Genomic DNA, 72,089 nt, shown 5'->3' with positions numbered 1-72,089 from the left:
GAGATTCGTACTTCAACCCTCATTCTTTGCAAGCATGCACCTGCCCATTAACAATGTCCACTACACATCACTGTTTAAGTTGGGCGGTTCTTTGCTGCTCTGCACCATTTATTATTGTTTAAAGGCTGCCCGCGGGACTCGTCGACTTTACAACCGTAGGGCCAATAAAGCTTGTGCGGTTATTTAAGCTTTTTAAAAGGGGTCTGGCTAGCAGCTCGACCTCGGTCCCAACGTGATCATTAAAAGAAAGAAAAAGAAAAGGTATTCAACTCCCTCCCTCCCTCAAAAGCACGGAATCTCCATAGCTGTGGAGGTAACCGCCGATGGCCCACTTTTTATATCTTATACAATTTTTAATGCTTAAAAAGTTGGATTAAATTTAATATTGTTGATGGAAAAAATATTAACATACTTAAAAAAAACATAGATATCTTTAAACATAATTGAGATACATTTTTAATTTTCATCCATTTAAAAAAATTCCTCATATAATATCTAAATTTAACACTCAAAATTAATTTTCTAGCTTTGCATAGATGGTCATTATTTTTAGTTTGGGTGAGAGTCACACTCAATAATTAAAATTAAGTAAAGAGATGACCGAGGGAGATTATGAACTATGATAAACTCATAGGGAAAGAGAGTTTAATCATTCCTCCAATCATGCATGTTGGTTGACATAATGACACTCGGTGTTCGTGTAAGTCTAGGATCATAATTGATATTCATATGCTACCAGAGTAAATAGATATAATTATAAGATAATAAATTTGATTCTGACAAATCACTAAGTCTGTTAATGGTCACATCAAGAAACTATGACTGATCGGAGGACATGTAGTTTCGAAGACTTTAGAAATTTTAAAACAGTGACAGAGTCGGGATCAAATATTTGAAGTGTCCAAGTACCTAAATTCAAAATAAAAAGACTTATTATGTATTTAATCTAAAAAGTAGAGGGGACAAAGTCTAATTTACCTAAATTTAATTTGATAAAGATCGAAAATGCTATTAAACTAAAAGTTTTAAGAAAGGCATTCTTTGTATAGATCCATCCCTGCTCCAGGGGCTTTGATAAGCAAAAAAAAAATCTCAAAAATTTCAATAGACAGAAATGACAATAAAAACACAATTTATGGAAGAGATATGAAAACTATAATAAATATATCAATTAAAATTGAACGTTGATCACTAAAATGAGAATGCCGTCTCCGAGAGATTAAAAACAAAAGTACATACTGTAAAATAATAGGTTGACAGCCATGTGAGGGCGAGGTTGCTTAAACATTCCAAGCGTACAATGGAGTCCCCAAAAACCAAGGAAGAATCAGTTAGCAATTTAAGCTACATGTGAACCGAACTGTGATCAACGAAGCAATAATAATATTAAAAACCAGACAATGGGAAGTCTTTTACAGCTAGCTTGCAAAGATAAAAGCTGTCAGCTGGAGAATAAAACGTGCATGGTTCATGCATTTTCAGTTCATCAACAAAATTTTCGCTTCTCAACTATTCAACGAGTTCAAGGGTCATTTATTTTTAATTAGTTTTTTTAAAAAGGAAAAATGAATACTTTCCTCTATATATATTCGATCAAACTCATATCTTCATCTATTAACAAAATAACAATAATAATCAAACTAATATTCAGTCAAAACGTATCATCAATTTATCGGTACAAATATAATTGACCCCAACGGCTTGAAGATCCAATAATCCACGAGAAAATTAATACCAACACCAATGTAGCAAGTTCCACGCCTATCTAAGAACTAAACAATCAGCAAAGAATGGAATATCCAACAACGATGAATATATAAAGAAGTTGCATGGGCCATGCAAATGGATGAGTCCCACACTTTGAGAGAGAATAACAATGCTTTACATACTTATTTCACTTTAATGTTTCTGCTCTAGAAATAACCCTAAATACATCAGACATTATTAACCAACTTCCTCTTTTAGAAATTAATTGCTTTTATATACGTTTTTCAATAAAATTACTACGTCACCGCAATATTTGAGTTATATATAAGCTATATTTATTATTAAACTTCTACATTAGGGGCCTTGAGGGATGGTTAAGAACAACATTACAGAGAGGCCTAAATTAGCATTAATTTTTTATTAAGATTAATGTAAAGATACAAGTACAAGCAATACTACAGGAACAAGAAAAAGGAGATGAAATTCAAGGCTACAACAATTACAAATATCTTAGTGCTGGATGGAATGGCCGACGCCCGGGCTATGTCCGGGGGTCGTGGGTCGAAATGCGTCTGCATACTGTTCCAAGGACCTGAAAGCATGGTGGAAATTTGCGATATTGCCTACATTCTTCATACTGTGTCTTGCATTTACGGTCTGTCCATCAGGACTCAACAGTAATCGACTTTCTCCAGTCTATTCTTCAGTGGGAGAAAAAAAGTAGTATTAGTAGAAAAAACATACATTTACATCTGAAATTGGCCATAGCTAGGGCTGCGCTCTTATGAACTAGGGAAGTGCTGTAGGAAAGAAGCAATGTCTGGATTGCAATCTTGATGTGATTATGCTATTATAGTGCGTGAAAAGGGTAGGGTAATGAAAAAAAGAAATAAATGATCAAGTGGTACTAGTAAAATCACAAATGCACGTGATAACAAGTTGTTCATACATTTTTGTCCCAACAACTTGCTGAAATTTTAATGTTGGAGCTTAGAATATATAGTTTAAAACTCAATTACGTACATAGACCATCAGGGGCGGACTCAGGATAAAATTCAGGGGTTGCACAAAAAATTTTATAAATTTTTTAGGGGTTGCACATATTAAAGGTGACACTTGTATTAATTAAAAAAAATTAGAAAAAAAATTAACACTAATTAGACATTTGTTGTATAAATTTTTTTTCTATAAGAATTTATCTGAAATATAGGAATCTACCTAAAAATCACAAATATATATATATAAATACTAAAATAATATCATTTGATTAATGTTCCTCACAATTTGTCAGGGTCCGCCCTGTAGACCATTAGCAGCTAGGAGCTAGATTCTTTTCCAGCCAAAAATCTCACTCTTCACGTCAAGACCACCAGCTGTGAAAGAGTAGTGCTAAAGGGTCGCACATGGAGATGTTTTGGTCGTTTTTATTAAAGTTCTCTGTGCAATGTCTCTGAGCTTGACAGGCCATGCCATGGCCCGAGGAGTGGGGGATTCCATTTGTCGTTTTAAAACTTGTTTTTGTGCGCCCACCCCAAATGCCTAAAGGGTTTTAGGATCATATTCATTACTGACTCTTTTGCTCAAAGTTGGAGTTTCCTTTGCAAATAAGCGGTTACCGTACAAGATTCCATGGGAATCTTTCGTTAAAAGATTTGCGGCTGTTTATTTCCAACTACTCTAATAATCAATAACTGTAGTTTGACCCACCCAGTTGCTGTTAAGCATGCGCTCCAAAGTAACCACCGGCCATGTGAATTTAATACTGGTTACTATTGAAATAGCAAACAGTTTTTTTTTTTTGAAATAAAGTATTGCTTATATCCCAATAGCATCCTCAATTACAAGTTGTTTAATACAATCAGGTTCATCCAGGAAAAACACAACTGGATTGTGGTTCGATAAGGCCCATTTAGCTAAAGAATGAGCAACTCTATTAGCATCCCTACTAACATAAAACACCTTTAGTAAAGGAAGATCAGATAACAATCGCCTAGCCTCATTGAGCAACAATCCAACTGTCGAAAAAATCCTGATTCTTTTTCTTGTTCTGATTCGACAACCTGTAAACAATCGATATGGCATCTCCTTCATAATAGCATTGTTCCACCCATTCTCAGCAGCAACCGAATACCTTCAGTGAAAGCAAGCGCTTCTGTAGATTCCGCCGTAAACGGGGGGACAATCTTCCTGCCATACCCCTAATACCATCCATGCATCTCTAGCAACAACACCATAGGCCGCAATGCGAGAAGATTTGCAAAACGCCCCATCCACGTTAATTTTAACCTCATCTCTATTCGGCTTACTCAATTGCGCGAACTACACATCTGCCTCACCTCACATGAACCCCCGCCAGGATTAATAGCAATCTTATAATCCCCAACAAGATTAGAAGAATTAACAACAATATCTCTGTCCGATTAACTCCCCATCATGGACCCATTTGTTACGCCTATTCCAGATATTCCACAACAGAGCAAGAAACAAATCAAAACCTTCCGATAGCAACATCGATCGAGCGAATGACATCCATCTAATACATGAATCCCCTCTCCACTCAACCACCTCCTGCGGTAGCCCCGATAGCCCGAGAACCGTCTTGACTTGGGGCAATCTTTAAGAGCATGTAGCGTCGATTCAACTTCCGTATTACAAAGCGGACACAGGCCATCCCCCAATTTTGCTTGCTTAATTTTTAAACCTGAAGGAATCGCTTCATGACACACTCTCCACCCGAAAATTTTTATTTTTGGGAGAACTTTCGCCCTGGCCACCTCATTCCAAATCCCATCCGCAATCGACAAATTGGAATTCATCAATTTTAACCAATTGTATCCCGACTTAGCAGAGTACATTCCCGAAGAGTGATGAGCCCACAGCATAAGATCAAAGTGAACCGGGGCAATTAACGTGTTGAGAACCTTGGACCCGTCCTCCGCAGAGAGCACTCTGTATCTTATTCTCATCCCACCTCGTACAGCCTGGGATCATGAACTCCCCCACTTCCACCGGAACCTCCACACTATCCAAATGCCTTTCCGACCATGAAAAGGCTTAGATCTCCCCACTTATCCGCAAACATAGAAACTTTGCTATCAATGCCCACTCTCCAGAAAAAGCCTTCCCTAAGAGCCTCTTTAGCCTTCATTATACTCGCCCAAGCATAGGAATGTCTATCGGAAAGTTTCGCCTCAAAGAACGAAGTTGAAGGAAATACTTAGCCTTAAAAACCTTAAACACCAAAGACTTTTCATCCTGGATAAGTCTCCAAATTTGATTGCCAAGGAGTGCAATATAAACAATTAAGATCCCGAAATCCCATACCACCAAATTTTTTAGACCGGCACCTTATCCCATGCAACCATCGCCCATCCTCTTTCATTCTGTTTCCCCGACCAGTAAGATCTCGCTTGTTTTCTAATATCCTCAATAACTCCGTCCGGGATGAGATAACATGACATAGCGTACGCCGGAAGCGCTTGAACCACCGATTTAATAAAAACTTCTCGTCCCCCAAAAGAAAGAAGTCGCTTGGTCCACCCCTGAATCCTCTTCTCGGTCTTGTCTCTGATAAAATTGAAGGGGCAGCGCGTTTGCCTTTCCCAACAGCAAGCGGTAAACCAAGATAGTTCCCCGAGTCCGAGGCCTCAACCACTCCTAGTGCACTCAAAAATCTCGTCCTATCCGCACAGGGGTATTAGGACTAAAGTAAATACTAGATTCTCGAAATTCTTTTTGTCCTGAGGCCTTCTCATATTGGTTCAATATGCTTTTTACTTGCACACTTCGTCCAGTGAGTTCTTCACAAAAATAGGCTATCATCGGCATACAGTAGATGTGAAATCCTTGGTCCTCTAATGCTCGCTCTAATTCCTTTAATCTCGTTCCTCCTTTGAGCCTTAAGAAGCAATGCAGAGAGTCCCTGAGCACAAACAAAACAAAATATGGAGAAAGCGGATCTCCTTGTTGAGACCCCTCTCAGGATGAAAGAGTCAGATAGCACTCCATTGATACGCACTTGAAAAGAAACGGTTTGAAATACATTTCCGAACAAGGTTAACAAAGGAACAATCAAAACCCATACGCAACATAACATCCAACAAAAAATTCCATTCCACTCTATCATACGCTTTCTCCATATCAAGTTTTATCGCCGCTCCCTTATTAGGACCATTTTTAGACCCTTTAAGATAGTGAATAAGCTCATGTGCAACTAAAAATTATCAGATATACGTCTACCAGGACAAACGCACATTGATTTTCAGCAATACAACCATGCATCAACGGTTTAAGGCGATTAACAATAGCTTTAGACACGACCTTATAGATGACCGAGCATAAGCTAATCGGTCTAAATTGCTTCATTAAGTAGGACTATCAACCTTTGGAATAAGAACAACAATGGTACGATTAACAAAATTAAAATCCATCGTACCATTCAAAAGACATAGACATAAACTAACAAAATCACAACCCACAATATTCCAAAAAGAGCGATAGAAATGACCTGAAAGGCCATCAAACCCCGGAGCTTTCGAAGGATTAATTTGGGCAAATGCACTGGTGACCTCGTCCGCGGAAAACTCTCGGCAAAGCATATCATTATCACTCTGGGAGACGCAACGATCGATGGCTTGAAGGATCTCCTCATCGGGTGCCGCTTCGGACGAGCAAAAAAGAGAGGAAAAGTATCTAGTAGCAATCCCGAACATATCCTCCAAATTATCTTTCCAATCCCCCTTCACTCAGCAACCCTCAATCCTGTTCTTTTACGGCGACCATTAGCCCTAGCATGGAAGAATGAGGAATTACGATCCCCGTCTTTAGCCAAGCCACACGGGATCTCTGGAACCAATAACTTTCATCTTTATCCATAACCTCCTTAAGATCAACCATGGCCTTGCGTCTAAGCTCACAGTTCACATCCGTGATCGGGCCAGTTTGAAGCCGAGATAAGAGTTCCCTTAGCCGCCTCTCCTCCCTCTTAGCTTGAGTCCTCCTCGATCTTTGCCATTCTCCTAATGAAATGCCAATATTCCCCACCTTTGCCGTAAATGTGTCACCTGCTCCCAAATCTGTTTCACAATATCTCTACATTGGTCTTCCTTAGCCCGCATACATCAAATTTGAAGTAGTCCTTCCTAGTTTCGCGCATTCTTTCCTCCCAGCCAATTTCAACAAAATAGCTGAGTGATCAGACATAGCCATCGGAATCGTTTCAACCGAACAATCTTGAAACATGAGCCTCCAATCATTTTTTGCCACAAATCTATCAATTCTCTCGCAAACATAAGTTTTAGCCCGGTACCACTTGCCCAAGAGAACCAACCGACTCTAGGCCGAATATCCCACAGTTCGGCTCCGCGAAGGCATTGAAAAATTCCTCCATATGACTTCTAACCGGTTTCCGCCCCCCTCTTTTCTCATCAGAATGTATATCTCATTAAAATCTCCTCCCACACCACGGGAGCAAAGAAGTCGAAGCCACCGAGAAATCATCTCCCAATTGTGTTTCTTTTTCGCCCATGACTACGCCCGTAGAACCCTGTGAAACGAAATTTATCTCCCATCCCTGACACTTCCACATCAATATGTAAATTGGAATAACTCAGCAATGCAACATTAATACGTTCATTCCAAACATCATTAAACCCACACATCCCTCGGCTCTTTCAACCTCAAACACCCATACATCTTAGTTGCCAATCGGATAGCTTCCGACTTATTTTCCTAAGTTTAGTTTCAGAAACAAATACCAACATTGGGTCCTTAATGGAGATCATTCTCCCAAGCCCCCGACAGTTCCAACATAGGATCGTCATGGCGACCGGGGGCTGAGCCTTAGCCTCCGCCAAAACAAGAAGGTCCTCCGAATTCTCTTCCGGAATCTCGCTGGGGTCCTCTTCCTCACTCGTACCCACCTTGGAATTCAACGTGGAGTCTGAAATGTGAACCGGCTGCCTGCTTATACGTTTAGCCTTCCTCTTTGCTTTGCTCGACTCCCAATCTTCCTCTTCCCCGTACTTGACGAACCAATTTCAGCTCTGACACTCGGGTCACGATCTGCTGTTTTCCTTCCATCACCGTACGCTCACAAACCGCAAAAACCTCCGAAAATGTATGGGGAAGAATTATCAGAACCAGATTGGTGAATGTCTTCAATCAAATCGTTTCTGATCTGGCTCGGCTTGATGTCAAAATTGAGGATGAAGACAGAGCGATGATTCTGTTATGTTCGTTGCCTTCCTCTTACGAACACATGGGACTACTCTTACATATGGGAAAGAGACTATCAACGTTGAGGAGATTACTGCAGCCTTGTTGGCTCACAACCAGCGGAAGCAGAATGCAGGGGAAAGCTCTCAAGCCGATAGCTTATATGTCAAGGGTAATCGAGATCATGGACGGAAGCCAGAGAAGGCAGGGTCCGGGAAGCGGAATTCCAGATCCAAATCCAGGATAAGAAGACGATTCACTGTTACAAGTGCAAGGAGGTGGGACATATGAAGCGAGACTGTCCGAAGTTGAAAAGCAGACTGATGAGAAGCGTGATGGCTCATCCAGTCTGTGAACGTGGTCGAGGATGATACTTCTGATTGTAGTGAGGGTGATATGCTTTCTATTTCAACGACACAATTGACAGATGCTTGGATTCTTGATTCTGGATGTTCTTATCACATCACGCCAAATAGGGAATGGTTTTCGACATACATGCCGATTATTCTGGTTCGTTTATTTGGGTGATGATCGATGTTGCAATATTGTTGGTATTGGTGATGTCAGAATTAAGATGCACGATGGCTCCGTTCGGACGTTGAGTGGTGTTCGACATATCCCAGACTTGAAGAAGAATTTGATTTCCTTGGGCACTTTGCACAAGAATGGTTTTATCCCTAAGGCTGACGAGGATAGGGAAACCATTCGAATTGTTAAAGGAGCATTGACTGTGATGAAAGGCAAGATGACTGCAGGGAATATCTACAGATTGTTAGGGAGTACCGTTGCAGGTGGAGTTCACTCTGTTGAGTCCTGTGATGATACGACAAAATTGTGGCATATGCGCCTTGCTCATCTTAGTGACGTGGTATGGCAGAATTACACAAGAGAAACTTGTTGCATGGTGTCAAAAGCTGTAAGCTCGATTTTTGCAAGTATTGTGTTCTTGGTAAACAGACTAAAGTCCGTTCAAGACTGCGAAGCACAACTCAAGGGATTCTTGATTATGTGCATTCTGATGTATGGGGCCTTCCACGACATCTTCTTTGGGTGGATCTAGGTACTATGTTACTTTTATGATGATTTTCACGGAAAGTTTGGGTGTATTTTTTGAAACAGAAATCTGAAGTTTTTGAGAAGTTCAAGCTGTGGAAAGCTGAGGTAGAAAACCAAACAGGACGAAAAATCAAGTGTTTGCGGTCTGACAATGGTACGGAGTACACATTCACAGTTCCTACAATTCTGTAAGGTGCATGGGATTCAGAGGCATTTTACAGTGCGCAAGACACCACAACAGAATGGTGTTGCGGAACGAATGAACAGGTCGTTGAATGAAAGAGCCAGATGTTTGCGGTTGAATGCGGGGCTTCCCAAACACTTCTAGGCTGAGGCTGTTAACATGGCGTGTTACCTTATCAACAGATCGCCAAGGGCATCGCTGGCTGGGAAAGTTGCAGAAGAGGTATGGACTGGTCATGATGTTAGTTTTGATAACTTACGGATTTTTGGTTGTCCTGCTTATGTGCATGTACCTGCTGATGAGAGATCCAAACTTGATGCAAAATCGAAGAAGTGCATTTTTGGGTTACAAGAAAGGTGTCAAAGGATTCAAGTTCTGGGATCCAGTTGCGAAGAAAGTTGTGATTAGTAGAGATGTCGTTTTTGATGAACAGTCTATATTGCAGCAGAGCAAGACACGATAATGGTAGATTTCGAGCAGTTTCCAGTTGAGAAACCAGAAACTTCTCAACCGACTTCTGGTGGTTCCATACGGATGATTTGCAGGATTATAGTCTCGCCAGAGACAGGGTGAGACGGACGAATATAAAGCCTCCGAACAGATTGGGTTTTGAAGACTTGGTATCTTTTGCACTTACTGTTAGCAGTGATGATCCAATTACTTTTCATGATGCCGTTACTATCAGGAAAACGACAAGTGGATGGCAGCCATGGTTGAGGAGATGGAGTCTTTGAATCACAATCGCACATGGGAGTTAGTTCCCCTTCCTGAGGGTAAGAAGCCGATTGGTTGCAAATGGGGTATAAGAAGAAACCAGCAGTAACAGAAAAAGAGGGGGAGAAGTTCAAGGCTCGTTTGGTAGCGAAGGGTTTTCACAGCAGAAAGGAGTTGATTATGATGAAATCTTTTCTCCTGTGGTCAGGCACACTTCAATCCGAGCAGTACTTGCATTGGTGGCTAGTTGGGATTGCATTTAGAGCAGATGGATGTTAAAACTGCTTTTTTGCATGGTGATTTAGAGGAGCAGATCTACATGCGGCAACCTGAAGGTTTCACTCAACCTGGAAACGAGCATTTAGTTTGCAGATTGAAGAAATCTTTGTACGGGTTAAAACAGTCTCCGAGACAGTGGTATAAACGGTTTGACTCCTATATGATCAAGATTGGCTACAACCGATGTGAGTATGATTGTTGTGTCTATGTTAAGAGCCTTGATGATGGTTTTTATTTTTCTATTACTGTATGTGATATGTTGATTGCTGCGAAGAACATGGATGATGTTATCGGTTTGAAAACTTTATTGAGTCAGGAATTTGATATGAAAGATTTAGGTGCTGCAAAGAAAATTCTTGGAATGGAAATTTGTAGGGACAGAGACTCAAAGAAACTGCGGCTATCTCAACGGGGTTATGTTGAGAAAATGCTAGAAAGGTTTGCGATGAGCAGCGCGAAACCAGTTAGCACTCCATTGGCGAATCACTTTAAGCTCTCATCAGAACAGTGCCCTAAGACAGATAAGGAAGCTGAAAATATGACAAAGGTTCCGTATTTAATGCTGTTGGCTGCTTGATGTATGCGATGGTATGTACTCGTCCTGATTTAGCTCATGCTGTTAGTCAAGTTTGTAAGTACATGTCTAAACCTGGTAAGCAACATTGGGATGCAGTCAAGTGGATCTTCGGTACTTAAAGGGTACTGTGGGACATGGAATTGTTTTTGGGAGTCAACGGGATAATCTTTTGGTTGTAGGATATGTGGATTCAGATTATGCAGGTGACTTGGATAATAGAAGATCTACGACAGGGTATGTGTTTACTCTTGGTGGAGGGCCTATTTGATGGAAGTCTACTGTTCAATCTGTCGTGGCACTATCTACAACTGAAGCTGAATACATGACAGCGGCTGAAGCTGCAAAAGAAGCTTTATGGCTTACTGGTTTAGTGAAGGAGTTGGGTGTTCAACAAGGTGGAGTTCAGTTGCTTTGTGATAATCAAAGTGCTATTCACTTGGCTAAGAATCAGGTGTATCGTGCTAGAACTAAACATATTGATGTAAGGTTCCACAAGATCAGAGAGTTGGTTGCATCTGGAGAGGTTTTGTTTCAGAAGGTACATACTGATGAGAATGCCGCTGATATGTTCACCAAGCCAGTTACGACAGACAAGTTCAAGCATTGCTTGGACTTGTTGAATGTTTCGAGTTGTTAAAGAAACAAGGTAACCCAACCCACATTGAAGTTTCCAAGGGGCAGGATATTCGCCAAGGGAGATTTTAGGTATGGCTCATAAATACCAGTAAAGAGGACAGGAGATGGAGCGGAGCGAACATCAACTGTCCTTACAAAGAAAGTCTCGTTGTGGGGTTACAAATTATGTGGGTTGGGGGTGCGGGGGCGTAGCCCCGCGGTACGGTACAGGGTTGTTTTTGTAATTATGTACCAGGGTTTTCTATTATAAATAGAGATGTAACCTAGACCTAAAATATCATTGAATAAAATTCTAGCGCCGCCTAGGCACCGAGGACGTAAGCACATTGCCGAACCTCGTAAAATTCTCGGTCTTTCGTTTCTTTACCGTTTCGTCAACAAAACCTCTTACCAACAACACCTTTATGTAGATATATTTTACTCATCCATTTATATACATATATATATTAACTATCAATTATCTTTTTATATTATAATAATTGATTTTATTTTATTTATAAAAATATATCAATTAAAAAAAGTAACCTTGTTTGTGAAGTTAAATTATAATTGCATTTTAAATGTATTATTATTATAATTTCAAATACATCCCACCTAAAAGAAAGTGTCATTTCATTCGCTTAACTTTGTTTTCTTTATTAACACATAGTACTTTAAAGTCTAAGGAAAACATTGAATACGAAAATTCAGCTCTCTTTATTAGCATGGGTGAATATACAATATAATGTAATAATATTTTAGGATTGGTCTTGCCTCAACTGGAAATTATTGCTTTATATTTAATATTGCATGTGCTTTATTTGATGGTCCTCCCCACCCCTGCACATGTGCAAACATTTACAATTCTATAAAATTAATTTACTTGTATTCATTTTTAATATATAATCCCATTTTTGTTGTACCCATAATTATTTAACATGATATTTACTTTTCATACTCTATTCACAAATTTTGATTAAATAAAATGAGTCTAATTATTTTAAATGTAAATATTTTAATTGTTAAATATATTTAAAATTAGTATTCTCAAATGATCAGTGGTAGATTCAAAATATTGTAATAGATAAATTTTTATTTGAGGGTAGATACAAATAAATTTCAGGATTGACACAATCAATAAAATCAATAATTAATCGAAGAAAATTAAGATTTTAGTGTCTGCCCTCACCTTTAATTGTATTTGTCACAACAAATTATATGATAAAATTTAAAATTAATTCAAAATAATACCACCACATAAAATATCAATCATACATAAAACTTATAATACAAAATACATTTAAACGAGTAAGGTAGAGTACATGACATAGTTTCAAGCATCAAACCAGAAATGCTTTGGGGAAATTTATTTTTTTACAGAAATTCGGATATGTGCCTTTAAACCTAGCATTGTAGGACTCGTGCAGTCCCTACGTGAATATTATTGTATTCTATATGACTGTAAACAATATTTAGGAGGTTTGGAAAAATATTTACCCAAACAATGTGTTAAGCTAGGCATTTGGTTTCCATTTTTTGCTCACAAAAGCATGTCCACCTCCAGGACTGTGCCCTCGGAAACCTTCTTTATCACCATTATTGGAGCCAACTCTTCCTGCAGGTTTTTGTTCAGTTTCTTCATCATATTCTCCGAATGAATGTCCAGCACCAGGACTGTTCCCCGGTGTCGTGGGTCGAAAAGCATTTGTAACCATCAACCGAAACACCCAAATCCGAGCTCCTACTAGGCATAGTTGGTGGATGTACTTGTTTTCTTCCCGGACGGGAGCCGGCGAAACTCGGTCCACCGCTACCTTTGACGGCTGCAGGTTCATGGCCATTTTCTTGCATGGCGGATTGCTCAGTTTGGCTGCTTTGCTTTGGATCATCTGTTGATTTTATTGGTCTTCCATCAGCTGGGAAAGCTAAATAATGGCAACAGGCAATCATTGTCAGAATAAAAACAGCTCTAAACTCCATAACTGGGAAACTAAAAAGCTTGGAATTCAATGATCAAGAGGGATTTGGAAAGGCAAAAGATAAAACTATGAACAATGAAGTGATCGATGAGTTGTGCTTTCATGCTGGGAATTTATAATGCCAGCAGTTATGGCCCTGCCGCTAATTATTCGTAAAACTTAATGATTACAACAATGGGCGGTTTGAATTCTAGAAAACTTTTTAAAAAAATGTGATCTCTCTTGAAGATTATATATCTCTAACTAGAATTCTTCTGTCTCACCAATTGTACTATTAGCATTATATCTTCCATATTTTTTTATATATCCCACTTATTCTCTGATCTGTCCTGTACATCTTTTGTTGAACCCTCTCCATTATCTATGTTAGTTGCAGGCTTTCAATTTTCAAAGAAAATGGGTGGAATGATTGCTTGGCTGCCGAGTGCTTATTGTTAACACCGTATTTGAAATGGTGGATACGGGTAGAGACGGACATCATTTTCTATTTTAAACAACAAAAACATATCATTTTATACGAATTTAAAATTTTCAATTTTCAAAGAGCGACCACTTGATACGATGTTTATTCAAATTAATTCATATAAACACTTTTGAGAAATGTTATTTAAGAGATTTAGATAGAAATCTCAATATCCCAGTAATTTCATTATAAATTACATCTTAGCACCGATGATCATAAGCCAGTTAATATTCTACATCTTCTTTAGCATAACATAGGAACCCTTAACATAAACCGGCCTAAACAGTAAATAATGCAAGGTAGTACGAGCACTATAGGAATGGAAAAAACAAATGTTATTGATTAAGAAAGTAGGGTTATTTTAATTAACTTCCACTAATGGAAAAAGAAAAAGAAACACAGAACATAATGGATGGTTCACAGGGACAGCCGGAATTTGACCAAATATCACTGTCATAAAGATTTTGATATGAATCTTGCTTCTTTTCTTTTCCAGGTTTTGTAAATGCTAAAATTTGAATCAGAGGTTTGACTTTCATCATATGGATTTCTTTAACTCATGAAACTCAAGGTCAAGACATGTCAGTCACCCTGAACACTAAAAAATCAAAAGTTGTTACATCAAACAATTGAGATGGGTCAAAATATTCCTTAGTACTTGAACACAAATCTTAGGACATTACCGAAATATTATTATTTTTTTAATATTTTTTGGTAAAACACTAATTAAAATATTATTTTTATCGAAAATATTAAAATTGAGCGCTACCTAAAATGTTTATCATTTCTAGTAAAGAGCTACCTAAAACATTATTTTTTATCGAAATTGTTAATATTGGGTTCTACCAGAAATTAGTTAGCGAAAATAACATTTTCGGTAAAAAAAATGTTTTAAGTAGAGCTTTACTGAAAATGTTAAAAAAATAATAATATTTCCGGTAAGAAACTTTTATAACCATATTAAGGCTGTCGTACATAGAACTACTCGATAGTTTTTCTTCATCATTCCCACTAAAATTTCCTAGTGGTGGAGCCTGCAATTTCGATCACTGAAATTTGAAGAAAAAAAGTAACACCAATGAACTGATGATCTTCAAGCCATCTCTAGTCATTCATATCACTTAGACAAATCATATCTACTACTATTTCAATTTACTGCATAAAAAAGTATTACATTCTTCCTCATTAATATTGGGTTTAGTGGTTTATATTTATATGAGTTCATTTACAGATCTTGACAAAATAATTTGAGAGGTTTTACTTAAAACTTTTGAAAATTTTAGAAGTCTAAACTATTTTTTCAAAATTGTGACTTAATGAAAATTTAAAAAGAAAAATTAAAATGGACTTGATTAGAAATATTTAAAGAAATTAAACATTAATGAGAATTTTAAAAAAATTTAAGAGGTTAATTAATTTTTTAAAGAAAATTGAGGAGTCAAATGTTAAATTTTCAATTTTTTGGAAAGTTGTAGCCTTTTCTAGCCTATTGTAATCCGTAGACTCAATCAGTTGAATATTATAAAATTTGTAAGTTTTACGTGTTTTCAGATCGATGAATGGAAGTAAATAATTGAGATTAACATTAATAAATGAGATAATTTTTATAAGAAAAAATAAATTAATTTTAATTTAAAAAAATTATTGTGTTAGTAGATAATTTATCTCAATATATATAGAGAGATCGAGGGGTACTAGAGGTACAACCGTCCCCTAAAAATTCTAAATTCTCATTTAGATATTTTTTATATTTTTTATTAGTAATATGATTTCGTAATCTCTACATTTTTAATAGAATTTTTTTAAGTTTATATATATGTGTGTGTGTGAGAGAGAGAGAGAAAGAGAGAGAGAGAGCATGCGCATGGTCAAAGTCACCAACTACGGGAGAGGTCCCTCCACTTAGGTTTAATGCAGTAAAGAAAAGTTTGGCAATTTGTCTTGGTCGATCAAGTCAGATGAAGCAAATGATAAGCTCCAATTCTCCGTCCCTCAACCTCTCAGAGTGGAATAATTTTTTATATTAATATATGATAATATAATATATTTAAAGTTAATTTTTAAATATTTAATGCTAAATATTTATATTTTTTTATATTTATTTCGTACTTAAAATCTTAAAAAACAATAATAATTCTTTTATCACTAAAACATTTCATTTAAAATGAAATAATTTTGAATATTAAGAAGTCATGGAAAGTAACTTTTTTTTATTTAATGGTTCCTGCATCTGAGGAAGTCCCCCACCCTCTGCCACTACTCAAACCTTTAAACACTGAAAAGCCTGCTGCTGACTCTTTTTTCACCCTCTTTCAAAGTGTCACAACCACTCAACAAAAACATTTGATTCTCTGTCGTGCTAGGCCGTAAAACTGTGCAGTTAAAAGGAATCTGTCATGCACTTTCACCACATGGTCTTTTCGATAATTTTCTTATTTAAGCTGATTTTAATAAGGACGCAAGATTTAATTCAATAGTACGAATATAAAAAGTATACTTAAACTAACAATAAAATATATATTAATTATAGATAAATTTAAATTTTTTAGATGGTACAATCGCATCACTCATCACTCTCTCAATTCATCTCTGGGTAACTCAATACTTCAAATATCCTAAGTCTATAGCTCATGGACTCAAATGAGCATGCTAGGGATGTGCCCCTGAGTATACCTAATTTTTCTTTTCATATTTGCAGCATTATTCGGCATTCATGTATAAATATGAGATATACATGTTTAATACGGATATAAGAAAAATAAAGATCGTTCGATATCATTGGTCCTGGATCTGTGAGAGCATTGCAGTACATAATATGCTCTGAGGAATTCTCCATTTTTTGTAATATTACAGTCAAAATAAACCAAAATCCTTCATTCGAACATCAAATTCTTTTTTTTTACCTTATTTAAAAAATGAGTCACTCTTGAAATTAATATATGAAATAAACCATTATATAGAGGAAGAATTTGGTATGGCCATACTTGAAATATACTGCTCATATCTAAACATGATTACAGATCATCACTTCAACATTAATTGAAGTTATATGTATTGTTTTTTTCATGTTGTCATTTACTATGTTACATTTACTAATTATTTTATAATTCACATCTTATTGAACTTCAATCTTCTCCATCTATTTACATTTTCAATGTACTTTACAATTTCGCTAAGTCAATTACCGGTATAATCATTTTCTTTTGCATGTTTCTTAAATTAAAATCACATAAAATCACTACAAAGGAATTCGATTATAGTCTTTGCCACATCTCCAAAATTACTATTAAATGGGCTAAAATCACGTTATACGTTCAAAATCGAAGTTAATGTTTTAATAAAATTATACTTTAGAAATCTTGAATTTAATCAATTATTTTCTAATCACAGATCTCGATAAATTTTCAATTCCACGTCTCTGAATTTAAGGTGCAACAATATAATTGGACTACTACTCTTAAGTTCTAATAATCATATTACAATCATGAATCTAAAAATTTGTATCATTGTCAATAATCTCTAGAACAAGTGGTTAAATCTCTCAATTGGCATCTCATCTCCCATAGATCATGTGTTCAATATTCTTAAAAACAAAATTCTCCTTCCTTCTCCTCTGGATAGAAATTATTAAAAAAAAATTATATCATCACACATTAAAAGAATTTGAGTATGACTATATTCACATCCCTGATATAAAATGTTGATTTTGTCCCTATAAATATATATAGTCCTTTAATCATGCAAATGGACATTATATTAATATGATTTCATAACAATCAGAGAAAACATTTTTACATTTAATACACTATTTTTACTGAATTCATTGTTTTGACAATATCGTTCGAGTAACGATAGTCAAAGAACGAGCTATATAAAAACTCATGAATTTCATTGGCTCACTCATGACTTGATTAAATATTTTTTACAAACACTCATATCTAAGGAGCCCGAAACTGAAATTTAAACTTTAGACTAGGAAAATAGAAACCAACCAATTAAGCTGAAATCTTTTCTAGGATAGGAATTTCTGGCATTCAAATACCATCTGTTCAATGTAAGAAACTGTTGACCTAGTTTTGAACGGAATGGCCGACGCCAGGACTGTGTCCAGGAGATGTGGGCCTGAAGTCTTCATTGTTTTTGGGCGGTGGGGCTTGGTTTGCTCTTGCTCCAATCACCGCAGTTGGTGGTGAAGGTGGAGACTTCGTGTTTAAGTGTTGACAGAAACACCATTAGTTTTAGGATCAAGGTTACGGGCAGCCCTAGTTTCGACCTTCTGGTTCTGGTTCAATTCCAAAATCAAGCGCCTTCCTGCAGTCCACTGAATTTCCAGGAAGAAAACAAGCGAAAGGAGAACAAGAATGGAGAAGATTGTTTTGGGCCATATGTAATAATGTAGAAAAAAGCTTTGATTTTTCTGTATGGAATTAAAACAAAGTGAAGAAGATACTTAGCAACTTTGCCTGTAGGCCTCTTCGTCCCCGTGGTTGTAGCTCTATTTATAGACGAAGACCAGAGAGAGCAAGATAAAAGAGGTGAAAAAGGACCCGATTGGTTATGGTTACTTACAGAGTCTACCAACAATTTGCATGGGTCATGCAAGTTGCATTTGTTCATTATTATTTAATATCCTTTTTCCCCTTCTTAACCTAGTGCCAAATCACCTTTATTATATATATTTGCTTAGACTGGTTACTGCAACCAACAATATTCGATGTGTGAAATCACATGCCCATCATTTGCTATAGCATTTATATATGTGATTTGTTTTATTGAATTCTTGTCTTAGTGTTCCTAATTAACTTAGCCCCCACCTCCTCACCATTAAGGGTTTATAAAACATTTTTCTGTCAACAATATTTTCTTTATGTTTTGTTATGTACCATCTGTAAGATATTTTGTCTTTCCAACTTGAAATCCCATTGTTTCTACCCCCCCCCCCCCCCACAATTAATTTTATCTCTTTCTTTTTAGCTTTTAAAATTGAACTGATATGAAGAGACGTGATGTATAGCAGTTTACTTCATTCTTGAATTACGAGGTTAGAGTTTATTTTACTTATTCATGATTAGTTATAGGTGTAATCGCGATAATCGTAATATAATCGAAAATGTAACTGCAACCGTAATTTAACAACATTGCGATGATCGTAACGTAATAAAAAACGTGATTGCAATCGTAATTTAAATTCATGATAGATACAATAAAAGTGAATTGATATGTAAGTTTTTAGAAGTGAATAGTATCAGCATACTGCGATTGAAGTTGATTTTTCCCTTCATACTTTGGCACAAGATAATATGTATGCATGTATGCATGTACGCATGTATGCATGTACGCATGTATGCATGTACGCATGTATGCATGTACGCATGTATGCATGTACGCATGTATGCATGTACGCATGTATGCATGTACGCATGTACGCATGTACGCATGTATGCATGTACGCATGTATATATGCGTGCGTGCGTGTACGCATGTAGCATGTATATATGCGTGCGTGGTGTACGCATGTACGCATATATGCGTGCGTGCGTGCGTGCGTGCGTGCGTGGTGAGTGCGTGCGTGCGTGAGTGCGTGCGTGCGTGCGTGCGTGCGTGCGTGAGTGCGTGCGTGCGTGCGTGCGTGCGTGCGTGCGTGCGTGCGTGCGTGCGTGCGTGCGTGCGTGCGTGTGCGTGAGTGCGTGCGTGCGTGCGTGCGTGCGTGCGTGAGTGCGTGCGTGCGTGCGTGTGCGTGCGTGCGTGCGTGCGTGCGTGCGTGCGTGAGTGCGTGCGTGCGTGCGTGCGTGCGTGCGTGCGTGAGTGCGTGCGTGCGTGCGTGCGTGCGTGCGTGCGTGAGTGCGTGCGTGCGTGCGTGCGTGCGTGCGTGCGTGCGTGCGTGAGTGCGTGCGTGGTGCGTGCGTGCGTGCGTGAGTGAGTGCGTGCGTGTGCGTGCGTGCGTGGTGGTGCGTGCGTGCGTGCGTGCGTGCGTGGTGGTGCGTGCGTGGTGCGTGCGTGCGTGCGTGCGTGCGTGAGTGGTGCGTGCGTGCGTGCGTGCGTGCGTGAGTGCGTGAGTGCGTGCGTGCGTGCGTGGTGCGTGCGTGCGTGCGTGCGTGCGTGGTGCGTGAGTGCGTGCGTGCGTGCGTGCGTGCGTGAGTGCGTGCGTGCGTGCGTGCGTGCGTGAGTGCGTGCGTGCGTCGTGCGTGCGTGAGTGAGTGCGTGAGTGCGTGCGTGCGTGAGTGCGTGAGTGCGTGCGTGCGTGGTGAGTGCGTGAGTGCGTGCGTGCTGCGTGCGGTGCGTGCGTGCTGTGCGTGAGTGAGTGCGTCCGTGCGTGAGTGAGTGAGTGCGTGAGTGCGTGCGTGAGTGAAGTGCGTGTGAGTGAGTGGTGAGTGAGTGCGTGTGCGTGAGTGCGTGCGTGGTGCGTGCGTGCGTGCGTGAGTGAGTGAGTGCGTGAGTGAGTGAGTGCGTGCGTGAGTGCGTGCGTGCTGTTGCGTGCGTGGTGCGTGAGTGCGTGAGTGCGTGTGCGTGAGTGCGTGCGTGCGTGAGTGAGTGAGTGAGTGCGTGCGTGAGTGCGTGCGTGAGTGCGTGCGTGCGTGCGTGCGTGAGTGCGTGCGTGCGTGCGTGAGTGCGTGCGTGAGGAGTGCGTGGTGCGTGCGTGCGTGCGTGCGTGCGTGCGTGAGTGCGTGCGTGCGTGCGTGTGCGTGCGTGCGTGAGTGCGTGCGTGCGTGCGTGCGTGCGGCGTGCGTGCGTGCGTGCGTGCGTGCGTGAGTGCGTGCGTGCGTGCGTGCGTGCGTGCGTGCGTGCGTGCGTGCGTGCGTGCGTGCGTGCGTGCGTGCGTACTGTTGGCACAAGATAATATGCATAAAATTTAGGTTTCCTATTGGTATTATGTGATGCAGTGTTTGGGAAGTTATTTAGCAATTGAATCTATGTGATTACTTGTAAATTATATTTGTGGTAAGAATTTAATTGAAAAAAAAATCAAAACGATATCACGTAAAATGAATCACATAACAGGTAAAATTTACTATGTTCGGCTCTATCTACCTTTACAGATCATGAGAGAGAAATTATTATAGATAAAAAGTTCAAATATATGTTCTTTATATCGCAAAAACGTGATATATTTCACAAATTTAGTGTAGAACTAGAACTCGTTCGGCATACGTACAAAATTAATCTTTAAAGATTAATACTAACATGATTTTATCTCTCCCATAATTTATAAGATTTAGATAGACTCTATATTTATAAAACTGAATACTTGATTGTTAAAAAAAATCTTATTTCATAATAATTATTAACTAAATAAACTTATGCCAAATAATATTCATCATAAGAATGACGTCAAAATCTAAATTAATTATAAATATAAAAGTCTTAAATACCATCTTTTCTAGTTTATTAAAAAAATAAAAATTGGACATTAAAAATATTATAAAAAATTACCAAACAATAGTCAATTCGGCCCATATCAACTATGAAGGTTAAATAACAAGCCTTATTGGGCTGGGTTTATTGATGACTCAAATCAAGTCAATAAATTTTTAAAATCCCTTTACTGTTAAAGTTTAGAAATTGATATAGGAAAATCTGGAATAATATGCAGATAAATACAAATAAATAAATAAGTGAACGTCATAATATTAATATGACGTCCCAAATTTAAAAGAATATTGACGAACATTTGAATATTGAGTTCAATATTAGGCTCATTTATTAAAAGTTTGATTAACCGGAATATATTAAATATGCAGCTAGCAAAAGTATTTTCAGACATATATCAGTGATATAAAACTGTTTGTATAATCTTCAAACAAAAAATAATTGTGTATAATATGACGTGATGTGGTAGCAGTTTTGCTGTACGTTATCTTATTCAAAGTGGTTTTTAACTTAAATATTATATTTATTAAATTTTATAAAATTTATAATATTTTTGATTGTAAATGTAAAATTACATTACAGGAAATGTAGAGCTTACAAGCAAAAAAAAATTATACAAATTTATAAAATGTTATTATATTCAACTTAAAAAGTTATATTATTAATATAAATTGGATTGAGATAATCATGTTGATCTCTGCAGTATTCAATTTAATTAGTGAATTAATAATTCGGATACTAACGGTTATATAAAAAAATAACATTATTGATGAAATTTTTTAATTATAATTAATTTTTTTTTTTAATTTTAATTATTTATAAATTTGAGCATTTTCAACTCCATGGAGGTTTGTCTAAATTAGCTGCCGAAGGGACCAGGCAGCATAAAATGCGGTGAGGTCCCCTACAAATATTTGGAATCCAATGCTCTCTGTGGGCTCCACTTTTTTCAATTAAAATTAATTATTTAAAAATATTATTGTTTTATTAAAATATTTCTATGGTATTTTCAAAAACAAATAATGAAATTTTAATTAGGAACGGAACTATTTAAAAGGGAGAAATCTTGATCATTATATTTTTGGATTCAATTATTTTGGGTATGTGATTGGTTGAAAATTATACAAATTTAATTTTACATTTATTGAATGATTTTAATAATAAACGAGAGTTTTGTAATCTTAAGAGGTCTCAGATTCAAGTAATTATGTTTATTGTGTATGTAGAAGCTTATTATTAATTGACATAAGAAATTTTTAAACAATATTATCTCGGACTAATAAAAAGAAATTAAACAAATCTCACTTCCGAAGATTCTATTAGTTTTAAACCTACATAAATTAAACATTTATTTATTTTTGTTGGCCCCGGTTCCAAGGATCTGCTTTGACTAATCCGGATCAACCCGGGTCACTCACTCGGCTTTGGTGGGTGAGCCTCTCATCAGAGATTTTCTGCATATACAATGACTCGAACCCGAGACTTACTTAAATGATATCAAGCTGCTTACTGCTTAAGCGATATTAAAGTTCTTACAACTTGAATCAACCCTGTTGTACATTAATTTATTTTTAATATTTTTTGAAACATTATCGATTATAAATTAGGTTTGAATAGGTCTTTCTTTTTTAGTTTAAATATAGATATATAATTTTTAATTTTAAAATATTAAATTAACATTTAAACTATAACATATCATTTTATTATTATTTACATTTAGTCTCTTAGAACTCATCCAATTTAAACTCAAAATGAAACCTATATTGTTCACCTATAACGAATAAATTTAGATAACATGTATGAACTAAGCGACTTTAGTATTTTAGAGATTGTTGTTGTCTCTCGAGATTTCAGATTTGAATACCACATATACAAGGGAATGAGCATTTAATATCAGATGGTTGATGGTCTTTAAACATATATATCTTATATTTATCCATATTGATAAAAAAAATTAGATAAACTAATAATCAGATTTCATAATATAAGCACCGGCAATATCCAGCTCGGCAAAAAGAAGGCAACCCAAGAAACTTTTTAAAAGGATGACCCAAAAATCAGTTACTTGATCTAAGTTTGTCAGAGACAGAGGTACCCTTTATCTGTATAGGTTGTTGATGGGTTTTGATATTGAAATCGATTCGTTCTGATTGAAGAGTGTGATCTCACACAAGTAGAAAACTATAAGAAAAACAAATTGTAAGGTCCACACCATGTGAGCCACCTTAAATTTGTGATTTTTATATCACGCTATTTTAATTCCATTTTCATCCAAATTTGGAGCGTTCTTCACATTCCAGGGGAGTGTAGATTTAGAAGATAATGAACCATTATTTCATATTATATTTCCTTAATTATGGTAAAATTCTACTTATAATTTTACCCTTTTTTAAGAGAATAAAGAATGGCCAAACTTGGTCTGTGTATAAGGTGGTCCAAGAATCGAGGAAAGTATAAAGAGAACGAAAAAGTACATGTAAAACGACACAGTACAATGGCAGAAACCGATGCTTCTAAATTGTTGGAGGCAGATCAGTGTGTAGGGTTATGAAGGTTTAAATTGAGCAACACGAGAAACGCCATGCAAGTTTCACATTTCATATTTTATTAGTATTATTTTGTTTTTCCTTCAGTGGACCACTTTTAAACAAGGATTTAATTCATGAAACACAGTACCAATACACTTCCATTGAAGTATCTTGATTAGGGTTACTTGCAGGTTTTTGAATAAAACAATTTAACTGAAAAGTAAAAAGAAACCCATTTGTCTGTATTTACTTTTGCTGTAAATACGTTTATCTTTGTAAATGTGGATAAGGTGATGAGTGATAATTGATAAAAGTGCTTTGTTTTTCTGTGCACCATCTTCAAAGTTCAAGATTCCGCAGGCACTTTAGATAGCTACCAAAGTTTAAAAAATGGGATTCCTTGAATCCAGCAGGAGCTTTGTGTTTGTCCAAGTATGGAGAAGAATTAAAATTTTCAAATAAAGGAAACTCGGTTTTGAAGAGTGTTTTATATGTATGGACAATGCATCAATCTTTCTAAAGAATTTATCATAGCTTTTTTTTCAAAAAAAAAAAAAAAGTTGATTATATTAGTTTATATTTTATTACACAAGTAATGATATTTTAATTTCTAAAGATTAAAGATTGAATTTATAAATAATATAAACATAGGGGGTTAAATAAAAAATAACAATAAAATTTAACAGAAATTAAGAGAAAGACCAAGGTTCTTAAATAAAAAATAGTACATAAATTTAATATCTATAACAATAAAAGTACAAGGACTAAAATTCAAATTTTTAAATGGTAGAACAGTCATTTTTAAATCATTAAACGAAAGTGTTTCAGTTATTAGTAATTTTATCTTTTTTGTGTGGTGGCATTGTCTGAGTGCTTCTCCTGTAACACCCATAACCCTTATACGTGAACAAATACGAGTTACATATGTCACATTAGAAATTCAAAACATTTCTTTAATTGAACTGAGTAAAATTTTGTTTCATTCAAACATAATCAGTTTCATAAGTTGAACAATTATTATAGAATAATTATTCAGAGAAAAATCGTAATAAATTTTTGGTAATCAATTCAAAACCAGTTTCAAGTAGTGATAGATAGTTATGTTCTGTTTCACAAAATAAATAAGAATGTTAACACATTTTGTAACACCCCTAACCGGTACCTGACCCGGATACGAGTTTGAGATGTCATATTGACTTTTTAAAATAATATTCGTATAAAATAACATAACATTTGAACTTATATTAATAAAATATGATCATATATTGTTGAATTATGTTTCATTATAACAAATTTCAAAAAAATACATTTTCATGAACAATATTATACGGTATGAATAATACTATATTGTATGAACATTATCATGAACAGTGCTACATTGTATCGATGCACTGCTACAGTGTACTGATGTACTGCTACAGTGTACTGATGCACTGCTACAATACGGCTACAATATAGCTACACTAACTTCGGAAAAATATGTATAAAACTCATAAAAATCTAAGCTTTCATCCGTATAAAATTACCATTTACATATATACGTTTCAAACATTACAAAACTCAATCATATAACTTTACAAAACCGATTAGAGCATATCAGATTCAAATCTTTATTTACATGCCAACCACTATCATTATTACAAAATACATACTATTCAATTCTTTTCTGATCTGATCTTTAAAAAGGAGAAACTGACATGTCTTGCTTAACTTTTACCATTATTCCTCAACATCATTATCATTCACCCATCTATCATACAATCTTAAACTTCTCATTTATGTGTATCATATAACACATATATAATTTCACAAAGAAACACATATAACATCATATAGTAATGAAAAGACTTTTGATATCTTTTATAGGCCCATGTACATTACTGAGAACTTAAGGTATTCGAGTACATAGAGGTTGTGCACATCTACTGTCACCACAGCTCGTATAGGTCCCACTGAGTGGCATATGAAATTTTGTCCCGAATGACCTGTGAATATGTCTCGAATGACCTATGAAACCCTCGACTCTTGGCATGCCAACTATACCACTAGCTCTCATATCACATAACATGGGCATTATCATTTATAACAGTACATATCATTTCTCTTATGATCATATATTTCTTTTCTTCTGTCACATACCACATATATGTATAAACATCTATCTCATATCATATAACATATGTCTTTTGAATACGTTCTCATATCATCTATCATATAGCTTATACCATTTCTCATGTGCTCATGTAGACACGTATGTCATATCTTATTCACATATGTTCGTATATACATCACATAACACAGAATAACATATAAACTTATACATGTATTCATGTACGTACTTTCGCATAATCCGTATATCAATGTCATATAACTTATTTCACAATTTTACCTAATCACTTATATTACATATTCCTATAATTACTTATGTCAATACCACATAGCTTGTATTATAATTTCATATATTCATGTAGTTCATGTCACATATCACATATAATACATATGACACCTATACACATTTTCATGTACTCATGCACACATAAAGATCACATAACATTTTAGAAGTTACCTCTTACCATAATAACTCTGTCACTAGCTCATCGCAAGCCAATGGTTGATCGATAATATAAGTACAATTAAATTTGCACTCACCTATATTTCCTTACCTTTCCCTTGATCAATCTTACTTGTCACTTGTTCCGGAACTCGTTTAGGCTCAATATCTACATAAACATAATTTCTGAGATGATTATCAGAAGCCTAAACCTTGTAATTTGATGCTAATAACTTAAACGAAGTTAATGAATCAATATTCAATTTTTCCTTTAGAGGTGTATCGATGCACTATAGGTGCATCGGTACCCAAAATAGCTTTGAAATTTCCATGCATCGATGCATTTCGTTGTGTATCTATACACACTGAATAATTTTTTGGAAATTTACCCTTGATGCATCGGTACATGTTGAATGTGTACCGATGCACAATAGTCCAAAATTCTCATTTATGCACAAAAATTACTTCCTTCTAACTTAATTGTGTCATATTTCAACCCCTTTCATATCCTTAACTCACATACACATGCTTAAACTCATTTATATCCATTTATCTCATCTTTAACCTTAATATCCTCTCCTCTTTATGAACTTCAAGAATCATACCCAATTTTTAACATGTTCTAAATCCAATTATATCACTTCATATCTCTTAATTAAGTTGATGACAAGTCAAATTTAGTTTCAAATTTAACTTATCAACTCTTTTCCGGAAATTAACTTAAAAACTCATTCTCTTTAATTCTTCATAACTTCTTTATCTTTTGATTTTAAGATAACTTAAGCTTTCCTTAAGCTTAAGTATCACTTAAGGATCAAAACTCATACTTAAAATCAACAAACAATCAAGAAATCAGAAAACTCACCTTTGCTCCCTTGGTTCACGGTGGAGAAGAAGAAAGGAAGAAGAAGAAGAAGAAGAAGAAGAGAGAATTGTGTGGAAATTCATTTCTTAGAAATGGATTCCACGTGCGTTTCCCTTATCATATAAGGGAAATAAAAAAAATTCATGTTAATTGACCATTTTGCCCTTCACTTCTTTAATAATTAATATCAATAATTCATAAACTATTTTCAGATAAGTCATTGAACTATTCAACTATTTCACTTTAATCACCAAATTCTAAAATTTTACAATTTAGTCACTAACCCGTAGTTTGGGATGTTATACATTTGATTTAAAACCTAAATTAATTTTTTAAGCATAGTTTAATATCATAATATTTATTCATACTATTGATTATATTTAATACTAACTATATTAAGAAATTGCAGACATTTCATTCTCGGATACATATCAGCTATAACTTTTAGAACACAGTAGAATGCCATCATTGTTACATGTAAATATTTCCTTAGTGATTGATGCCAAGTTCAACTCTTTAGTCATTTTCTTCCTTTATCCAACGCGTGAAATCATCACACGCTAAGTATACACTTAGTGAGGCAATTATAGTTTAGGCAATGCAACACATAAATGTAATGAGTGTCAATATTCAATGCATGATGATCATTTTACATGTATTCCAACCATGTTACCATATATTAACATGATATAAACCAGATATAAAATATCTTACCAATATAATTGTCATTTTTCCATAAGCTCAACAGCTTACTCACATGTTTATCATTTGTTAACCAATAAACTATAGCCCAAAGTATAACTATATGAGGAACCCGATATAGGAGTCAAATATTGCACCGTAGTGCTGAGGTCGAGCCTTGCTCACCTAATAATGCATCGTAGTGCTGAGGTCAGACCTTGTCCACCTGGTATGTACTATGTGCCTTCGCTAGACACTCTAGTACTACCTAAATTTGCAGCTGCTAGACTCTATGCATGCCATTAATACCATTGACCCTCAATATCATACTTGGGCATATAGTCTATTTTTATTTGATCCATCCATGGCAAAGTATATCAATATCATTTAACATTTGGACAGTTCATTCCTGAAATAACACTTATGATAAACATCATATGTAATAAATAGTGATCAATGCATTCTATACTCACCTTTGACATATTTAGAATATATCAATTATATGATAAATGCCATAAATATCATGGCAATATAATTAATATAGACTTATCGCAAGTCCTACCCAATGATGTATAACCATCTATGTATATTATCATGCATGCATTAAACTCACTTTGACACTTTATATGCAAGTAAAAATATAAGTCTCACTAAGCTTTAACTTAATATTTTGTTTTCAATTTGGTTCGATCCCAATTTATGTCACCGTTTCATTTTCTGGCAGTTTGCACTACTTGAAAAAAAATATTATTATGTATTAATATACTCACTAAAAGATTATCCCGTTTAAACCAATTGAAACTAAACTCGAATACGAATATAAATATATAAGGAAATCCTTCTGTTTCAATTTTTACAATTTATGATGAATTTTCAAAGTTGACTGACATAATCTGTTTTGAGCAGAATCTGTTGCCCTGTTTTATTACCTATCATTGGTTAAAAATAATATCTTTTTATATACACCTCAAAATCAATTTTTGTTTTTTCTAAACAAAATTAAACTAATATACGAATCCAACGGTATAAAAATTATCCTCTAATCATTTATGTATAATTTATAGTGATTTTCTAAACTTATTGTCCAGAACATAAATTCTAAGCAGATTTCACCAAATTTCATTTTCAACTTGTTCACTAATTCTATTAGCTCACCAAATGCACATACATGCATTCGCCAGAAAACACATAACAATTAGGAGTCACTTCTTACCATAGTAACTCCATCACTGGCTTATCGCAAGCCAATGTTTGTTTGACAACATAAGTACAAATTAAATTTGCACTCACCTGGTGTCCTTAGCTTGCAACATTTCTTAGAATTTCTCATTTCATCCTTAAGCTTCTCCTTAGATTTAATAATATTTGATCTTGATTTCAAGCACTCAATCTAAATGAACATCATAACCAAACATATACAAATTCAAACCAAATGTTAGAATCTTACTAACATAGCCATACTTTGGAAAATAAATTCCTAACAAATTTTTCCGATGCTTATTCGATACAATTTTCATGTCACAACATAAATGTTGACCTTAATACTTCTAATTGACCACTCAAGTTCCTTTTTATCCCAACTTCACATAACATTTTCACTTAAATTCTCAACCTTTCCATGTTTTTTTATTTAAACCTCAACTTTTACAAACTTTCCAAAATAATCTAATTTCACATCCCAACTTCAATTTCAACACTCAAACATTAATTTCCAGCATAGTACATCAAAAGTTGAACAATTACACAACAATCCACAACTTTTCCAAATTTGTCAATTTGGCCCCCAAACTTTTCAAAAATTATAGAATGATCTCCAAATTTTTCTAAGGCTTATAGAATACTTCCTACATCATTTTCAACACTTACATAATTTTTGCAAAATTTTCCTCATCCTTTAAGGCCAAGTTCGAATTATTTATATACTCAAAACTAGGTTTTCATGATTTTATTCGATTTTGATTCGATTCAAGCATGAAATAAATCTCGAATCAACCTTATACAAACTCTACCATCAAATTCATAATCAAATTTCATCATAACATAATATTCCTCCAAGATTAGAGTTAGGCTGAAATTACCCATAGCTTATATAGGCATGTATAGTTGATTTTAATCATAAATCATGCTTGGAATTAATTCTACAACCTCAAAAACATCAAAATCCTTCATCAATTCCATAAATCCTAGAATTTGGGATCTTTGAACACAAACCAAATTAGCAAACAATAATATTATCAAATGATAGCATTTTTCGAATAGAACACTTTTCTATTTCACGGCTTGATCTAAAATCCAAAGGACATTACTCAAAACTGAAAAATAAAATTTCTCTTACCTCTAAATGGGGTACACAACCATGGAGCTAAATGGCTAAGTTTTCATGAAATTTATAATGAATTTCATGTTAATTTAACCTTATATTAAAGCTTAAATGAATTAAAAATTCATTTAATGTGAAATGTTTATTTTACTATTTCATGACATGATTCAAAATCTAAAAGAAATTGTTCAAAATTGGAAAATAAATTTTCTCTTATCTCTGAATGGGGTACATGGCCATGGAGCTAAAAATGGCTAAGTTTTCATGAAATTTCTAATGAATTTTATGTTAATTTAACCTTATATTAAAGTTTAAATGAATTAAAAATTCATTTAATGTGAAATGTTTATTTTACAATTAATGAAACTTGATATTTATCATAATACCAAGGCACATAACCCTTATCATCTTCCAAAGTCAATGATGGACAAAATATTTTACCCTTTTTCAATTTAACCAAGCAACTTTCTAAAAATTTCAATCTTGCCATTTAAATCTAACGGTCCAAATTGAACATGAAAATAAATTCTCAAATCAAATTATCCATATTATTTTCCATCATTTTAACATGTGGAAATAATATTTTTATCCTAACTTATCATCCTTCAAATTTTTCTGGAATTTCTACTCGATACGAATTACCAAATTCTTACGGGACTTTAACTCCTTCTAGTTTGCAACATAAATTTCAGATCAATAATCTGATTTCCACAAAATCCCATTATCAAGAATAAACTATCAAATTATGGAATAAAAACTCTTTTTGAGAAAATTACCATTTAGGTCCCTACACTTTTCTCTATTTTAGTCACTAAACTTTTAAAATTTACATTTTGATCACAAACTAGGATATTACAGTTCCTCCTTCAAGTCTCCACCATCATTTTAACTTTCATTATGAAACATTTCCAAACTGATACAAGCACGTCAGTAAATTACATTTCAGCACTTACTGAAAATGTTTGGAATTATAAACAAGGACATTGCTCTAATCGATTGCAATTTATCATTTCCCCTTGTTTTTGTCTAAATCGATGAATCCAACCCTTTCCTTGACCATTAGGCATTACTTGTGAGTTCTGCCCCCACTACCCCATTCCACCAACCAAAATTGTGGGCATTATCCCCATCCCATTTCATGTGCCCATCTTTAGTGTGAAAAAAAACTATATTTATGTACAACTTAAGGTTCATCTTTTTACTTAATTTTAATTATTTTAACGGTATGAAATAATTATAATATAATCTTTATTCAAAAGATTTTTCTTAGTTATTAATAATGTATACATACCCTGCAAACTTTGATATTCGAATTTGCGACCTATATAAAAAATAACACTATTTTCTACTGTTAAAATCACTTAATGATTCAACAATCTTTTAAATGTTAAATATTATATGTCAACGTTGTCAGTTAAACTAAAGATTTCATTGATATTTTATTTTTCTAGTTCATTAGAAATTATTATACTAAATATAAAAAAATAATTAAACAATCTTTACAACGTAAACATTAGTCTCACTCATTATCCATGAAGTATAATTTCTTTTTTTTTTCTTTTTTCATGACTTTAAAAAAGAAGAAAAAAGTATCATTTTCAAAAGGAAGATAAAAGGGACCAAGGGTTCTGAATTTGTCCCATAACAAAGCTGAAAGACCCGACTTTATAAAGAAAATTGGGGATTTAAAGGACCCAATATTATATATACATGCACATACATATACAATAATCAAAATTCAAAAGAGAGGACATGACGTGACGTGACATGAACCATAGGCGCATTGTCACGTTTATTGTGAAAAGCTAAGATGAAAAGGATTTGATTTTCATTTCACTTGCTTCCACTTTACTCCTACAATAATCACTACTTTATGCCTTGAGATTCTTCATTTTGCCTTTTTCACTTTATTTCTTTTTAATGAATTTTCGCTCCCTTTTTTCTTCTTTGAAGTTTCTTTTTAGCAAATCTTCCATTCATTACTTTTTAAACATATATATATAATCAATAAAATATTTAGAGCTAATTGGTCCTTAAACTTTTAAATATTCCAATTCCATCCTCAAATAATGACTCTCATTCTATACTAGTCCTTAAGCTTTTGAACATTCTAATTTCATCCCTAAACTATGACCATCTTTCTAAATTGGTCCCAAAACTTTTGAATATCCTAGTTTCATCTCAAAAATCATCCAAATATGCAATTAGTGTCACCCATAATTTAACATAATTTTTTTCCCAAACATATAATAATATAACTTGGCCAAACGATTTTATTAACGAGGGATGTGATTAGTATAAATGTATAGTTTGGGATGAAATCGGAATGTTCAAAAGCTTTGTGGATTGATTTATAATGAGGGTCGTAGTTTGGGAATGAAATTGGAATATTTAAAAGTTTAGGGACTAATCTAAAACAAGGGTCATAGTTTGAGGACATGTGATGCAATTAACTCAAATATTTATCAAAAAGATTAATGAAAACAAAAGCATTGAATATTAATTTTTTTAAAATATAATAATTAAAAATACTAATAGGCCATGAAAATTGGAGGAAAAATCTACATCAATTAAAATTTAAAACCTTTTTATACCACTAATTTTCTTATATTTTATTTAAATTATTTTCCGAATGTATCCACCACCATTTAATAGGTTTTACACATGTGGCTCTTTATTGCTGTTACATGGGTTTCCGAGCATTCTCAATCATTATCACTGGCATCAAGGGAGTTTTGATAATATCAAATATTCCCACAAACACTCTCTTCTTTCACATGCCTACAACTTTCAACTTTATATCTCCACATTTTATTTAGGTTTATATTTGTAGTGTACCACAAATATAAATGTACATTTATCAATAACATAGGTAGGATCTTATTTTAAGGGATGAAATTTTAAAATGATAGAAATTAGTAAAATTATAAAAATTTAAGGGACGAAAATAAATTATCAATTAAAAATAAAAATAAAATATCTAAAATATATATTAATTTGAAATTTTTGAAAGATAACTTTTCCAGCTACCGCTTTGATCCGCCCCTATATATATCCCTATTATGATATAAAAATAAAAAAATAACATAAATACCTTACAAATATATTTATATTAAAACTGACAAATAAGGAAATTATAAATTTATAATAAGTATTAAAAAAATTTAAAACACGAAATAAAACTTTGGGGGATGCACATCTATAGTGTTTAGCTGGTACACTGGTTTTAATATGTTTTATAAATATTAGTTTACATGTGAGTTATTAATTAAATGTTAGAATGTTTATTATTATTATTTTAGAACCGGAAATGTTTGAATGTTTAGTTCTACCTAACAGACGAGAGACATGTATACATTTCAATTTAAAATTATAAGTGATGTTAATAATCAACTTTCTAGATTTAATTATTATTTTTAATATATCATTAAGAATAAAGACATATATTGAAGGGACAGACAAAGCACACAAATTTATGATTTTCTTTAAAATTTAAGATAATTTGATATAATTTGAATAAATATTATATTTAAAAATATTATACATAAACTCAGTTGGATTATACCACATAAACAACACCAATTGAAGATATATGACCTGTATTAAATATAAAAACATTATAAAAATATTAAATTAAATTGTAAAATTTTAAAATACATAGGATTAATTTAGTATTAAATAATTTTTAAAGATTAAATTAAAAATAAAATAAAATTTAAGAAACTTGATATGTGATTAAACTAGAGACGTATGATAATGTTTCTTTAAGAAACATTATATACCAAAATAAGAAAACAAACGAACGTTGGAGGCAAAAGATGCATTAAGCCAGAGGCGAATGATAATGAAATGCTATAAGGGACCTCTAGAACTCCCAAGATTTGGAGAAATTTTGTTGAAGTTTAAAATATTTTATAAATCATTACTTGACCCTTCAAAATTTTAAGAAATTCTCATTATTACTTAAAGTTTTACAATATTTTAATTTAAAACTCACGCAAATTTAAAATCATAAATTTTATAAAAAAGTTTTCTCTCTCGGTGCATGTTAGCAAGACTAACAGCGATTGAAGACAAGTCATCATTTCCTTCTGATTTCTCGACTAGATTGAATTTCTTTTGATTCTGCTTGCGATTTGGGGGTTTTGTTGGCGATTTCTACGGGATCTGCAACTGATTGGAGAAAATTGTTTGCGGCGGGCAATGAGCAAGAATTAGATTTCTTCCCTCTAATGGAGATTGAGGGTTCGCTTACTGTGAAACCTCCGAAGCACATATTCGAAGAGGGGATCTTAGAATGGAGGTACGCTCTTGTTGGGCAATTTATAGGCTCAACTCCCAATTTTGGGTTGTTGCAGAAGACGATTGACCTGATGTGGAACAAGGCTGCTCTGGTGAAGGTGAGCATTACGGGATCCAATCTTTTTGTTTTTGCTTTTACTGGTTCGTATGCCAGGGACTGGGTTTTAGAGAATGGTCCCTGGCATATTCAACACAAGCCTCTTTTCCTTAGGAAGTGGGAGCCGAATTTGAAGGAGCTGCACTTCGATTTGGATCGCATGCCAATTTGGTTTCAACTCTTCAATGTCCCCTTGGAATTATTTTCAAAGAGCGGTTTAAGCTACATTGCAAGTGCAATTGGTATGCCTCTTCACATGGACTCTATTACAGCTTCTAGGGAGAGATTGGAGTTTGTTAGGGTTTGTATAGAAATTTCTGTAAATTCTAAGATTCCAGATTACATAGATGTGTTGCTTTGCGATGATTCTATTACCCGAATTAAGGTTGTTGTTCCTTGGAGGCCTTCATCTTGTGTGGAGTGTAAGAGATTTGGGCATTCTGTTAAATTCTGCCCTCTGGGGAAGAAGCAAGAATGGAGGGTAAAGCAAACAGTACATGAAGCTAAACTAGATGATACTGTAAATAATAGTATAGTTGAGGCTGAGAAGCAAAATCCTATAGTAGCTCCTGGAGGTAGCATTCAGACTGAGCATATTGATCCATGTAATTCTGAAGGTGTTGTTGATACTTGTTTAGACAAGGCTCAAGCTGCTTCAGGGGATGGAGCTAAAGATGGCACTAAACAGATCACTAAGGAGGGTCCTCCTGGTAGCAACCCCCCATTGAAGCGTGGAAGAGGTAGGACAGGTAAAACTACTATGGGGGGCTCCAAGAATAAATTTGAGATTCTGGCCTCCATTGATCCTGAACATTTGCAGCCGGTTGAGGACTCGGGTAAGAAGCAACGAGCAGTTTCGCTAAGGGTGGCTAAACTGGTCCAGGATTTGAAATTAAAGAAGAAGGAGCAGGTTGAGAAAGTTATGAAGCTGGAGGATAGAGGTTGTGCCTCTTCTTCCCTAAATCTCTTTTGTTAATTTGCTACTGGAATGTTCGAGGATTTTATAATCCTCGCAAGCAAGGTAAAGTGATGAGGTGGGCTGCAAATTGCCAAATTGATGTTCTCTGCTTATTGGAAACTCGAGTTAAGGTTGATAGCTCTTTGACTATTCTAAGTCGAAATTTTAGTGATTGGAAAGCTTGATGTAATTATAATCATGCTGCCAACGGTCGAATTTGGGTTCTCTGGCGTAGATGTATGGATTGCTCAGTTGTTTCTGTTTTTGACCAATGTATTTATGTTAGATGTGCTATTGGGGGTAACACTTTTATTCTTACTGTTGTTTATGGTTTGAATGAGGGAAATGGTAGGAGGCAGTTATGGAGTCAACTCAACTCTCTGGAATGTACTGTGGGAGATCTTCCATGGCTTATAGGTGGTGACTTCAACATCATCTTGAATGTCGAGGAAAGCTCGGTTTATGTTAGTTCCTCGACTTTGGTTGACAGTTCTGAATTCCGGAATTGTGTGGATAATTTGGGGATTTTTGATCACCCTTACAATGGTCCTTGCTCCACTTGGTCAAATAAATAGCAGGATACTTATTTGGCTTGTAAGCTTGATCGTGTCATGATAAACCCAAGGTGGATCGATGTTTTCCCAGATTCTGTTGTGGAGTTTCAGGCCCCTGGGGACTCGGATCACTGCCCTGCCTTTGTGTGGCTCCACAAGGCAACCCCTACTGCAAGGCCAAAGCCGTTCAAATTTTTCAACTTTTGGGCCTTGCACCCGGGGTTTTTAAACATTGTGAGAGATTCTTGGCAGCAACCAATGGTTGGAAATCCAGCTCAGGTTTTGTTCCAAAAATTGAAGAGGTTGAAGTGCTCTCTCAAGGCTTTAAATAAAGCTCATTTCAATGACATTTCAAATAAGATGAAACAGAAGCGAGAGGAACTCCTTAGTATTCAGCTTGCTAATCTTCAATGGGGTTCTGCTGGCAGCAGCATTGAGAATGAACTTCAAGTAGAAAGGGAGCTAAAAAATCTTGAAGAGGCTGGGTTACTATTTTACAAACAAAAAGCTAAAGCCAATTGGATCAAGGAGGGTGACCAAGGGATGAAATTCTTCCACTCAGTAGTGGCTAGCAGAAGAAAGAGTAATACAATCAGAGTTCTCTATGACCAAGCGGGGAATAGATTGGACTCTTTTGATGGTATTTCGGCTGAGGTGATTAAATTTTTCCAGAATCAGCTGGGTTTGGTAGATGATAATGTCTTGGGCAGCACTATTTCTACTATTAGGGGTATTCTTAATTTCTCATTCCCTACAGGCGCTGACGGTGAACTGTGCAGAGATGTTTCTGATGCTGAAATTAAAGAAGCCATTTGGGGGCAAGGCAATGATAAATCTCCTGGGCCCGATGGCTTTAATCCCTTCTTCTTCAAGAAAGCTTGGTCAATAGTGGGTGTGGATTTTGTTGCTGCTATCAGGTATTGCTTTGACATATCTTTTATTCTCCATGCCTTTAATGCCACTGCTGTAGTCTTGGTTCCTAAAGTGCCAAATCCTAGCCTTGTCAAGGACTTCAGGCCTATATCATGCTGCACAGTGATATATAAGACCATTACAAGGATTTTAGTGAGACGATTGTCTACTGTGTTCCCTAGCATGGTTTTAAAGAATCAAACTGCTTTTGTTAAAGGTAGGAGTATAGTGGATAATACCCTCCTTGCCCAAGAGGTTATTAGGGGCTATAGTAGAAAGAACATTTCCCCTAGATGTGCCTTGAAGTTGGATCTACAGAAAGTGTTTGATTCTCTCAATTGGGATTTCTTAGTTGTTGTTCTCACTACTCTTGGCCTTCCTGCTAGATTTATTAGATGGATTTCTGCTTGTTTTACCAAGCCTAGCTATTCGATTGTAATAAATGGCAGTTTAGTTGGTTATATTAGGGGGGCTCGTGGTGTTAGGCAAGGTGACCCCCTTTCACCTTATCTCTTTGTGCTTGCCATGAATGTATTATCAAATCTATTGAACCTGGCTGCTCTTAAGGGGATTTTCAATTATCATCTCAAGTGTAAAAGGATTGGTTTAACCCATCTTTGCTTTGCGGATGATCTCCTCATCTTTTGCAAGCCCTCTGTTGACTCTATTAGTGGTGTCAAAGCTGTTCTGGAAGTTTTCTATCTCATGTCTGGGTTGAAGCTAAATATTAACAAAAGTGAGATTTTTGTAGTGGGGTTAAATGCTGCTCAATGCACTACCATCAGTGAGGGCACTGGTTTTAAATTAGGCAAACTCCCTGTTCGCTACTTAGGAATTCCTTTGGTGACTAAGAAGCTCACGGAGAGAGACTGCCTTAGTCTCATTGATAAAATCAGAGCTAGGTTGACCTTGTGGGAAAATAAACATTTGAGTTTTGCTGGCAGGCTCCAGTTAGTGCGTTATGTTTTGTTCAGCCTAACTAATTATTGGTGTAGGCAAGTTATGCTTCCTCGGGGGGTAATCAAGAAAGTTGAGCAGTTATGCTCTCGGTATTTCTAGAAGGGTGCTGATCTTCCTGCTAAGGGAGCTAGGGTGAGCTGGAGACAGATCTGTCTTCCAAAGTCTGAAGGGGGCCTTGGTGTTATTGATATACAAGGATGGAATATGGCTTATTCTATGAGGTTGATTCGAAACTTATTGGTTGATGAGGGTTCCTTGTGGGTGGCTTGGACTCGGTCTTATGTTATTAAAAAGTCCGAAGAGTAAGCCACTGGGAAGGCGAGCTTTCATGGGCTGCTCACTGCCTTAAAGGAAAGTCCCTTCTTACGAGAGTGTTTAAGCTTGCTTTGACAAGCTATGTGTATGACATATGGAGAGAAAGGAACAACAGACTGTATGGTGGATTGCTTAGGCCGATGAGTGATATCCTGCTGAGCATTAAAACTGATATCCAGATTCGACTCGATGGTTGGCCAATTAACAGAAGTGACTCTAGGAACATTTCCTTTTGTGTTAGCTGGGGTATTTCATAATTGTGATGTTGTTTTCTCTGTTCCTTGTTAGCCTTTGTTGCATCTGTTCTCTTTGGTAATGCTTTGCTATTAGATGGATGATGTGTTGTAATGAGTTGGTTTTTTTTTGTAGCATAATTATGTTTTCTTGGCTAATGAAATTGATTATCCAAAAAAAATCATAAATTTTAAAAAAATGATCAAATTCCTTAAAAAAATTAATCATACCATCTCAACATTTAATATCAATGAACGTCACTACAGTAAACTTTAAAAAAGGGTTGAAATAAAAGGTTAAATTAATAAAATAATATCATTTTAATTTTTGGGCAGACCACACAAATGATCACTAAAGTTTGAGTAAGTTTTAGTTTTTCCTACTAAACTTTCAAAAGTTACAAATTGGTCACTCGTCGTTAAATGTTGTTAGCGTGGGTGACGAAAAACTAAGTTGGACTATTAATGCATACTTGGACCGTTTGAGTGCAATAGGAAATGAGTGAAGATGAAGAAGTGTGAACGTTAACCGCTCCCATGGAGTCATTGGACTTTTGCTCTCTTCTTCCTCCTTAGATTCTATGTTCACTTCCTTCTTCTTCTTCTTCTTCTTCACCATGACTGAGGGTGATTATGGGGCAGCAATTTTGATGCTTAGATCTGTGGCACCTGGTACCGGTGAGTGACCAATTTGTTACAAATTGATAACGTTAGTGACTATTTTGTAACTTTTAGAAGTTCAATAGGGAAAACAAACACTTACTCAAACTTTAATTATCATTTTTGTAGTTCACCCTTAATTTTTTTTCCATCGAAATAGTAAAGAAAATCTTTGTTTCACATAATAGTATCTATTTCTGCCACATACAACAAAGGCGCGCTTATATGACAATGCCTTTTGAAAGACTCTTCCTCAAGGGAACCTATTTACTTGTGCGGTAGGTCACTTGAATTGTTTCTCCAAATGCTAACGTAGGGACGAAGCCAAGATTGAATGATGAGGAAATAAATTGTTTAAATTTGAAATAAATATGATTTTTAAAATTGAAAAAATCATAAAATTTAAAGAAGTTATGGTCTAATTGCACTAATTTTAAAATGGAAGTGTCTAAAAGAGTAATTAAATCAGAAAATTTATAAACCAAAATTTTATTTTAAAACTAAATGGGTACTAAAATACAATTAAACCAATAAATTTTGAGAGGGGCAAGGGCTTGATTTTAACGATTTAAAAAATAGTAGTGATCTAAAACTAATTAAACCGCTAAAGTTGGGGGGACAATTGTCCCTTCCACCGCCCCGTAGATTCGTTCTGACTGACGTCATCCTATACCTATCACATAAACAAGAACGCTTCTTTAAATAAGAAAGTGTCAAAAAAATATTGTCACATAAACGCGACGTCGTCCTATAGGATTCATTTTATAAATTAAAGGTTTTTTAGATATTATTTTAGTAAAAATAATTTAAAAAGATATTATTTTTATAATTTAATCGAAACAAGCGGTGGTGGAGACAGTTTTTCGTTGACTGCGGCCCCAAAATTTTTCTTTTATATGAGTGGGCAAAAACTGTCCTGGTTTTCCGTGCCCAGACTGCAAAAGGTCCCATAAGCCATTTTTATATATGTATCCATCATTTCCTTCCAAACGAATCTAACTCATTTTAATTATTGATTAATCAATTCATTATTTCATTGTTATCATTAATTGCCCTGACTCAATTAAATATTGATAGTTTGGGAATGAAGAAACTAGATGAAAATTATTACAATTTTACCTTCTTTCATTACATTTAGTTAGCCCATCATGTCACAAAAGTTCAAGGGAAATGGTTTGGTTCATGGTATTAGTTGGACGGTCATTCAATCATCGGGCAAAACTTTCGAGATAATGTTCTGAAAAAATTAATTCACGAGATAAAGCACTCCCAAGATTAATTGCTCAAATAAGGTGAAATCCACAGTGTTGGCCATAGGTCGCCATGTCTTCCCGGCGAGCTACAAGAGATTGCATGTGCCATGCACGTCCCAACACGCTGGGCATTCATCCGACCGAGGTCATCCGACCGAGGCCATCCGACCGAGGCCATCCGACCGAGGCCATCCGAACGAGCTATGCGAGGGCAACCGAGCGAGCTATGCGAGGGCAACCGAGCGAGCTATGCGAGGGAATCCGAGGGCAACCGAGCGAGGGTAGGTCGCCATGCACTCCGGACGACCTACCCTCGCTCGGTTGCCCTCGGATTCCCTCGCATAGCTCGCTCGGTTGACCTCGGATGCCCTCGCATAGCTCGGTCGGATGGCCTCGGATGGCCTCGGATGCTTTCGGATGGCCTCGGATGCCCAGCGTGTTGGGACGTGCATGGAACATGCAATCTCTTGTAGGTCGCCGGGAAGACATGACGACCTAGTAGGTCGCCCGGAAGGCATGGCGACCTACGGCCAACACTGTGGATTTCACCCTATTTGAGCAATTAATTTTGAGAGTGCATTAGCTCGTGAATTAATTTATTTCAGAACATTATCTCGAAAGGTTTGCCCATTATTTGTCAATCTTATTATTCAAAATTTATGTTTTTCTTTTTTAATTTCGAAGGTTCAGTAATTCGATTATTTCATATGATTATCTTTAAAAAGTGATGTCTTATTGTATGAAGTCAAACTTGTAACAAATGTATCAATGAGGTTTTCACGGAATTCCTTATAAAGGTACAAGTTATTTATCATTCAAGTTACGAGTTTAAGTCTTAGGGTAATTAATTGGTTTGAGTTGTATTATTAATTTATATGTATACTAAATAGAATATTAATAAATTCAACTCTATAATTGTTAAAATACTAGTTTTTTAATAAACTTATGGATATATGTGTCGTAACCGTCTTTCGGTTGAGCCCCGGAATTGGGCTTCGACTTGAAAAATGTGGATTGGAGTCGCCACTGATTATTTATTTACGAATAAATAGGTTAATCGGATACCTTCTATCTTACCTGATCTGCGTCTTACCAAAGATATGTCGGATTCGGGAGTCGGTTACAGCTAAAGAAGGATTAGCACCCTTGAACTGCCCTTTCGGTACTATGTAATTTCCAGTTGTCTTTAATTAAGAAAGTTGTAAATTTAAATTAAAATGTAAAATGACGATCCAAATTACTTACCTTAGATTGCTTAAATTGTACCCTTAAAAGATCAGGACATATATTAGATAAGGAATGCAAATAAAACACCTAAGGTAAAACGGAAAACAAATAAGATGAGGAAAATATAGAATATAAAAATGATGGTAATAATAATAAAGATATAAAAAAAAGGATATATATAATAGTAATAAAAAAAAACTAAAAAAAACTAAAATAAATAAATAACTATAATCAAATATGTGCAAATAAAATAAAAAGGAATAAATAAATAAATAAAACATAATAAAGGTGAAATAAAATAACATACAAATTTAAAGTGATAAGAATTAAATAAAATGTCCATATGTATATAAAAAATGTAAAATAATAGCGTATAAGGTAAAATTAATAAAAAAACATATAATAATATTAATTCCATATATATATAATAGCTAAATATGAGAGAGAGGGAAAAATATATAATAATAATAGAAAAATTAAATAATGAAGATAAATATAATAAGAAAAAGAGTAAAGAAATAATAAGATAAAATACAAAATGTATACACATATAAATAAATAAAAATACATAAAATAATAGCATGTATTAGATAAAACAAATAACTAGGAGCATATAAATATATTTAATAATAATAATAATACTAAATAATCAAATATTAGGGAAAAAGTATTAATAATAGTAGAAAAAACAGAATAATAAAAATATAATATAATAATAATAATAAAAAAAGGTAAAAACGGAAAGGAAATGTAAATATATACATATATACATAATATACCATAATAATAAAAAATAAACGTAATATATTAAATAATAAGAAGCAAATGGATAAATGAAATTAAAAACTAAAACGTTAATTGATCTTAATCAGGGGTTAAATTGAAAAGAAGGACGAATCCAGTGGCCAAATTAAAAGAAAAATCAGGGTTCAAATTCAATTCTGGGATCAAAATGGAAGTTTTGAAAGAAAGCGAACAAAAACGCGATTCACCCCCTTTTCATCAAAACGCACCGGTTTAAAGGAGATTGGGTCGGGTTCCAGGGTTGGTTTCACGGGTTGTATATATGTAAATAAATGTTTTTTAAAAAACATTTCTCTTCTTCTCTCGCCGAGCCCTTCCTTCTTCTCTCCCTTTTCTCTGGTTTTGTTCTTGAGTTTCAAGAACAGGCCACCGTGGCCTGAGAATGGTGGCCACCGCCTCGCCGCCGCTCATCGGCGATGGTCCACCCTGAAACCGGTTTCTTTAAAACCCGTTCTCTTCCCACAACCCAAAAATCCCAGTAGATCTTCGAAAATCGCCTTAAAAAACGCAGATCTGGGAAATAGGTTTCGAAGATAAAAGCCTCACTTCGTTCATCGGCCAAAACGTTTTTTTTGTTATTTGTGTGGTTTTGAAGTCAAATCTCAAGCAACACTCAACATGCAACAGCGAAAGACGAGTGAACAGAGGTAAAAGATGCTACCTTCTTCTTATTTCCTTTTCGAAAGTGTTACAAAAGGCTTCGAAACTGCTTGATATCAATATTTCGTATGACTTTCTTTCCAAGTTCCTCCTCCTTTTTTTTCTTTTCAGCTTCTAATTACATGGCTTTATAGTGATAACCTATGCTATTTTTAGAGTTTTAATCCGAGTAAAACTCGGTTTGTTTGTGGTCACAATCCATGACTCTGACTTGGTTGTTTGTCTTGGGTGTTCTATGTGGTCACGATGCCGAGAAAACCGGATGTGGGAAACGTGCTGCGCGAGGGAGCTTCGACCGGGTATTGCGGCGCTGGGGCGAGAGTCTTGCTAGGGTTTTCTGGGCAACCCTTGAATACCATTTGCTGTGGACCGTTGGATCTCATCTAGATCCAACGGTCACCATTGTTGGCGGCTGGGACAGGAGCGAACTAGGGTTTCTTCAACGTGGTGGGCTATTCACGTGGTGTGTGATGATTTTGGGCCACGTGTTTGGGCCTGCAAGTGTAAAAATTTTTAATAAAATAATAACATATATGTAATATATATGTAATATGTATATATATATATATGAAAAAAAGAGTGTGTCTACAGCTGCCCCTCTTTGCCCATAGCCGTGTAACGGGGATAGGGCAAAGATTGAAAGACACACTTAACATGCACGTATCCAGATTTAACACCAATCATGTAGGGGTCAATTCTTATCGGATATCCTTCGCTGTAAAGTTGAAATCATGACTGATATGTTGATTTGGATGGAATCACAAAATGACTCCTTTATCGCGCGAGGTTGAGTCGGCACTAGGGCGCTTTGAGCACGAGATCCTTCGTCATGAAGTTTGAAATCGAACTCAGCGCTCTTGACGAGTGGCCTCAGAATCGTCTGTCTGGTTCAAGATACTTCGTCGTGAAGGTGAAATTTGACCTGAAGACTTTGGGGTTGTGGTGTTACAGATGACCCAATCGTCATGAAGCTGGGTCGATCTGTTAGGGTATGATACCCTTCGCAGTGAAGTCGAACTTGCGTTGTCTGGAGTCCAATATCCTTCATTGTGAAGTTGAAATTGGCTCTGAATTTGAGAAATGTTTGTTGACAACCAGCGGTCCCTTCGTCGTGAAGTTGAACTTGCGTTGTCTGGAGTCCAATATCCTTCGTTGTGAAGTTGAAATTGGCTCTGAATTAGAGAAATGTTTGGTGACAACCAGCGGTCCCTTCGTCGTGAAGTTGAACTTGCGTTGTCTGGAGTCCAATATCCTTCATTGTGAAGTTGAAATTGGCTCTGAATTGGAGAGATGTTTGGTGACAAACAGCGGTCCCTTCGTCGTGAAGTTGAACTTGCGTTGTCTGGAGTCCAATATCCTTCGTTGTGAAGTTGAAATTGGCTCTGAATTGGAGAAATGTTTGGTGACAACCAGCGGTCCCTTCGTCGTGAAGCTGAACTTGCGTTGTCTGGAGTCCAATATCCTTCGTTGTGAAGTTGAAATTGGCTCTGAATTGGAGAGATGTTTGGTGACAACCAGCGGTCCCTTCATCGTGAAGTTGAACTTGCGTTGTCTGGAGTCCAATATCCTTCGTTGTGAAGTTGAAATTGGCTCTGAATTGGAGAAATGTTTGGTGACAACCAGCGGTCCCTTCGTCGTGAAGTTGAACTTGCGTTGTCTGGAGTCCAATATCATTCGTTGTGAAGTTGAAATTGGCTCTGAATTTGAGAAATGTTTGTTGACAACCAGCGGTCCCTTCGTCGTGAAGTTGAACTTGCGTTGTCTGGAGTCCAATATCCTTCGTTGTGAAGTTGAAATTGGCTCTGAATTTGAGAAATGTTTGTTGACAACCAGCGGTCCCTTCGTCGTGAAGTTGAACTTGCGTTGTCTGGAGTCCAATATCCTTCGTTGTGAAGTTGAAATTGCTCTAGCTAAAACCTGAAAAAGTTATGCATATATGTGATGCTATGGATGCAATGCTCTTAGGTGTGCCTAAAATGCATATGCAACATATGTTATCTTGGGGCTCTGGAGAGTAATCTCGATCTCCGGTGGACTGTCGTTGTTGACTCTTGAGCTTGAAGTTCCGATCTCTGATCTTGAATTCTTCAAATGTTTGATGATTTTTTTTTTTTGAAGATGCTCCTCAACTATCTCAAGCATGTGCATGAGCCTTGATCGGCTTCTGGGTACCTGTACTTTTCAATGAATCTTTGTACAGTAATATGCGATTATCTTTCATAAAAATAAATAAACCATTAGGTTTAAATCTAATTCAAGATGCTCAAAAGGAATTGGAGGAAAGATGGTCTTTATTCATTAGGGAGGAGAAGAACAAATAATACATGGCAAACATTCTAGAAAACGAATACACAATGATGTGTAAATGAATGTCTTAGATCTCGATAACGTGGGCACTTCTGAGTTGAAAAGCCGTTTGGTGACTTTGAGTGCAGCCTTTGCCAAAGGATCTTTGAAAATGCGACAACGTTTGGGAGGGTGCAACATTTCTCCGATTTGTTGGGTTCGTAGAAGATTCATGTGCCGGGATGTTTCCACCGTTGATATCCAAATTGCCCTTTCCGGGTTTTCAACTTGGACCCATCCTTAGTTGCAAGACGCCCTTTGCGGGTTTTCATCTTGAACCCACCTTATTTCCTCTTCTTTTTTCCTCTTTTTTCTTTTTTCAATTTAGGGTACCCTTTCGGGTTTTCACCCTAAACGTTTTTTTTTTTTCAACTTATGACGCCCTCTCGGATTTTCATCCTAAGCGAAGTATTTCTTGACTGCGTCCAAGTTAATGGGATGTGGCAACTCAGGTCCGTCCATTTCATCCAGGATAAGGGCTCCTCCGGAGAAAGCCTTCTTTACGACATAAGGTCCTTCCCAATTTGGCGTCCATTTTCCTCGGAAATCTTTCTGGACTGGCCAAATTCTTTTTAGCACTAGATCCCCTTCACGGAATATTCTCGGGCGCACCTTTTTGTCATGTGCTCGGATCATTCGTTTCTGATAGATTTGACCATGATGAATGGCTTTCAGTCTTTTTTCATCTATCATATTAAGCTGATCATATCTGGATTGTGCCCACTCTGCATCATCTAGTTTGACTTCTGACAAGACCCTGAGAGACGAAATCTCGACTTCAATGGGTAGCACTGCTTCCATTCCATAGGCTAGTGAAAATGGAGTTGCCCCAGTCGATGTACGTACCGAGGTTCGATAAGCGAACAAAGCAAAAGGCAACTTCTCATGCCAGTCTTTGTAGGTTTCAGTTGTTTTCTCCACTATCTTCTTAATATTTTTGTTTGCTGCTTCTACTGCTCCGTTCATCTTTGGTCTGTAAGCAGTGGAATTGTGATGTTTTATGTTGAACTGTTCGCAAGCAGCACTCATCATCTTGTTGTTCAAGTTTGTTGCGTTATCGGTGATAATCCTTTCAGGTAGACCATACCGACATATAATTTCTTTCTTCAGAAACTTGCAAATAGTGGATTGAGTGACACTGGCGTATGACGCAGCCTCTACCCATTTCGTGAAATAATCAATTGCTACGAGAATGAAACGGTGACCATTCGAAGCCTTCGGATGGATTTCCCCGATAACGTCCATGCCCCACACAGAGAAAGGCCATGGTGACGTCATTACATGAAGCGGATGGGGTGGAACATTTATCTTGTCTCCATAAATCTGACATTTATGACATCTCCTAGCATAGTTGATGCAATCACTTTCCAGTGTGGACCAAAAATATCCGCATCTCATTATTTGTCTTGACATCATATGCCCATTTGCATGTGCTCCACAAACCCCATCATGTACTTCTTCCACTATCATTTTTGCCTCTTCAGCATCGACGCACCTTAACAGAACTTGGTTATGGCTTTTCTTGTATAAAACCTCTCTGTCAAGGACATATCCAGCTGCCAACCTTCTAAGGGTTCTCTTCTCGATTTCAGTGGTTTTTTCTGGATAACTCCGATGCTTGATATACTGCAGAATGTCGTAGTACCAAGGCTTAGTGTCTTTCACTTCTTCAATTTGGTAACAATGAGCTGGGTACTCATACGACTGCATGTTAATTGGCATCATTTCAGACTCCCCGCCAGCCTTGAATGTGGCTGCCAAGGTAGCTAGAGCGTCAGCCATTTGATTTTCTTCTCTAGGCACGTAGTGGAAGGTGACTTCGTCGAACTCTTCGAGCAGATCCAACACTAGTTTTCGGTACTCCAACAGCTTTATATCCTTGGTTTCCCACTCTCCTCGGAGCTGATAGACTACTAAGGCTGAGTCTCCATACACCCGTAAAGTCTTTATATTTTGCCCCAGTGCAGCCCGAATTCCCAAGACACAGGCTTCGTATTCTGCCATGTTATTGGTACAATCAAAGTTCAGTCTGCTCGTAAATGGGTAGTGACTCCCTTCTGGGGAGACTAGAATTGCCCCGATGCCATGTCCTAGTGCATTTGATGCCCCATCGAAGTGCATTCTCCAGGAACCGTCTGTTGAAATGCTTGCTTCCTCTAAAGATATGGCCATTAAGTCCTCGTCTGGGAAATCAAAGTCCAGCGGCTCATAGCTCTCATCAGTTCTGCTTGCCAAAAAATCGGATATGGCGCTGCCTTTTACCGCTTTTTGGCTCACGTATTTGATGTCAAATTCAGACAAAAGAATCTGCCATCGGGCTAACCTTCCGGATAGAGCAGGTACACCCATCATGTATTTTAGTGGGTCTAACTTGGAAATCAGCCAAGTGGTGTGATACAACATGTATTGTCGAAGTCTTTTTGTAGCCCATATCAGGGCACAACAAACCTTCTCAATAGGAGGATATCGGACCTCGCAATCGGTGAACTTTTTGCTTAAGTAGTAGATGGCTCTTTCCTTCTTCCCAGACTCATCGTGTTGACCCAGAACACACCCCATGGAGTTCTCGAATATGGAGAGATACAAAAACAGAGGTTTTCCTGGGATAGGGGACATCAGGACAGGAGTGTGAGACAAGTACTCTTTTACCTTCTCAAATGCGATCTGACAGTTTTTATCCCATGCTCCAAGGCTATTCTTTCGGAGGAGACGAAAGATAGGGTCACATTTGTCGGTTAACTGAGAGATGAACCGAGCTATGTAGTTTAGTCTGCCCAGAAAACCTCAGACTTCTTTTTGGGTTCGTGGTGGAGGTAGATTCTGGATAGCTTTAACCTTATCAGGATCGACCTGTATGCCTCTCCCGCTGACTATAAAGCCTAGTAGTTTTCCAGATGTTACCCCAAATGTACACTTGCTAGGGTTTAGTCTCAGTTGGAACTTTCTCAATCTCTGGAAGAGCTTCCTCAGATTCTTGACATGTTCACTCTCGGTCTGTGCCTTGACAATCATGTCGTCGACATAAACCTCGATTTCTTTATGCATCATGTCGTGGAACAGGGTCACCATAGCTCTCTGATATGTTGCCCCAGCATTCTTTAATCCAAAAGGCATCACTTTGTAACAGAAAGTTCCCCACATTGTGACGAAAGTGGTCTTCTCCATGTCTTCGGGATGCATCTTGATCTGATTGTACCCCGAAAATCCATCCATGAATGAAAAGTAGGCGTTCCCGGCCGTATTGTCCACCAGAGTGTCTATGTGTGGCAGAGGAAAGTTGTCCTTGGGACTGGCCTTATTAAGGTCCCGGTAATCGACACACATGCGTACTTTCCCGTCCTTCTTCGGCACAGGCACTATATTGGCCACCCACTCAGGGTATTTGGCCACTTGGAGAAAACCGGCATCAAATTGCTTCTTGACTTCTTCCTTGATCTTAAGGAGCATTTCTGGTCGCATTCTTCTCAGTTTTTGCTGCACAGGTTTGAATTCTGGTTTGATTGGCAGTTTGTGAACTACCATATCTGTGTCTAGTCCCGGCATGTCTTGATACGACCAAGCAAACACATCTTCGTACTCCTGAAGTAAGGCTATCAGGTTTTTTCTTGCTTCAGTCGAAAGAGTTGTGCCGATTTTAACCTCCTTTCGAGCTTCCTCAGTGCCCAAATTTAATATTTCGATCGCCTCCTCATGTGGCAGTATTTGCTTTCCTTCTTTTTCTATCATTCTCAACAATTCGGTAGGCAAGTTGTATTCTTCTTCATTATCGCATTCTTCAAATTCCCCAAGACAAATGGTTGATTCAAAATCCACCTCCGGATCAGGATCATTAGTGCCCCCATTATCGTTATCTGGGAACCTGAAAGAAGGAAAATGTGCATGTGTGAGAGGATAATATTCCACACGGAATGGTCAAGAACTAACTTTGAGAGTAACTGGAAATGAAATACTGAAGGAGATAGATAATGAATAAAAGAAAACTTTGTTTGCCATGGAAAAGAAAAATGCATCCTTTATTAAACTTAAACAAAACATTTATTCACCCTTACAAAAGATCACCTATTACCCCGGGTATAGGCAAATAGGGATAGTTCGAATATTACTCTGAAAGATTCTTGTAAACCACAGGTAGTTCTTCCACCGACCAACTGCTAGGTACGAATCCATGCGGCAGAGGGCATATCCTGGATCTATCTTCGTTGTCAACATCTTCTGTGGTCACGGCATTAACGTTCAGATCTTCCAGAGCCGTTTGTAACTCGGACATGGTGGTCTCAAACACATAACCACCTGACTTGAATGTTCTGAAGAGCGGCGGGAATGTCATAGGCTTCCATTGGAGTTCGTTTCCAGTCAATCTGGCTAACCTTTTTTCCCGGTTCTTTTGAATTTCCTTTCTCTTTTCATGATAACCGGGCTGAAAACCGAGCCCAAATTGGTCTAATTTTGGGATAGGACGGACAGGGTTGATCATTCCTTGCAAATATTTCCCAAAACCTCTCCCGGTTCTTGCGCCTCGGCCTAGGGTTTGCTTGATCTCCATCCTCGTACATTTGGAGAGTCGAGGTCTTGGGATTCTTTTTCCTTCTGCCACGAATGTGGCATTCACAAACTCCAAGGAGCGGAACGAACATTCTGCCGCTTCCTCGTCTACTTCGATGTATGGAGCCTCCGTGGTCACGCTTGCCACGATATCTTCCTCAGCGTTGATAATTACCAAGGCCCCGTCGATGACAAATTTAACTTTCTGGTGCAACGTGGAGGGTACTGCACCTGCTTGATGAATCCACGGCCTTCCCAAAAGACAGCTATAGGACGGCATGATATCCATCACAAGGAACTCAACATCATAGGTGGCTGGTCCGATGGTCAATGGTACCTCAATCTTTCCGATTACCTCTCTTTTGGTCCCATCAAATGCTCGGACCACATTCTGACAAGCTCTCATATGAGAGGTATCTATTGGTAGCCTCTTCAATGTAATCAAAGGCATCACGTTCAAGGCTGAACCATTATCGATTAATACACTTGGTAAAGCGTACCCCTTACAGTAGATAGTAATGTGTAACGCCTTCGTTCGGCCTCTTCCTCCTGATGGAATCTCATCATCTGAAAACGAGATGAGATTATCAGCTTGAATATTGTTTACCAGTCGATCCATCTTGCTGACTGGTATGTCTTGTGGCACGAACGTTTGATTAAGGACATTCAACAACGCTTCTCGGTGTGCTTCCGAGCTTAAAAATAGTGCTAGCATTGAAGTACGTGTAGGTAAGTTGTGGAGCTGTTCTACAATGTTGTACTCGCTGTGCTTCAAGATCTTGAGGAACTCTTTAGCTTCTTCCTCCTTTATAGGTTCATTGACAACTAGCACATCTTCCTTGAACGGTTCCAGTGGTCTTTGCCCCACTTTACTATTACCTCCTCCGGAAGTACTCACCTGATATTTGTACTTCCATGGCACTTGCCGATTGTCCTTATATTGAAAAGGCCGCGGTGCGGAGATTACCACCTTGGCTGGTGTTGTCACTGTCATACTTGCCTTAGGGGTAATTATCAAAGGACTACCCCTACCAAATTTTCTATCTGATGATTCTCCGGTGGCACAAACATCTGCTTCCCAAGAATCTTGAATTTCTTCGTAAAATTCCAACTCCTTTCGATCCATCATGAGCTGGACTAACAATCTGAACTCTGGGCAATCTTGCACTTTATGCCCTTCTTTGTTGTGGTAACAACAATGGTTACCATCTTCGTTTTCTATCGTATCTGAATATGGTGCAAGAAATCCTGCCTTTACCATTTGGCTCCATACCCAAGCCAAAGGAGATTTAACCTCTGAAACACTCAATTTAACTTTCCTGCCCCCTTCGGTAGTAACGACATTGATTCCTGTCTCTTGATGATTGGGCAAGGGATTCTGGGCGACATTTGGTGCTCCGGAGTTGAAAGTGATCCAATTCTTGTTTCTCATCCGTTGCACAAGTCTCTTGAATGCGAGACAACTTTCAATCGAATGCCCCTGCACACCGCCATGATATTCGCAGTGAGCGCTCTCGTCATACCATTTCGGGTAAGGGGATTTATTGGATTCATAGGATAAGGCGACACTGCATGAGTGTCGAAGAGCTGTTGGTATAATTCTTTATACGTCATGGGAATGGGGTCAAACTGTTCCCTTTCCCTTTCTCTTCTTGGTTCTCTCTGGTTCTGTCTAGAAGTACCGGATGGTACAGCTACTGTGGAATTTGAGCTTGAGATCGTAACCCCCTTGTTGACGTTGTAGGTGTTCACATTGTTGATCTCTCGCTCCTTGTTTTTCATGGGAGGCTTTTTACTGGAGTCTCCTCCCTCAATCTTTCCTTGTTTAATGGCCAACTCGATCATTTCGCCGGCCATGACTAAATCCGAAAAACTTCCCGACGTGATTGCTACCAAGTGCCCGAAGTAAGGTGCCTTCAAGGTCTGTACAAATAGCTTTCTTGTTTCCTTTTCATCCAAGGGTGGATGAACTTGCACAGATAAATCCCTCCATCTCTGTGCGTACTGTCGGAAACTCTCATTGTGTTTCTTTTCTAGGCTTTGTAACATGACCCGGTCTGGTCTCATATCGTTGATATGCTTATACTGCTCCAAGAAAGACTTGGCTAAGTCTTTCCACGTCTTGATATGAGTTCGGCTAAGCTGGTTGTACCACCGAATAGCTGAACCGGACAGGCTCTCTTGAAAACAATGGATCAGGAGTTGGTCATTCCCGCCATATCCTGTCATCTTTCGACAGAACATAGTAATATGGGCTGAAGGGCAACTGTTCCCGTCGAACTTCTCAAACTTAGGAACTTTAAACTTTGGTGGAAGCACCAAGTCTGGAACTAGGCTTAGCTCCATTGCGTCCACTCCATAATAATCATGGTCTCCCTGGACCATCTTTATTTGATCTTCTAATATTTTTATCTTTTCTTCCATCTTTTTAGCTTTATCTTCCTCGTCAAAGTCTGGGACGTGATAATCATCCGGATGATCATCAGGGATGATTGTAGAAGTTTGTATCTTCACAGCAGGTGCAACTTTCGCTTTGGTAACGAATGAGTCCCCGGGTAGTGCTGCTTTCCCTTTAGTAGCAGATGCGTCCCCGGGTAATATTCCGGGTGAGAGAACTACTTGCGGGGTTGGTGGTATGGCCACCCCCTCGGAAGAATTGCCCCCTGATGCACTAGCTTGCTGTAGACCCGACAACTTGGCTATGATTTGGTCGACCAAGGACTCCTGATTTTTCTTGATGGACTCAAGAGTACTTTCACTGTTCTGAGCCATCTTATCTTCTAGTTCCTTTTGAAGTCTTGCCATGTGCTCTTCGATCTTCTCCATTCTGGCTTCCATTTGTCTCTTTTTTGCTCGAGTATTGTGCGGGTGATGTGTATCTGATGCTTGTGGTGGTAAGCTCGGTGTCTGAGACATATTCTGTTAGTTAATACGAATGTAAAAACATGGAAAAAAATATAAAATAACATACATGAAATATAAGATGCAAGAAATGCGATGCATGATGTATGCAATTGGAGGCATTGATCCAGAAAAGTGTTCATTATTATAAATAACCCTTGTTCAGACAAAAATGTCTTATCTTTTAAGAGACATGAAAACAGATTAAAGGTACATTCGGACTAAATCCTCTAGACCCCGAATAGCTTCCAATAGGTTGACAAGTCTTCTACCTTCATCTGTCACTGGTTGAATGCCTTGTCGAACCACACCAGCTTCCCTTGCTAGGCCGTGAAGATGACGGGCTGCTTTTTGCACTTGATCCAGGAAATCTCGGATGGTTGCGTCTCGGGCCCTCACCCTTCGCTGTGCTTGTTCCCAACGGAAACGCCATTGTAATCCTCCGTCGAAAGGCACTATCTGAAGCTCGTTTGCTTGCCTCTTGAACCCATCTAAAATAGCTTCTAACTCAGCTATTGTCTTGCCATCTTTCTCATGTTGTCTTTCTAAGTCAGCTACCCGAACTCTCAAGCGCTGGTTCTGATATTGACTATCTGCCAAGCGTCTTTGGGCAGTCTTCATCTGTTCCTTCCAAGCTTTCTCATCAGGCCCCTCAAACTTCCTTTTCAGGCTATGAGCTTCGTCTTTCCAGTATTCAGAGGTTACCTTCAACTTGGAGTTATCCTTGACCTTATCTTGATACCCCTTTCTCAAGTCTTCAAGCTCAAAACAGACTCTTTTTTGTTCTTTTTCCAATTTTTCTGCCCGATCTTTCTGAGAGTCAGTATCAAGCTTCCACTGATAACGTTCAGCTTCAAGTTCCTTTATTCTTTGCTTCAGCTCATTATTCACGGCTTCAAACTCGGTCTTGGCTATCTCGAGTTCAGAAGGGACATGCATGAGGTGTTCTTCCATGGTCCGGGTGTCATCACGGTCTGGCACAGGGATGTTGTCATTCTTTCTTGACCTTCGCCACTCCACATAATCCGGAGTGAGCATGCTTCTGGCAGCTACAACATCCATCCGGAATACTTTCCTCCACGAATCGGCTGCTTCTTTGATCATCTTCTTATAGCTGTCGCCGTGATACTCAAACTCTGACTTAGCCAACCCGCATGTTGCTGGAACAAACTGACGTGCTCCGTACTGTCTAAGTGCTAATAGCGGAGCATACCCGACTGCTCCCCAAAGTCCAAGTAAGGTCACAGTGTCAGAGTCACCACATCGGAAAAGAACGTCACTGAGAAATAGCCAAGGGGCTCTCCAGACAATATCCTGATCCTGAAGATGCGTAAAGACCTTCATCCATTTTTCTTTCGAAGCGCCTTCATGCCATTTCAAGGTGATGAATTCACCTAGAGGTGAATAGGTGGTGCTGAAACGGCGGTAGGCAACCCCGTTAGTCTTCCAGAAATGGCTGTGAATCCAGACCTGAAGGAGCTGAATACACCCGGTAAATCTTCCTCCGCCAGTTCTTCGGCAATGGTTGAGCGATCGAAAGGTCTCGGCCAAGATGGCTGGTGCTGGGTTAACTCGTTTAGAAAGTTGCTCAAATAGTTCCACCACGGCAGCGTCAATGCACCCCAAAGCTTTCGGAAAGATAATCAAACCGTACAGACCCAGTGCAAAAAGGTCTATGGTCTTCCACTCATCAGGGTGGTTTTTCATTAGTTGTTTTATGTGGATCCATTCAATTCCTTCTCCACTGCCTCTACGCTGAGTCCGATCGATTACCCATTTCTCATCTACTCCTGCAACTTTGGCCAGTGCATTCTTGAAGGGCTGGCTTTTGATGTGTTTAATGTAGGCTCGCTCAAGCTTGATGCTTTCACAATGCAGCAGTATAGTGTATTCTTCGATGGTAGGCACCATGTCCTCTTGGTTAAAAGTGAAGCAACTATATCCCGGGTTCCAGAATTGAATTAATGCTCGGAGTAAGGGCTCATCAGTCTTGACATGGAGCAAGAGGGCGATATCACCATATCGTTGGCTGAACTTCTGCTTTCTGTCATTTTTCCAACTGTCCCAAATGTTTCGCAGCTCCTGGACATTATTCTGTTTCAGGCTGACAGCGGCATAACTAACCAGTTCTGACACATAGTTTCCCTGAAGACTGTCTCCCTTCTCTTTCTGAGCCTTCTCGGACCATAGTCGTGCCTCAGCGTTTTCAATCTCTTGTATTACAACACCTTTGTCCATTAATTCGAATTATTTTGTGTATAACAAACGTTTTTTAGGGATCAATAGCCTCTGGTAATGATGCAAATGCTAGAAAACAAACACAAGGGCAAAAACGTTAGTAAAATAGAAATAGATAAAAATAAATAAAAATAAATGGTAAATGAAAAAAACATATAAAAAAAAGGTTAGGAAAGAAATGTCCTAGGTTTTGGAATGTGGTTTTGGGGTAGGCTCTATTTATTCAAAGCCTCCCGGTTTGGGTTCTAAAAATGGTACTCGAGTTCTCCTTGCTGGCGCCCCCTTGGACCGACCAGACCCTTAGTCCGAAACCCATCACAGGCTTGTGTGGACTAAATTAAACTCGAGAGGACACATTCCCTTATGCCCATACGGAGAATAAATTCACACGAAGGCATAAGGTATATGAATCCCGAAGGCTACTTGCTAGGCTCATACGGTGAATAAATTCACACGAAGGCGTCGCTTTCACCCCCACTTAAAACAGGTTCGGAGCTCGGGTTTAGAGCCTTAGATGAAAAATGTTTGGAAAGCTGAAATCTGAGAAAACGATTAGTACAACTATTTACTCGAAAAATATAATCAAAAGTAAGCAATAAGGATCGAAATTTTACCTTAAAATTTAAACTTACCCTTTTCGTTAAAAAGACAACTGGAAATTACCTTAGCCTGACTCGCTTACCTTGTCCCCAGCGGAGTCGCCAAGCTGTCGTAACCGTCTTTCGGTTGAGCCCCGGAATTGGGCTTCGACTTGAAAAATGTGGATTGGAGTCGCCACCGATTATTTATTTACGAATAAATAGGTTAATCGGATACCTTCTATCTTACCTGATCTGCGTCTTACCAAAGATATGTCGGATTCGGGAGTCGGTTACAGCTAAGGAAGGATTAGCACCCTTGAACTGCCCTTTCGGTACTATGTAATTTCCAGTTGTCTTTAATTAAGAAAGTTGTAAATTTAAATTAAAATGTAAAATGACGATCCAAATTACTTACCTTAGATTGCTTAAATTGTACCCTTAAAAGATCAGGACATATATTAGATAAGGAATGCAAATAAAACACCTAAGGTAAAACGGAAAACAAATAAGATGAGGAAAATATAGAATATAAAAATGATGGTAATAATAATAAAGATATAAAAAAAAAAGATATATATAATAGTAATAAAAAAACTAAAAAAAACTAAAAAAAATAAATAACTATAATCAAATATGTGCAAATAAAATAAAAAGGAATAAATAAATAAATAAAACATAATAAAGGTGAAATAAAATAACATACAAATTTAAAGTGATAAGAATTAAATAAAATGTCCATATGTATATAAAAAATGTAAAATAATAGCGTATAAGGTAAAATTAATAAAAAACATATAATAATATTAATTCCATATATATATAATAGCTAAATATGGGAGAGAGGGAAAACTATATAATAATAATAGAAAAATTAAATAATGAAGATAAATATAATAAGAAAAAGAGTAAAGAAATAATAAGATAAAATACAAAATGTATACACATATAAATAAATAAAAATACATAAAATAATAGCATGTATTAGATAAAACAAATAACTAGGAGCATATAAATATATTTAATAATAATAATAATACTAAATAATCAAATATTAGGGAAAAAGTATTAATAATAGTAGAAAAAACAGAATAATAAAAATATAATATAATAATAATAATAAAAAAAAGGTAAAAACGGAAAGGAAATGTAAATATATACATATATACATAATATACCATAATAATAAAAATAAACGTAATATATTAAATAATAAGAAGCAAATGGATAAATGAAATTAAAACTAAACGTTAATTGATCTTAATCAGGGGTTAAATTGAAAAGAAGGACGAATCCAGTGGCCAAATTAAAAGAAAAATTAGGGTTCAAATTCAATTCTGGGATCAAAATGGAAGTTTTGAAAGAAAGCGAACAAAAACGCGATTCACCCCCTTTTCATCAAAACGCACCGGTTTAAAGGAGATTGGGTCGGGTTCCAGGGTTGGTTTCACGGGTTGTATATATGTAAATAAATGTTTTTTAAAAAACATTTCTCTTCTTCTCTCGCCGAGCCCTTCCTTCTTCTCTCCCTTTTCTCTGGTTTTGTTCTTGAGTTTCAAGAACAGGCCACCGTGGCCTGAGAATGGTGGCCACCGCCTCGCCGCCGCTCATCGGCGATGGTCCACCCTGAAACCGGTTTCTTTAAAATCCGTTCTCTTCCCACAACCCAAAAATCCCAGTAGATCTTCGAAAATCGCCTTAAAAAACGCAGATCTGGGAAATAGGTTTCGAAGATAAAAGCCTCACTTCGTTCATCGGCCAAAACGTTTTTTTTGTTATTTGTGTGGTTTTGAAGTCAAATCTCAAGCAACACTCAACATGCAACAGCGAAAGACGAGTGAACAGAGGTAAAAGATGCTACCTTCTTCTTATTTCCTTTTCGAAAGTGTTACAAAAGGCTTCGAAACTGCTTGATATCAATATTTCGTATGACTTTCTTTCCAAGTTCCTCCTCCTTTTTTTCTTTTCAGCTTCTAATTACATGGCTTTATAGTGATAACCTAGGCTATTTTTAGAGTTTTAATCCGAGTAAAACTCGGTTTGTTTGTGGTCACAATCCATGACTCTGACTTGGTTGTTTGTCTTGGGTGTTCTATGTGGTCACGATGCCGAGAAAACCGGATGTGGGAAACGTGCTGCGCGAGGGAGCTTCGACCGGGTATTGCGGCGCTGGGGCGAGAGTCTTGCTAGGGTTTTCTGGGCAACCCTTGAATACCATTTGCTGTGGACCGTTGGATCTCATCTAGATCCAACGGTCACCATTGTTGGCGGCTGGGACAGGAGCGAACTAGGGTTTCTTCAACGTGGTGGGCTATTCACGTGGTGTGTGATGATTTTGGGCCACGTGTTTGGGCCTGCAAGTGTAAAATTTTTTAATAAAATAATAACATATATGTAATATATATGTAATATGTATATATATATGAAAAAAAAGAGTGTGTCTACAATATGTAAATTCAATTAATTTTATACTGATATGAGTGAATCACTACCCTTGCTTTTACTATGTTTAAACATATTATAATTATACAAAAAAAAATCAACAAATTTTGAACTTATCTAGCGACCTTAATGATTAAAATGATTATTGTACTCTCTAAGTGTCATTGGTTCGAACAGTTGCATTTGCATGGTATATGTATATTGTCAATAACTGAAAAAGAATATAAACAAATACTACACTGTAAATATATCATACTGTTAAAAAATTAACAAATTCAAATATAACTGAATACAATTTGATTTAATAAAAAAAAATGCAACCATTCACCAAAGATCATCATTGCCTTGTACTTGTTATTTTTAGTAAATCCCTGTCAATAGACCCTCCACCAATCTAGAGAATTTGAAGGCTAGAAATATGACACTCCATCCCAACCAACTTCTACACACACATATATATATTTGAAAGAAATTAGGTTTAATTAACTATAACATATAAATTTAAAGGACAAAAAAATATAAAAACAATATGAAAGGTTGAGATTGAATAATATAAGTGTTTAGTGACGCAAAATTCAATAAAAAGTATATTAAAGTAGTAAAAGATGTATGCATGTGTGAGATGCAAAATATACTCCACTGGTATCATCAAGATTCAATATTTTCGTCTCCCACGTTTCAGCAATAAATTAATTTCAATAAACCTAACTGTTGCGCCGTGATGGCCCTTTACTGAAGGACCATGTCTATGCGTGCCATGTACTTTTTAAGCCGCGAACGTTCATGAGAAAGATCGACGCAGTTTTTACTTTTTACCAGCAGCTATGTAGGTAGGTAGGTAGGTTCAGTCCTTCAGAGGTTAGCGGACCATGGCGATCGACGGTATCACTTCCTGGATCGAGTGATGGAAGACCCTACCGCCCGTTACCAGCCTCTACCTCTACGTAGGCCAACTAAAGTTGGGCAAGGCGGCGCAACATTCGCTGCAAATTCCTTCTAAATTATTAGCCTTAATACTGCACCCTAATTGGAATGTCATGCTATTTTTTACTTGAATTCAAATATTTAATTCAATAAGTTAAATTTAAAATCTTTATTTAATTATGTTTAATCAATAAGTTAATATATTAAGGGATGGATAGAGGGAGGATTGGAAGGGTGGTATTATCCCTAAAAATTTTGATTTTTCATATATCTAATTTTTTTATATTTTTATTAATAATTTATTTTTATCTTCTAAAATTTTATAAATCATCTTCTAATTTTTTTAAAATTTATCCCGTAACATATAGATAGACCGAGGAATAGCGGGTGGGGGTGGTTGCACTGTAAAAAAAATTAAATTCTTATCTATTTTAAACATTCTATTTATATTTTTGATTGAGAATCTCCTTTCATCCTCTAAAATTTTATAAATTTAGTTCTCAAAAGCAAACATGAATCAATCCTTACTAATATACAATCATGTGTTGATCCCTGTATTTATTTTTTAAAAATATATAATTAAAATAAAATAAAAAAACTGTTTCTATATATATAGTTATATCACAGCAAAATTTAACTAATAGGAAACTCAATTCGATAATTGTATATGAATTTAATATTTATCTTCGTTGAAAATTGTAGAGCGGAACTTGATCCAACATTTGCAAACATTTACCATCATATTATACTGAGTCCGTACCAGTGTTAACCTACGTGTTATTATCTAATTCGTTTGAAGTTCGGCATATTCCGTTACAGCTCCCCGTTACGACGCCGTCAAACTCTCCCGTTACAGATTCCCGTCGCTGTTAAATGGACCACCATCACACATAATCCACCCCCTTTAAAACCGCAAAAGAAAATACTCACCGTTCAATGTACCCTCCCCCTTCTCTCATGATCAACAACACCATCACCACCCCCATCATCAAAAGCCAACGAAAACCATAAAACGGATGCTCCAAGCCAAACAAAAACGAATTCCCTCTCTCGCTTTCTCAAAGAACAAGAAAGAATTGGTGAAAGTGTAAAACAATTGTAGGAATTACAGTTATGGAGCTAGCTAACGTCGGAGTTCAAACGCGAGCCATGGAGGCAACCGAAAGGGTTCATAGGAAACGCAGAAGATTAAACGAAGACGAAGAGGCTGAATATAATAAAGTAACCTCTTCAACGACCTCAACTACTTCGTATATCCAGTTGAGAAGTCGGAGAATTTTGGTAGATCACCATCGTCGCGACGGAAATTGGTGTTTGAGCGCTAGCTCGGATCATGACAATGAAGTGTCATGCTGTTCAAGCAATTTAGGATCGAGCGACAAAAGGATTATCGAATTGCCAGATCTGGAGGTGAATTTGGAAACTTCCTATCTATTTTATATTTTAATAATTACGCTTAGTCTTTATGGATTATATGAATTTCGTTTTCTTCCAGCTTTAGTTTCTGCTATTAAATTATAGAATTATTTAAAAAAAATTGCAGGACGAGAGTATTGAAGTTGAAACATCCACGCATTCGCATTTTAGCTGCAGCGAAAGGTAGCGCCTAAAATAATTATAGATATGTATAAACAACCTTATTTTTATAATTACTGTAACTTATCGTATCACGTATCTTGAATTTGAACTTTAAAATCCGCCGATAATTTTTTTTTCATTTTCCGTTTTAAATTCTCTTTTTCTTTGAATAATGTATACCCCGCTCAAATTGTTTTGCTCTTTTGTGAATTCTAGTATGAGAGAAACGACGCCGTTGAGTGATCTCCAAGCTGAACCAGAAGACCTGAATTCAAAGTCGAGGTCATCGGCGACAAACTCTAGCCGTAGATCAACGGTGGAGAAAATGCCAACCGAAGTTGAACTCGAAGAATTCTTTGCTCCTGCCGAGGAAAAACTTCAAAAACATTTTGCAGAAAAGTAGGTTCATGCACATCCACTTTTAAAAAGACCTATATTTTCGTTCCCGTGGTTGAATTTTCTTAGCAACCAAACGGAAATTAAAGAACTAAAAGGAATTTTTTTGTTTACTGTTTTTAGGTATAACTACGATGTTGTCAAAGACGAACCATTGGAAGGACGTTTCGAGTGGGTTCGACTAAAGCCGTGAATAAAAGGCCAAGCAATCGAAGAAATTTTAAGTTATTATTATTATTATTTTAACATTTCTAGGGGTTTATTCTATGTATAGAACGACGAAGAAATAAAAAAGAGAAGAAGAAAACGAAGCTTCTTTCGAAGAGGAAAGAATGGGGGAAACCCCCAACTAATCGTGTCTGTTTCTTCTGCAAAATTCTTCTGTTTCTCTAATCCTCTCTTCCTTCTCTCTGCGGTACGCTTTCGTCAGTTGAAGCAGTAATTCTTTATTTTGTAGTTTTCTTCTTTTTGTATGAATTTAATAAAATTTAGTAAGTCAGAAAAATCTATTTTTTTAATTAATGTTCTTTTAATTATATGTAATTTTTTCTTTGGATATATATTCCTTTTGGAAATATCATAAAATATATTTTCTGAAGGTAATAAAATAAATAATATAGCTGGTTAAATTGTGTTGATTAAGACTAGGGGAAGAAAAGGAGAATGATCAGATAAGGAAAGAGTCGGTGAGTGGCGCCTGATGTATAGAGCTTAGGAGAAGAATATTAGGCCAAGATTAATGGTTGGGGTACCAAATTTCTTTCATACTGGCAGACTCCAATTAATGAATCAGTCCTACACCAATGTTCGAAGTAATTGGTGTAGGCCTTTCCTACTATCCAAAGCTATTTTGAGGAGAATAAATCAGCTATTAAGGTCTAGTATTATTATCTCTAGAAATTTTGAGTTTAAGTAATTATATTTATATAGTATATTTACATTTATTGTTAATTAGCTAGAAATATTTTAAATAAATATTATTTTATAATTATCTCAAATAAATAAATAAAATATCAGGTATGGTCTAAGAAGTTTTGGGAGGAAAAATGAGAGTGCCAAAGGAGCTCAAGTGTGTTGGAATGTAGCATATTTGGGCATCATTACTAGAGCTGGCTCATTATGGGTAGAAGCTTATGTCTCAAAAGGATATGCTGCTAAATAGAGGCATGGAGATAGACGGCCGATGTAACATGTGTCACAATGAAATGGAGTCGAGGAATCATATTTATTTTGATTGCTCATACACTGAAGCTGTGTGGAAATGGATTCTACTACTATGCAAGTTGCCGAGGAGCATCGGAGGCAGGGAGCAAGAATTAAACTGGGCTCTTAGGGGGTTCAAAAGGAGAAATCCTTACTGAATTATGCATTTACTGACAACTTGTGTGTAATTAACACAAACAAGAAATAGAAACGTTCTTGCATTGGATGCCTTATTGTAATTGAATTTATGGTTTTTAGGGGTAAATTATACTTTAGTACCTAAACTATTACTTTTGTTCCGTTTTGGTACCTAAACATTATTTTTTCAAAACTATACCTAATGTTTAATTTAGATTTCATTTTGGTACCCTACCGTTAAAAACTTTACGAAACTATACATGACATTTTTTATGGGTAAATTTCATCACTCAACTATATTCTCACTCTTATTTAGTCACTAAAGTTTATTTTTTATTTAATTACTCAACTTTATAATTGTCAATCCTTTAATCATTCTAATTTTTTATTAATATTTTTTATGACATGACATTTATTATTATTATTATTTTATTAATATATAATTAAAAAAATTAAAGTTAATCTAAACCCAAAAATTATATCACAAACCCCTCATATATTAATAAAATAAGTTAGAGTGATTAAAATAGAAGTAATTTGAAAGTTAAGTGATTAAATTTAAAAAAAATCAATGACCAAAATAGAAGTGAGAAGATAGTTGAGTGATGAATGATGTAATTTACTAATAAAATGTCACATACAATAGTTATTTTTGAGTTTTTAACGAGAGGTGTACCAAAATGAAACTCAAACTAAATGTTACGTATAATTTAAAAAAAATAAAGTTTAGATACCAAAATAGAATAAAATAATAATTTAGGTATTAAACGTATAGTTTATCCATTTTTTTAAAGATATAATTAGTAGGATAACCAACTCTTTTCTTCTTATAATGAAGAAAAATATAACTTTGTGAATCCTTCTTCGTATCGAAATAAACAATTCAAACACGTTTCATTCTATAACTGGTTTGATGAAAGCTTGGAATGTAACTTTAAACTAGTAGGGCACAAAATAAACTCAAGTGCTTTTGCAATCTTAGATTAAGGTTAGTATGGCCTAATATATCATCAAGTAAACAATTATCAACGTAAAACAGTGGTGCATTAGCTGTCACATACCGTTTCTCGTTTTTCGGCGCATTAATTTACAGGCATCAATGAAAAAAAACGGGAATAGTTTAAAGTATAAACTAAGTATTTAGTCATTTAATTATACGTAAATTTCAGTTTTAGTTAATTAATTTTTTAGATTATATATATTATTACATTTTAATTTTATTTTGATCATTTACTGCTAAAAAATTAACGATAATATTGACATATTATCATAAGATAATACGTTACCATCATTGAAAAAAATATCATACCAATAGTTCTATTAATTTTTTAATGGACGGTGACCAAAATAAAATGAAAAAGTAATGTTATATATGATATATAAAAAAAGATACTTGTATGATCAAAATAAAATCATGTAAATAATTGGATGATTAAATACATAATTTGCCCTAAAAACAAATTTCTCTATGACCAAAGAGTCTAAGATAGATATATCAGTCGCTCAACATGGGAAACAAGTTCTTGAACTGCAAACATTTTATACAAACGAACAGCCAGATACCCATCTCCTTGGAGGAAAAAATGCAAAATGACATAGACCTCAAACTGAAGAAAAAACACAAGAAAAAAGAATGCTCCACGTCTCTACAAGTTATTATACCTTCCAGAATTGTAATGTACCCTGCAACTTGACCCTTCTTCACTCGAAAGGTCCTGCAACAAAGAGCAATGAATTAGATCCAACAAACCCTAAAAAGAAGTTAGTATTATTAAGGAGAAAAATGGGTTCTTGGTTTTCACTTGTGAAGTATTGGAGTCCTCATGACAAAAACCGGATCTTTGTCTGTTATCCCTTCTCTCCACGAACCCTTCACTCTTGTCAGCTTTTTTGGAACCAATGTGGGTTATTTTTAGACTTGAAATCCCTTCCACCTTGTGGAAGTGGAACGCTTTGGAGGTGTCTCATCGTCAACAATAAGCAGCTCTTCTCTCAAACTTCTTTGCATTTGATTGCTATCTTTAAACGGCAAAAGCTTACCCTTAAAGAAAAGCTCATCCGCACTCATCATGGAGTAGTTGGACACTGAAAATTCCAAGTCTGAGGACACCAGAGCCTCCCTCGAGCTCCTCTCTTGTTTCATAATCTGCTCAATCTATCACGATGGAAGAAGAGTTGGGGTTAGAACATAATGAATCTGGTGGAAATCAGGAAAAGGAGTCGGGGTTAGAATAGAAAGAATTGGGGGAGAATCAGAAGCAAGTAGGGATTGAGAAAGGGAAGGAACCTGATGTTATACGGGCTGGGGAGTATCCTTTCTGCTCTGCAAACTCAGATTGCAAGTTCTCCAACTGTTTCTCTTTTTGTTCCACCATTTTGGCACTTGCGAATCATCTTTAAGATCTGCCATTTGATTATGTAGCTCTTTAACGCTTTGTTGAATGGCAGCCAACGTTGCATCTTTTGCCATCGTTTGATTTTTCTTCTGCTTTCTCAGACTCAGGCTCTGATATCAATTTGTTTTGTTTAGGGTTAATTGTATGTAGAAGATTGAGAGATTTAAGAAAAGAAATAATTATACAGAAAACGTTCAATTCATTCTCTAAAATTAATCCCTAATGGGAATAGGTACAACTTATATGTACCCTCACAGCTGTATCAAGTGATAGAAATCTACCAAATTTAACTGTAAGATTACTGATTCATATATTCTTTTCAGGTGGACTAATCAGCTCGGGGCCCAATGATCTCCCAGGCCCATGGTGTCTCTATTAGTTGCTGATGGATGTTTTTGGGTTAAGTCTGCTTGGGTCCAATGGAATGTTTCCTCTCCAATTGCTCCGGCCCGTTCATACTCTCCAGCCCATCCAGATGATCCGACCCGTTCATACTCCCCAGCCCGTGTAACATCAGGTTCTTTCTCTTTCTCAATCCCTAATTTTCCTCCAATCCCTAATTGCTTTTGATTCTCTCCCAATTCCTTCTGTTCTATCCCCAACTCTTTTTTCTAGAGTTTTCCCCAATTCATTTTGCTCTAACCCCAACTGTTCTTCCATCGTGACAAAATCTCGACAAAGTCGTTTGAGAAAGAGAATCGTGGGCTCATTGGGGAACAGTGATGATGAAGACTACGAGTTTTGTGCTCGGACTCATTAGACATTTCTAAGTATGCCATGAGCTTTTTAAAACAACACGAGGGAAAAAGAAGGAAGACAAAGAAGAAACCCTAAAAATTCTATGGGGACACTTCTTGCATTGTTACAACAATTTACTAAGTAGAATCTTGTATTTATATTTATGTTTGATGAGTAGATGTTATGTGCTTCTTTTTTGAATACATGCTTGTCATGTCCATGATGTGATGTTGTTTTGCCATGACATGTTAATTAGCATTCAATGATGATGACCAATTCATTAGCAAAACATAAATAAATATAAAAGGTATAGTTACAAACTTAAGCAGGAAATGAAGGATGAGAATCTTAAGTTCCACGCTGTGGTTCCATCAGAAAAAAGGACATGAAATGAATTTGAAATGCTAGAAATTTCATAGCCCATAAAATATTCCCTTTTTTCAAAAAACTTTTTATTCAGAGTCTGTACTTTTCAATTCTTTTTGCGATACCATGTGGTTCACTTATTTCTTCAATATCCTGGTCTAGAGTTTCTAATACTAGAAGATCTAAAAAATAATAATTGAGGTTAGTAACCATTACTAAAGTTTATTAAAATGTCTACATCCAAGAAATAAATGGAAAAATAATTAAAGCATGTCTTATAAACAGAAGACAAGAAAATTATGTAATTTTATCCATCAATATTGCAAAAATAAAAGATAAACACACATTATTACAGTATATGGATTGAAATAAGCAGGAAAATCCACAAAGGGTGCATGGAATTAAGGTTCACTACATGATACAAACACTCGTATTCGTAAAATAATTATGCCTGCATGTAATGTAGGGATTAGCAAACACACACATATATATAGCAAAATTATCAAATCACCAATCACTCTGATAAATTTTCATGTGCAAGCGTTTCTGAGCATAATTCACCAGTTTTTCAATCTCCTTGGCGCTCTCAATTTGGCCATCATGGTTGCAATCCGCTTCTTTCATCCCCTGGTGTGCTTTCCACCATCCGAACCGAACTCTCAGGCTATGCATCGCGTCTTTCAGCTCTTCCTCGTTGAACCGTCCGTCGTGATCGGCATCAAAACGGCGGAGCCACGCTTTGAATTCGTCCACCGTCATGTCCATGCTGGGATGGACCTCGATACACCTCATGATCGCCATGCCGGCCGCTCTCCCAAAATTCTCTGATAAGTCTAATGGAAAAAGAGTGTGCAAATGGAAGGCGATATCAAATGTGCTTTTTATGGCATCGGTCCACCATTAGATGCTTAAATGGATTGATTTTAGTGGCAAACAGAATAAGCTACCAGGGATGGGTGGCAATGCTACCTTTTTTTACTATTGTTATCAGAATCTTTTAGCATCATTTTTAAATGATTCATTACTCCAAAATATACGAAAAAACAAAAGATAGGAGGACCAAAATGTAAAGCCAATACTAAACAGTACCTCAAACACCAAATATACAGAGTTTTTAATAAATTGAACTCCAAAAACGAAAAGATAAACAAAAAGAACTGACCATTTTAAGTACTTTAATACTGCATAAAAAAGCAAGCTAATTCCCAACCATTACGGATATTAATCCATGGATTTTACTCTCTTCTTCATCATCTCCTACATTAATACCAGTCAACTTTCCGGCCCTTTTTGATTGGACCAGCCAATCTGTCCCAGCCACAACTCGACCATGTATATGGCACACACCACTTGGGCTGCCAATAAACCGAACCAAAGCCCCAATAAGCCGGAATATATAATAAAGCCCATTAAAACTGCAACCGGCAAACCAACGCCATAGAAAGATCCCAAGTTTATATTGGCACCCAAAGTTGGTCTCGCGCTCCCTCGCAACACCCCAGATCCGGTTGTTTGCGGGTAGTTCCCTAGCTCGCAGAACCCTGCCACCGGCATCACCATTGCAGTCAACGACAAGATGGCTTTGTCATTAGTGAAGATTCGTCCCCATGCATTCCTCATTGTTATCATGAATAGCGTAGCCATGAAGCTACTGAAAACGGCACATGACAACGCGACCATCGACGAGATTTTGGCTTTGCTCGGTTGGTTGGCTCCCAGCTCGTTACCGACACGCGCTGACTCCGCGAGGCCTAATGATGAAGGGAAGATATAGATGAGTGAAGTGGCTTGTATGAGGATCCCCGTCGTAGCAATAGCGTCGGAAGCATTGGTGAGAAGACCCGAAAGGACTATCATGTGCTCGTACCACCACCATTCCAAGCACACCGAAACGCAACTCGGGATGGCTAAGGGAAGGATCGGCTTCCATTCATCGAAGCAGTCGAGGGTCCAACCTTGCCATGTTTTGTCACAAATACCAGAGAAGCATAGATAAAACAGAAGTGTTAGGAGCAAGTTCAAATCTGTCAAGGAGACGGCAACAGCTATGCCTTGAATGTTGAATCCTGAGGCTAAGATGGTAGACAAGGATGTAGTTCATAGGGGCATGTAAAGCGAGTGCAAAGGCAGCACTGAGCATAAGAGGAAGAGTTATGTTTTGGGTCCTTAGATAAATCCTAAGAGGGTTTATATGACATTGGAAGAGCAGATCTGGGAGAGAAAGTGCAAGATAAGTAGAGGCAACAGAAGAGATTACTGGGTCTTGACCGCAATACAGAAGGATGGGCTCGATGTTTAGCCACAGTACTGAAATGGGCAAACAGGCTAATATGAGAATAACTATGGTTCGTTGTAAGGTTTGGCCCATAAGAGGCCATTGTTTGGCTCCACGGGCTTGAGAAGAAATGGCTTCCATTCCCATTGCAAGGCCAGAAATGACAGAGTAGCCAGTGATTCTTTGCCTAATTTCCCCATGAAAAACATGGATATCGCTGATTTTCCATAGATAAGAAGACCGGTAATGATCATAGGCAGAGCTATGGCATAAAGCTGCTTGATCTCTTCAATCACCTGAGATACAAACAAACACAAAAAATGAAGCTTTGAAAACTAAAACAAAAGGAAGCAACAATGGCGTCACTATCGAACTAATTACTTACCTTTGAAAGCGATGGTCGAGAAGCTTGACAGTGGCATTCTAAGGAATCTTGTTCTTCATGGATCAACAAAGGAGCAGTAGAAGAACTGTGAACATCTGAAACTCGCTGTCCCCGATCACTCATTGTTCTTAATCTAAACAAACGTGCAAAAACAAGAGAGAAAAGAAGAATGGGTTGATTCAAGCTAGAGAGTAGTGCCGCTGGATTCTCTGTTTGTTTTGGTGTTTTAAGGGGGCCGAGAAATGGACGAGTGTGGGACGCAGGCGAGGGCATCATGCGGGTGGTTCGTCGTTTTGTTTAGTGACGTGGCGTCGGCAGGTACGCTATAATGGCTATATTCTAAAAAGATAAAAAAGAGGGGATGACTGAGCTGAACTGAAGCTTAAGGTTTTGTTTGGAGAACAAAATGGTGGCAGTGTCAGTGAATCAGTCTTTTCTCCTAATGCCAAACAGGGAAAGCTGTCCAACAAACAATACATACATCATTCGAGAAAACAGTGGACAAATAATCATCCCTTCATAAACATCCACTGTTTTGTCTCTCCCCTTTGCGCCTTCTCTTTCAATTCTCAGTCTCATTCTCATTCTCATTCTCATTCTCATTCTCATTCTCATTCATGAAAATACACTTTCTATGTTGGTGCTGATTGTATTTGTGAACAACATTAAAATTATGACCCCTTATTTATCAGTTTGATTCATTAAAATGATGACATCCACACATTTTTATCAATTTAAGGCACATTTCATCGGTTGATCGTCTTTATTACCTCTCCCCATCATAGCCCTTACATGTCCCGAAATAATGTAAGATGCGACCAAACTAATTGGTAGATTAAAATTTATAATCATATATATATATATATATATATATAATGTATAATGTTATTACGAAGTATGATATAAATTTAAATGAAAAATTATATTTTTTTAGAAGATAGAAGCCACTAATTTTATTAAACATTTAAAAATATTAAAGTTACACTTAAAGTTTATAACTACAATCGTAAACTAAAACACATAATAAGAATATTTTCCTATAATTATTAACACAATAAACTAGTCACTTAAGATCACACAAACTATATAAGGAAAATCTTAAAAACCTATCCAAATAAACTCGAATAAAAAGTAGATACAAACATATTTGACTGTATCAGAAAAAGAACCACAAAATGGATCAAGCTATTGAAAGACCACCACAAATCGTAAATCAGAATCGAGCAACGTGAGAAAACTATTCACAAACGCAAATCGCATATCCAAATCCAATCCGATGGTCCAAAGTACGGAAAATCAACATGATAACAAATAAACGTCATATTAATCAGTTGTGGCGATGTCAAATCTAACCATGAGAAAAATGATAAATGAATCTAACGTCCAAACGAACGAAAATGTGCTAAAAGACATAAAAAAATGTGCCATAAAGGTTGAGGAAAACATGTCATAAAGATTGGATTATTTAAAAAAAGATATGGCATAGTAAAATAAAGAAAAAACGATGAGTACTGACAGTCGGAAACTAACACTAAGATTAGTGTCACTGTCGATCAAAAAGATAAAAAAAACCTAAAATTTAAAAGTAACTGCTAAAATAATAAATTATGTTATATGTGTTATAAGTATTAGAGTGTCACAAAAATAAAGTGTATGTATCATAAATCTTGTTTATAATTTGTTGAAATATATAATTATAAATTCTTAAAAAAATAACTTAATATTTGCTATACATAAAGAGTTTTTATATACATAAAAAATTTATCTTCTTTGAAGATCTCTACTTTTAAAATCATTTCTAATATTAGATTTATATACGACTTCACAACTAATATTTAATTTAATATTCTTAATAATTTGGTATAATAAATCTTGAATTAATCTAATTTATATCATACTTATTTTTATTCTATCACTAGTCACCTAATTTTAGTTAGGGTAAAGTATAGTAATGGTCACTGAACATTTCTGAAGCTTACATTTTGGTCCCCCAACTTTTAAAACTTGCAATACAGTCCCCCAATATTTATTCCGTTTGCAATATGGTCCCCCAACTTAAACCACCGTTAGAAATTAGGGTAAATTATATAAAAGGTTATTGAACTTTTCAAACACTTAAATTTAGGTCCCCCAACTTTTAAAACTTGCAAAACAGTCCTCAATTTTATTCTAAACCCCAATTTCCAAAGTAATTCAATTTCATTCTAAACCCTAAATTCCAAAATAATTCAATTAAATTCAATTATGTCAGATTTATTATTATTTAATTTCATCTTATTTCATGTGATACGTATTTTTTATATAAATATAATAGTATAATTCTTATCTGTTGAAGAAATTTTTTAATTAAAAAAAGTAGTTAGGATATAGAAGAGGTTGAAAATAATTCAAATTTTAAATTTATAAAATGTTATTTTGACGTATAAATAAAAGTGTAAACTACTAGGTTGACAACTTAACTATCTAGCCCTTTTTACTTTTTTCATCGATCTTTTAAATTTATCAATCATACAACATAATTATTTAACTGTTTCAACTAAGCCACTAGTCGTTACCAATTGATACAAATGATGAAGTGGCAGTTAAAAGGAATTGACATTATTATACATTCAGTCTTTATTATTTATATAATCAATTTGGTCCTAAATTAAATAGAATTTAATAAATTAATCATTTAATTAGGATCTGACATGTGTTAGCACATGATCATGACACGTGTCATTGGTGACACATGTCACCACCTAATTATTTATATATGCTATCAATTTGGTCCTAAATTAAATAAAATTTAATAAATTAATCATTTAACCAGGATCTGACATGTGTTAACACATGATCATGATATATGTTATTGGTGACACATGTCACCACCTAATTAGAAGAAAATTAAGTTACAAAGAAGTAAATTTTGGGTATTGGGCAAACTCAAACCTGAGTCACGCAAATGAAAGATACAGGGTGGAGCCACTAAGCTAACACCATCGTTTGTGTTAAGAGATATACAATAATACATATACTAATAGTATGACCAATGCCAGAAAAAAAGAATATAATGAAAAATGGAAATAATGAGATTTGAACTTCGGCAAAAAATTTGAAAGCAATAAATGATGGGAAAATATTATATTTTTTTACAATAAAAATTATTATATTTGATAAATTGTTTGATAGATTTAATATTTTTTAAATATTAGTTGATACAATATTTTAAAAGAATAAATTTAAGATTTATATTTTTAAACTAAATTTAATAATTATATTTTTCATATTTATAATTCATGATTATATATATAATCTTAAGTTGAGTATTTCTAATATAATTAATAATTTTAATTTCTTATTAAAAATAAAATATTCAAAAAATATAAATGATTCATACATTAATATATGAATATATTTTTTTATTTATACATCTAAATATAAATATACATTTATATAAATATATTTTTATTCGTATATTGAAATATTTTGATTAAAATATAAACATATTTTAAATACTAGTTTATACAAGAAAAATAAAATATATCAAAAATATAAATGATTCATACATTTAAATATAAATTGAATCATTTATATTTTCTATACATCTATATTTAATAAGAAAA

General features: G+C 36.1%; 2 protein-coding genes and 1 pseudogene across 3 annotated transcripts; 2 read left to right on the top strand and 1 right to left on the bottom strand.

Annotated features, from left to right (window-relative positions):
• The first annotated feature begins 34,335 nt into the window (after positions 1–34,335).
• LOC120126790 lies at positions 34,336–35,478 on the top strand. The gene has a single exon (XM_039144885.1). It carries the CDS (start codon positions 34,336–34,338, stop codon positions 35,476–35,478), a length of 1,143 nt encoding a protein of 380 aa, XP_039000816.1.
• A 24,468-nt stretch (positions 35,479–59,946) lies between these two features.
• Positions 59,947–61,403, top strand: LOC120126750 (cyclin-dependent kinase inhibitor 7-like). 2 transcript variants are annotated; one of them, XM_039144845.1, is made up of 4 exons: positions 59,947–60,416; positions 60,541–60,608; positions 60,804–60,986; positions 61,107–61,403. In XM_039144845.1, the coding sequence occupies exons 1-4, from the start codon at positions 60,123–60,125 to the stop codon at positions 61,174–61,176; spliced, it is 615 nt and encodes a 204-aa protein (XP_039000776.1). In that variant the 5' UTR covers positions 59,947–60,122; the 3' UTR covers positions 61,177–61,403. The 2 variants fall into 2 exon arrangements, with proteins under 2 accessions (XP_039000776.1, XP_039000777.1); XM_039144846.1 differs by having other exon boundaries at positions 59,948–60,419; positions 60,553–60,608.
• A 5,619-nt stretch (positions 61,404–67,022) lies between these two features.
• Positions 67,023–68,607, bottom strand: LOC120126749 (annotated as a pseudogene).
• Positions 68,608–72,089: the final 3,482 nt, after the last annotated feature.

Source organism: Hibiscus syriacus, unplaced genomic scaffold (genome assembly GCF_006381635.1).
Source record: "Hibiscus syriacus cultivar Baekdansim isolate YM2019G1 unplaced genomic scaffold, ASM638163v2 tig00110462_pilon, whole genome shotgun sequence".
In the NCBI taxonomy this organism is placed as follows: Eukaryota; Viridiplantae; Streptophyta; class Magnoliopsida; order Malvales; family Malvaceae; genus Hibiscus; species Hibiscus syriacus.
Note: the sequence above shows the minus strand (reverse complement) of the source record. Positions and strands in the feature narration are given on the sequence as shown.

Coding starts and splice junctions, on each gene's coding strand:
- LOC120126790 (XM_039144885.1), top strand. CDS start 34,336: ATGGAGATTGAGGGTTCGCTTACTGTGAAACCTCCGAAGCACATATTC.
- LOC120126750 (XM_039144845.1), top strand. CDS start 60,123: ATGGAGCTAGCTAACGTCGGAGTTCAAACGCGAGCCATGGAGGCAACC. Junction 60,417..60,540: donor TTATCGAATTGCCAGATCTG/GAGGTGAATTTG, acceptor AGAATTATTTAA/AAAAAATTGCAGGACGAGAG. Junction 60,609..60,803: donor CATTTTAGCTGCAGCGAAAG/GTAGCGCCTAAA, acceptor TGTGAATTCTAG/TATGAGAGAAACGACGCCGT.